This window comes from Pangasianodon hypophthalmus, chromosome 13 (genome assembly GCF_027358585.1).
Source record: "Pangasianodon hypophthalmus isolate fPanHyp1 chromosome 13, fPanHyp1.pri, whole genome shotgun sequence".
NCBI lineage: Eukaryota > Metazoa > Chordata > Actinopteri > Siluriformes > Pangasiidae > Pangasianodon > Pangasianodon hypophthalmus.
The window spans coordinates 13,293,968-13,348,263 of NC_069722.1; the positions used below are offsets into that span (position 1 = coordinate 13,293,968).

Consider the following 54,296-nt stretch of genomic DNA (forward strand, 5'->3'; position numbering starts at 1 on the left):
AGGCCTTCCTCATCCAACATAAGGGCCTGATGCACAAATCCCCACAGTCACGCTCCAATATCTAGTGGAAAGCCTTCTCAGAGGAGTTGAGGTTATTATAACAGCAAAAGGGGACAAAATCTAGAATGGGATGTTCAATAAACACATATGAGTGTGATGCTCAGGCGTCCACAAACCTTTGGCCATATAGTGTATGTGAAAATGTCACTTGTTTATTTTAAAACAAATATTAAGAAAATGAAACTATACAAAAGTTTGAACAAATATATTGAGCTCATTTTGTATACTTCAGTAATCTAATAAAGCAATAATTGGATTGATTGGTAATATTATATTTCTGCTGTTAAAGGATTTTAATGTATGGTTGAAAATTAGATTTACTCAGCTAGCACTGCTGCTCCCGTTTCAGAATGTTAGCAGCACTAAAAAACACTCAGACGCAACCACCAAAGTGTTTGGGCCACCAGTATGTAGTAGAGTATGCACATGCCATGTAGCTAAAGTGTTACAAATGTTAGGTAGCTTGGTTGTTCACTGTAGTATTAAAGGAAGTCATCTTTTGCCAGGAAACATTTCCCTTTATGTACATTAGAACATTTTCTGAGAGAAAAAAAGCAATTTCTCCTGATCACAATGGAAAAATAGACTTTTTAAAACACTTTTCTACATCAGCAAGTACAGATTTTATCTCCTTCTACTGCACTTTCTCCGCACTGCCTTTCTGCTTTTTCTCCATCATAGTCTACATTTGTCCTCAAACACAGGAAATAAATCAAAACTTTAACAAAGACTGCATGGAAAAGGATGAGCTATGGCCTCTGACTATACATAGACAATGTGGACTAACAAGGTAGGCATCTAATGAAGTATCCAGTAAGAATATATAGTGTTAAAAAATCCCAGCAATGCTGAAACACTCATACAAGGACCACACACATTACTATGACACTGTTAAAATAGCCAGCGATTATAGGCAACTGCATGTATGCTCATTTACTTATTTGTTTGTTTGGCACCATAATATCGTCCAACCAGGTTAGCAAACCATATTAGCAAATGTTAACCAGCCTAACTTGTCTCTGTAATTAGGCAATTGACTGCTTTCTTAAGAACGGCTGTGTTGGAAGGACCGTTCTCCCCCATGACTGATTAGCTTTGGTCCTGAAACACGCCATATGTTGAGATTGGCCATGTTTTCTGTTGTTATTCTTATATAAATGATGATAGCTGATCCCCATCTGCTCATTATAAAATTCTTATCAAGAAATGAAACTAGCAAGAAAAATTGCATGAAATAAGCCCAGCAAGGAAATGAAATGAACAACAACCTTAATATATTTAATTATCTTCAATGGTCCCTTCTTGTGCTTAGCCTGTTCTGCTTGTGCATGAATGAACAGCCTCAAAATCAGAATAGCCTAAACTGAAGAAGACAACATGCTGTGGTCATGATGATAAGCACTTATTTAAAATAATTGTAAGGTTACAAATTCTGATTTCACTTTATTCTATACTGTACAATCATGACAGTTGAAGCAGAGGCCATTAATTATCTACCTTTTCCTACCAGTAAGCCACGAACAAGCCCAATCCAAAGAACAAAGTCTCTTACAAAGACATGAAGCATAATTTAGGGAAGGATTAATTAGTGGTTCCATGTTACCCAGAGACATTCAGGTCGTTAACAGCTTCTGACTTTAATAAGAACAATCAAGGCCAAGATTTGCTCTATATTCTTAGAGGAAAAGTTCCTCAAGGGTTCTCCAGATGGCTTTCTAAGTAGGTTCCACTTGGGACCTTTTCTGAAAAGGAAACCTTTTGTTCCCCAATGGGACAAACCAAAGAACCCTTAATGTAGAAAAGCTAGATGGAGTCTTTTTTTCCCAGTCAAAACTGAAATCTTTGGGGAAAAATACACAAAAACTGCAACACTATTTAAATTTCAGAGAAATAAAAATGCAACGCTGTTAGTACGCTGTAAGTAACTTTATATGTACAGTGGATGTAGAGCAAATCTCTTGTGCTTTCCACTTAAAATGACTCACTGCTGCAGCCAAAAATTGCCCCTATTATATATATATATATATATATATATATATATATATATATATATATATATATATATTCACATTTATACTGTTAAATACAGTTAAACTGTTACACCTATTCAGAATTCATTAGTACACCAACTGAGGGTGCAAGTATGTACACCCTCAGTTGGTAAAAATTACTTGGAAAAAAGACCTGGAAATGTGGTGGAAGCAAATCCCTCAGTGCAAATGTGCAACCTGTTCCTGGTAACTTTTGTCTGCTCTGACCCTCACAACCTTGCTGCCTTGCTGTGCCATGAATTTTAATGAGTCATAGACAGAATAGATTTGCATGTTATTAATATAATAGCTCACTCTGTGCATTATACCTCAGCTGTCCATCTGGCTTTTTGTATAAAATAGGGTAATCACTTCTTGTGGGCAGAAGAAAAATAAAAATATTCATAGAATTTTTTGCTGGAACAAGAAAATATTTGAGATGTTATAGGAAAAGAAGCAGGCTATAATTAAATGAGTCGTTCTCCATTATGGAATGTCATAGCCAATCCTCATCCACTGTCACTGGAACAAACTTGCACATAATGGGAACTGCTGTAGCTATGATCAGAGTGGTGTTTGAGAGATATACTGTAAGAGGGAAATGGTCACATGATTCCTGGTTGAATTCAGTGAGGTGCAAATGATTCAAAGGTGAGTGAATAATTTAGAATCTATTGCAACATACTCAGCCTTTCCATTTGCATTGCATTAAGCAAGGCTAAAATTATTGGTTATAATTTCAAAGAATAATGCAAGAAAGATTTGTTAGCTATGTCAGAAGTTATTTTACATGTTTTACACATTTTACATTATGCTATATTTCACAATATAGCACCATAATTCTGGTTTAAAAAGGTAAAATTCTGAATTTGAATGTAGATAAGAAAATAATAGGCCTCATGTTTTTGAATCTTAATGTCCTGATATATGTTATTTATACTTTGATATTCATAAGCAAAAGAAACAGGAGATAAAAAATAGTTCTCAAAAGGGTATAAAAGAGAAAAAGGAGCGCCAGTGCCAAAGAACCATATTTGAAACTGCATTTCAGATATCATGAGAGCGAAAATTGAAAGAATGTGCACTTGAAAACACATCCATCTTATCCATTTTCTGTTCATTCTTCTACAGCTGTCTGTCTAGACTGCAGAATATTTACTTATGAAATTGAATATGCTATGATAGGCTACAGTCTGGGCATGTCTAGACCAGGGCACTGTGTGTGTGTGTGTGTGTGTGTGTGTGCATTCAAATGCTATTGGTCTAATGATTCTGTTACTGAATGGCATAAATAGCCCATAGGCATTAAGATAAAAAAAAATGGATGTGAATACATTAAGCCATATAGGTGTTAAGATAAAATGTGGTTGTGAATGTGTGCATACATGCATTGTACATCATTTATATTTTCATGATTATATGCAAGCTTTCCCGCTGTATTTCAGTTGTATCTGGGTAACCTAAAGCTTGCATCAGCCTCAGAGGATGCAAGGTTGCCGTAGTAACATAAAATCACATTCTACGCCCCTTTCTCAAAACCCCCCTCTATAATGGTGTTTCAGTAGCGCTCAAGCTGTCTGAAGAAAGAGAGATGCTCTGGGGACTGTAGTTGTACACACCCACACACACACACCCACCCACACACACACACACACACACACACACACACACTTACACACACATCTGCTATATAGAACCCTAAGGTCACAAGGGTTATTACACAGTAATTTACACAGTGCTCCTTACTGGGCTATTACCAGGTCTTCAGCTTTAGCTGTGTATGCTAAAGAATTATCAGGGTTTTTTATGTGCCTGCTTTTTTCAGGTTAGTACCTTTTCTGCATTAGTCATTTAATCCATTTTCTGGTTTTCAAAACTAAAATGAGAGCAATCTCTCTAGTGTTTTTGTACAGCCATGAACTAAATATCTCTTAAGCGGGTCAAGTAGCCTAGACAGCCAGGTCTCTGGCGCTGATGGCCAGTTAGCCTCCCACTGTTTATGGTAAATGATAATGCACAGACACAACAGATTACACCCAGAAGAAGCGTTACTCATAGCTGAACCTCTGATAAAGGCTTTTCAGGAGATCTCTTTAATATTCTCATTTAAACTTTACTGCTCAGAGACTAGCAATCTTCTGCCACACATGGTGTGAATGTAAAAATGTATGAGGCAGGAAAAATGTACCAGATCTACAAAGCATTGTGGACCTATTGGTCTCTCAAATCAAAAGCAACAAGCAGTAAAAAACAGGGATTATTATTATTATTATTATTATTATTAGTAGTAGTAGTAGTAGTAGTATAATACAAATGTAGGCAACTTGTATGTAGGTATGCAGGTTTTTACAAATATAATGAGGTTTAATATGATATATATCTCAATATATTCAGCAATAGCAATATATCAACAATATATACAGCATATTGCTCCACTTTGGAAGAGTCAACAATTTAGCTGTGAATCAGCTTTTTAGCTGTGGTCTGTGAAAATGTGGCTTGAATTAAACAACACAGTATTATTAGCTCTGCCTTCACAAATTAATTTAGGGAAATATATCAAGTCTCATGTCTGCATACTGCTAAAATGAACACTTTCTCCATTTTTGATCTTCTGTGCTGCTATACTTAGGACCAACCCTTCAGAGGTCACAGCCAAAGTAGTTGTGCTATTCTTGCTCTAAATTTCAGCAATGTCAAAGTTTGTCAAAGTCAAAGTTCAATAAACCATCGAACACTGCAAAGAAAGTACTTACACTTGCAAAGTTTCTCTGACAAACAGTTAGTGATACTGGGCCTTTACCTTTTTTTTTCCATTTTCCTTTATCTTTTTATTCCCCAAAAAACAAACAAACCTCCTTTCCTAGATATTTGTCTCCATTTTCCAGAATCTAGCTTTTCATTTGTCCAATTGTCAGACTGCTTGTAAGCACTGCTTGCACAGGAGGTGGGAATTATCATAGCACAAAAGGTGTGAATTTGTCAGAATATGAATGATGATGGAGTTCTTGCTATTCGGCTTCTCCGAGCTCATCAATTTGTTGACGAGATGTCCTGGTGTAGAACTCCTGGCATATATGCAAAGGAAATATATTAATATACAGTATGTGTTGATACAATTTCAAATATAAGCCTACGCATACATGACGTGGCATTATTAAAAATGTACACTGTTCCATTATATTTCTATATATATATTTCTATTTATATAAATAAATATATTTTACTATATAATGTATCTTTTGAAATCTTAGTGGGCATGAGGACATGAGGAGATATACTGTATCCACATATATTTTTCTTCAATTATAAGGGACATGCATATTTTACCAATGGGGCTCAGTCATTCAATCAGTGAGTCAGTCAGTGAGAAGAAATGTACCTAAATTTCCCTGCTTGAGGTTCAGCAAAAAAGTGCTCATGCATGCTTTTCAGTTTCACAGCCACTGACCTGTACTATTCTCTCTTTCTCTCACACACAAAAACACAGGCTTGATGAAAGCTGACCAGGTGCAGATCAATACTGATAAACCCATTTTCACTACAGTGAATGCGGTCATACCTGTATTTCCAGAGAACACGGATGGAAGGAGGGATGGAGGGAGAGGGGGGCGTGCTTGCTTCAAACACAAATGAGATCCTCCCATGCCCTGCCCTCAGCTTCTCACCCGCTCTCAATTTCACACACACACATACACTAGCACACACACATTCCCCACCTCTCTGCAGCTGTGCTGGAGAGCTGCAGCAATAGCCAGTGGGTTCCCAGTTTATCTGTCGCTATCTGGACAGCCTCATTAGGGAAGGACAAGCGTGCATGCCACATATGAGTGTGTATGTCGCTACTGAGCGAGAGCACCCATCATTCAGAGCCAGCCTGTGTAGGCAGAGCAAAGAAGGAGGGCAGCAAGGGAAAGAAAGAAGAAGAAAAAAGAGCAAGAGGAGAGCAAGGGAAGCTTGTGTGCCGGAGCTGGAATCAGTCGTGAGACCCTCCTCCACCATGGCTGCTGCATAGGAATCCATCACCACGGCAGCCTTGTGCATGAGGTGAGGGGGGCTGTCTGAGCGAGCATGTGTGTGTTTGTCTGTATGTGCATCTGTGCATAATGCATTGTCTCTATCCTGCAGCAGTTTGCTTACTATTGTTCTGTGCATGACTTTAATATATGTGCATAACCTACATATCTATCAGTGAAATAGAGGTAGACAAGGAAAGACAGGGAGACAGAAAGATGAAGAGACAGGACACAGTATTCCCCATATGCCAGTTCTAATTAACCTGCTTGGCAAAATCTTATTATGTACTTTTTTGTCTCTTGCTTTTTTTTCTCTTTGTGTCTTTCTTTCCAGATAACTATTAATAGATAGGAATACCAATTTCAGGAGTAGGCTGCAAGTGTGTGTGTGTGAGTGTGTGTGTGTGTGTGTGTGTGTTGCTAGGAATTGCCTGATAAATGTGAATTTACAACATTATGACAGACACAGCATTCTCCAATCAAATGCTAAAGCAGTAGTACAACAGACAACACATCATTCAATCCAATGACTGCAGCCAAGGAAATTACAAGCTCCATCTGGCTCCCTGCACATTATGTTTGAAAGAGAAAGGGAGATAGAAAATGGAATTACAAGAAGAGTTGAGCAAAGGATAGGAAGATGAAAGGGACTACTTGAGTACTGAAGTCATTCTACATGCCTGTCTGTATGAGTGGAAATATATATCCAGGTATGATCATAATAAAATAATGACATTTTTCATTTTATATATATATATTTTGCTTTTTAACCCATTACCAGATACATAGCATTTAAGAAAGGTGTTCCTCTTATTTCCCTATGTCTTTCTCTTCTTTTTCATTTATTTTTGGCAGTGATGTTAATGTGATGTTAATGTGGTTTGTTAATGTGGCTGCATGCTCTCTGTCTGTGTTGTAGGTCCTGATGGATGGAACGATCAATTAGATTAGTGGCACCTCTACTCAGACTAAAACTTAATAAAAAGGAAATATAGATGAACGCACACATACAGAGAGAGAGAGAGAGAGAGAGAGAGAGAGAAAGAGAGAGAAACAATGGTTGAACAGAGTTTGGTTGTTTCGTACTCTGATATTTCATTCCTCTTAATGTTATAGTCATATCTTTAGCTGCAGCACTGTCAATCCAGCATTGGGAAAACTGATTTTGATGGAAACTGTCTTGAAGATGAATTGCTCTTCATTTTATTCTATAACCAACCCTCAGGCTGCTCTGAGAAACTCAAGCTCTCCATCAGAGATGTGGCACATTTATTTGTCCACATTTACGGTGCTTTCTCCTTATTTTACTTTCTCTTTTTTCCACAGACATTATTCTCAGAATTAATATTTTGTAAATATTCTACCATGCTGCCTTTTTAAGTCATCAGTCTAGACCTAACACACACACACACACACACACACACACACGCACACACACACACACGCACACACACAATGTTTGGGAAATTTGCATTTTCAGGAACAATATCTTAGCTATTTCTGAAAAGAGACACAAATCTCTAATTCTTTCATGCAAATGAAAATGTCCTTCTGTGGAATAAATGTCCTACTGTTTTAATTGTATTTTGTTACCTGAGGTTTATGAGTATGTGTTTATTCTCAGTTCACCACTTAAGGAAGCATGTGCAGACGAATGCTTCATCTTTTTATTCACCTTAACCATGGCATCCCTTGAATATTCTTTTACAACTCAAAGTAAAGATAGAGTATATGAATAAATGACTCATACTGTATTTAACCAAGGTCTTTGAACTGATATGATTTCATGTCTATAAATGAAGGCTAAATTCACTGGTCAACATCCTTGTATTAGAAATGGCCATTCAGCAGTTAAGTTTGTAATTCATCCAGCAGCGGCTTGTGACCATAAATTTTGGTCACAGGATAACATTAATAACAACATAGCGTCGAACAAAATGAAGCTATGACACTTGACTTATGCTATAAACTACTATCTTGTGAATTTTTAACCCCATCATTGTTACTTAAGAGTTATCATCTGGCATACAGTTAAATAGCAGTTTTAGACATACCTATATTTGATTCAGCGGGTGTGTTTGCCAAAGAGCTAATATCATTAACCATGGCTGCTAGGTTGCAGCAAAATGTCCAGCCCAAAAACAAATGAAATATATTGGATAATGGGCACTGGTAGACAAAAGGTAGACACTTTTTTCTTCCTTTTCTCAGTCTTTTCATGGGAAACAAGGTCACCACGGTGCAGACACATTTCTGGCATAGGGATATTATCCACTCCATAATTCCTCCTTTCCCTCTCCCAATCTTTGCAGTTGTAATATCTTACAGTAAAAATGGGTCTGTACATCATAGACACACTGTATGCACTTAGTCTTTACTTTGTAAGTGTTGTTCGTGTTTATTTATTAGATTTAATTCCGATTATTTGCTGTAAAACAAGATCTTTGCAGCTGCCATTTTTAAACTAGCCCAATTTGGGCAACGCTGAGCAATATATATCCAATAGCAAAATTTTTGTTCATTGAATCGCAATTTGTTTAATATTTATTTAGTAAATTTCCATCACATTTAAAAAAATAAAATAAACAGTCATTTCCAAGTTTGGTGGTGTTAAATTTAGGTGTTCAATTTAACAGTTCTTTATTAACATTTTTTTTTGGATGGAAACAAAACGAGTGGCCTTAATCAAACAAAATTTTTTTAAATACCTACGAAAAATAATTTGACTTTTTCCTAACCCAACGAATGATATTCTATAAATACGAGGCAGGTTTCAGTGATTTCATCCTACACTTAATTCAGATTGATAAATGTCTCACTAGAGATTTTTCATGTAATGAATTTTGCATGAGATATTCCAGGACATTTGACACATGAGTGGCAAAGCCATATTTAGCAATGATGCTTCATAGGTCATACAATGTTTATATTGTATATTTTTATTATGTGTTGTGTTGGTCTCAGGCTAACATGCTTTTCTCTCCTTTAGGTGTGAGACGTAGGAGATAAAGCAGAATCTGTATAGAGAAAGAGCGATACAATATGGCAGTCGAGGAAAAGCCTGGTGTTAAGAGCAGTACCTCCATTCTGCCATGCTTCCTGTTCGTGGAGGTGAGTCATTAACCATGGACCTGGCGATCACTTTTTTACACCTCTGATGCGGCAGATGTGTTTACTGTTTGTTGTGGAACAAAAAATGGCACCAGAAATACACTTAATAGGAACTGTTAACTGGAGCTGGTTTCTCAGAATCACAACAGAAGTATGTTTTGGTCATGGGTTTACAGGACAGAAAATATTCACAAATGGCCTTTCTAGACTCTGTAAATTGGCTTCCTTTGTCTATAATTTAGAGCCTTATTTAACTAATTTGGTAACTTTCTGTAAGCATCCACAGATGTTACTATACACTGCACATTTTACACAACATCTTAAAACCTATCTGACATTTTGAACTAACAAGTGATAAGAGTGGTGTCAATTCAGTGGATAATATTCTGAGAAAGTGTTCGGGAGGTTGTGTGTAAATCTGTGAAGGACTAGAGAATCAATGTTGGGTCCTTGAGCAAGCAAAGAATGAAACAAATAAAAAAATTCTTGGTTAAGCTTAGGTAGGTGTAAGAGGGACTCATCAGTTATCCGCTTTAAATGAGAAAGCAGTTAAATTTTCCAGAATCTCTGGTCAAAGATGACATCATACTATTTAATTTTATCCCTGCATTGCTTAGTCATGCACAAATGATATATTGTTTGTGTGGCTACTGTGAAACCCCAGTACTACGAAGTACAGTGAAAAAGCAATTAATGGGGCTACTCTATTATTACCCAGTAAACACAAAGTGTTCATTTAACTCAGGTTGTTTTTAGCCTGATTGAATGTTCCTATATTTACTCTATTTACTCACTAGAGCTATTCATGTGTAATTACCAATTATTTGTGTAAAGCAGTGTGTTCTGCCTTGATTAAAAAAATTGAACCACTGACTAGTTATGTACTCCCAGAAGTACAGAAGGTGGTTCTGGTGCATATTTCGGGGCAGTAAGTATGTAGTGTGACTGTGGGAAGTGAGCTGTGCTGGTGTGCCATATCTCCCATGCCTCCTCTTTCACTTTGTGTTTAGAGGACCAAGTTGGTGTGCCGTTGTTAGAGCATTAATAAAATATGGCAGGTGTTTCCAAACTTTTCAACAATCATGCATATTCATTTGGCAGACAATTTTATTCAAGATGGTGTACTTGAGCCAGGATTTAAGCATACAGGCAGTGTATATAAGCAGTGTAGGTTAAAAAACTTGCAATGTGGCACTTTTGGAGTATGATGACCTTCTGGTCACCAGCACAGAGCCTTAACCATGAAGCAACACTGACATAGCAGTTGTATTAACACAGAAGCACACAGGTCAGGATTCTTGAAATGAAGCCAATGATTGAAGTCTAGTTCTTGGAAGACTGTTGCCTGTTTTGGATGTATACATTACTGTTAAGTTAAGAAGTACAATATACACACATGACTGACTTAGAAAATCAATTTGAAATGGAGTTCATATGTGAGCTGCAACTTCATAAAACTGAATGGGGATGTGATGTAGTACACATACGATGTTGATAGCTACGTGTCTGCTAAAATCAATATGGATACAGTGTACCTGAATGTCTTTTGGAAAATGCTTTACAGATATCATAATAGTGATGCTAATACTGCATTATCAGTACATAATTAACCTAATGGTTATGTTATGTAAGTGATATGCTTTTGATTAGACATTGCATGGGAGAGAGAGGAGAGAAGAAACAGCTGGTCAAATACTTTGAGCCAAACTGATTTGACAGTTGAGGTTGCAGTGGCAGTCATTGACATATGTGACCCTTGTTGTTGGAAAACCTGAAAGGGGTTTAGTCCAATAAAACTGTCAGAAATTTGCTATTTGGGGCCTAAGAATAGCTACAGGTAATGAAGCCATTATTTTATCCAGATTTTGTAGATACTAAACTAGTATATAAATCAACTAGCAGACTATGGAATCACCAAAATAAAAGGCTTTTAATGAGTCAGTGCTTAGCCTTTTATTTAGTTCCTATTTTACTCATGCAGCATTTGGTTATATGATAAGGAGCGTGGCCTGTCCAAACCTATCCAGATGTTAATTTGGTCTAGGCTGTTTTGGTCTGATATTGATGGTTAGTGCGCAACTAAGGTAAACAAAAGTGCCTGTATCAACCATAATGTTTTTATCCAGTGAGTTGTTGGATGGAATTTGACAGCATCTAGATCTCACCATTCTCTCATCAATGTCAATACCATTTCATGGCAACACCTAAATAATTTCAGAACTTTTTTCAAACTTACTGAAAATATCATTGCATTATAAAGTTTCATACAAGTTTATGGTTTTAGAGATGGAATGTTACAATGTAGTTGCCTTTTCAAATATTTCATGTATGTACCTTCTTTAGTTTCTGTACCTTAGATAAATTCCCTATGGTTTACCATGGTTTACTATGGTACTTCATAATAAATACGATGCCACTATTGTTTAACTATAGTACATAATGGTACCATGATGCTACCATGGTTATCCTATGGTACTTCATGGCAATTATGTTTATCACACAATTTAACCATGATCTACTATGATTTTACTATGGTGCTTAAGAGTAACTACACTACATGCCCAAAAATATGTGGACACCTGACCATCACACACCCATAAGAGCTTGTTGAACCCCTTGTTGGATGAGAAGGCCTGGTGCACGATACATGTTCCAGTTCATCCTAAAGGTGTTCAGTGGGGCTGAGGTCAGGGCTTTGTGCAGGCCACTCAAGTTCCTCCACTACAACCTTGGCAAATCATGTCTCTATGGAGCTCCCATTGTGCACAGAGGCACAGTCATGCTGGAACATGTTTTGCACCGTTTAGTTCCAGTGAAGCGAAATCATAATGCTACACCACACAAAGACATTATAGACAATTGTGTGCTTCCAAATTTGTGGCAAAAGTTTGGGGAAAACCCTCATATTGGCGTGATGGTCAGGTGTCCATATTCTTTTGGCCATATAGTATATTACACTAGGATTTTGATATTACATAACTATATATTGTGTTGACATTTGATATTGATTTAGCAACTATATTACTTTTCTACTTTGAAATTTTTCTTTTTTGTCATATGCACAATTTCTCCATATGTGCAAAATAAGAAAGAAAAAGTGATGATGTGTGACGGCATGTTGAGATGAATATAAATTATAAGCAGTGCATGTTGTGCACGTATTGTAGTGAAAATTAGCTGTTATAGTACAATGAGATTAGAGGTAGAGAGAGCGAGAGAGAGTTGTGTGCTGGTTGAATTTTTTGAAGTAGTGGTGAGTTATAGTTGATGAACAGTGTGATTATAATTGGTAGGTCATAACTTTCCAGCATGAGTTTAGAGCATGCAGGAACAAGCCTGATTTAGTAAACTATTTTCCCTTGCACCTTAAAATGCACAAATTACTTGTTTCTTTTTTAGAAAAGGATTCACTCACAGGTGGATCATTAAGTTGAGTACAGTTAGCTGGTGGAGTGTATGTGGAAAAGGCCACAAGAAGGCAGGAAACAAAACAAAACAAAACAGGATCACCAGGTGCCCTCTACCCAGCAAACTGGAAATATTACGTAATGTAACATTTTCCCCAGCATTTTCTGTATTCTAGTTATCCAACAGTTAGCCTAAACAGTGCGCTTATCATATCACCAATGGTAGGTTGGGCAAAAAAAGGCAAAGATATCTTGCCATGTCATTTCAACCTCACATGGCCCAGATTTGCCAACTCAAGCATGCTAGCTAGTGAGCAATAGCCCTTTTTAGCATAAAGGCTGCATACCCATCCTATAACCTTCTTAAGCTTGAGAAAAGGGGAAAATGGATTAGAGAAAAAGACAGAGAAATTGCTAGTTATGAATGTAAGTGTGGTTTTATGAATACCGGATAATCGCAAGGGGCAGTGATTAACACAAGTATATGCTCTTGTGCATGTACACACCATGCCAAGAGCTTCAACAGTCATGAAATGACAGTGATGCAGTATATACTATAAATACCTTCTCCACCATCATTTCTTTTTCTGGAACCTACTCACTGAGTGTCTGTTGGATTGGTGGTGGTTCCGAATGAGAGGGAACCTGGTCATCTGGTTACATTTATAACTAGAATTCTGTTTCACGCCTTTAAGGTCATACAGAACCGGGATGATCACCATACTCACACCATCAGGAGGGCAATGTTTGACCTTATAGAACCTGGAGAAGGCACACAGTGATGCCCAGGCAGCTGCAGTGCAGATGTCCTGGAGTAATACACCTCACCATAATGCCCATGAGGATGAAGCACTCCTCGTGGAATGGCATGTCATGGTAGGGACTAGACAGCCAGCCTAATCATAAGCTGTGGTGACGACCTCTGTCACCCAGTGGGGCAATCCCTGCATAGACAGGGAACACCCTTTGTCATCACACTGTGACAGATGAATATCTGGTCCAACAAACAAATAGCTGCCATGCAGTTCAAATTGTACAAATCTGCAATTGCTTTGTTCACAAACTTGGGTGACATAACTTGAGGCTGGAATTCAGGTTCAGCCACAAGGTCACTCTGAGGTGACTGGCCAACAACGCATGTAGGGTGAGATTATTGCCAAGGTCTGCATTTCTCCTACCCTTTTCGATAAGTTGATAGCCAACCGAAAGACCATTTTCAACTATGCCATTACAGATTAACGTCTTGGGCTCTTGCGGGAGCATGGTTGATGGAGGTGCCTCTCTCCTGTCAGAAATGCTGATACAAACTTATATGATCCCAATGAGGTGCCACCTATTGTGGTGTGATGGGCTTAAATGGCTGCCACCTTCAGCATAGACACTGACTTGCCATTATCCAGTAGTCCATGCAAAAATTTTATCACTTTAGGCAACTAATTGGCAGGGCACACACCATTTCCAGAACAATTCTCACCTGACAACATATAAAGCCAGTGTATTACTCAGTTCTCTACGTATCTGAGACGGTATGTCTGTCCAGGGAGGAAGTTGCCAGAGTGTTCCAGTCACTAATGACAGGGTGTTGCTGGCCATTTCGAGGACATAAGTAGAACTCTGTGGTTTGACTGCTGGATTCTGTGCAATGTGGGTCGAATGAACGAACGAGGTGGAACTGCATATAGTGGGGTGTGAGGCCAGTCTTAGGCTAGTGCATCTCATCCTAGAGGGCTGGACAGCTCTGCTAGGGAGAACCACACTTGACAATGAGTTGACTCTGCATTGGCAAAGAAGTCTTGTGCCTGGCTGAATTTTTCCCAGATCTGGTTCTGGGTGCAGGCGCCATTCTCCTGGACATATGTGCCGTCTGGACAATGGCCTCACTGCTCAGTGAGGCTAGTCATCACTGAGCCCATTTGAGGAGTTTCCATGTGAAATAGAGGCTGTTCTTAGACCTTGTGCTGCAGTCAACAGCCCCACAGAGAGCCTGCTCTCGGGTGGAGCCACTGAGGAGCCAGTCCTTCAAGTATGGAAGGATTCTCTGGCCATCAGAGGTGACAAGGCAGCCTGCATGCATCTTAAGCAACCCCTTGGGGCTAGAGACAGCCCGAAGGGTAGAACCTCAGACTAGTACACCTGTCCCAGGGAGGTGAATCTCAAGAAGCAACTTTTTCCGGGTCTTAAAATGACAAGGCCTTGAGCCCTGAGAAGGTTTGGGGCTGATGGCAGAACTGGAGTATAATAATGTAATTTTAAGTCTTTCTTTTTATACAATATGTTAAGATAAACAATCTGACCGTGGTAGGTATATTTACTGATTTTGTGCAGTACATGAGTAGGCCGTGCAAGTGCCAGATCACATTTTACTCTTGTTTTGGCTTTAACAGCTTAGTATGTATATGTCTGGTATTTGACTGACAAACTATTATACAATACAAGCTTAAAGCAGCTGAAGGAAGTTGTCTGAAGGCTGAACAATAAAAGCAAGCTGTACAACAAAACACTGCAAAACACTTTCCTCTATTCTAGATCCTTCACCTCTCTTCTATCTCATATGCAAGCAGTTGGGAGTACTTCTAAGATGTCTTGTCCTCTTATTTGTTTTTAATTTTAACTCTAATACTTCACATGAATAAATATTACATAAAAAACATTACTTTTTTTTAAATATTTTTTTTTAACAAGGTTTTGAAACCGTGTACCATAGCATTAATAGTAAGACCATGGTTTCAAAATCATGTACTATAGTAACCATGGTTACTACAGTTTTTTGGTGGTTTTCAGATGGTGGATGTGTGTGCAATGATTAGCAAATGATACATCAGTTATTGCCTGTGTAGATAAGACCCCTTATTATCATATAAGTTATAATTTTGCATGAGTAAAATAAGAAATAGATAAATGAGTAAATGTGCTGGAAAATATTCAGCAGGGAACGTGAGAAGTTGAAACATAAAAAGGGACAGTAAATGATAAATGAATGAGAAATATAAAGCTATTTTATATTTATTTTTATTGAGTGATACTTAGGGAAATAAATAAAAGCTTACTCTAATCAGTTTTTGTATTCAGTTATATTTAAGGAATACAAAATTTATGGAGTCACTTTTCAAATCAGTGCAAGTTTTCTTATGAAGCTAGTGTTCATGGACAATTTATTTATTTATTTATTTTCAAAAAATGTGTTACAAACAAATTTTTGTTAATTATTTGTTGTAATTAGCAGAAGAAGTGACATCAGTCATGGATGTAGCCAAACGTCTTTCGCCATTTAGTGTAGCAAGCTATAATCTTAGCTACCTGATATAGCTTGTAGCAAAGCTGCATTTTTAAATTAGCCTGAACACGTATCTTTTACATGAGGTGATATATGATTGGAATTCACTTTGAAAGGCTTAAACAAAAGGAGCTATGTGACTTTGCTTGTCTAGAATGTGAGACACTCAAACCCACACACTTGTATTGTTATGTTTGTAGGGTGACATTGAGTCATGTATTGTAGCTAAATTATTAGACACACAGAAACAGACAGACAGAAAGACAGACACGCACACAGACACACACACACACACACACACACACACACACACACACACACTGAAATCTCTGCTGCTGTTACTATGGAGACTGATTGGCTGTATTATTCACTGTCTGTGTATCTGCACACCTTCCTATCTATTTGTCTTATCTTTTCTGTCTTTCTCACTCTTGCTTTATTAGTCTCTTATTAGTCTCTAATGGTCTATCCTTCCAAAATGCTTATACATTATTCTGTGTGCTTGGTGTTTTCATAACTCAAAAAATTGATTTTTTTTTGGTAGCAGCATCTTTGCTATCATGCGTATGTGTGTGTATGTTTGTGTGTGTGTGTGTGTTTTGTGATTGGCTTATTCAGTTTGTTCATTATCTTATATTGATTATCTTATATTGAATTCTTGAGTGTTACAATTGTGCATTTTCAGTGCAGTAGTTTTGCAAGAAGTTTGTAATATTAAATTGATAACACAAACTACATACCCTTTGCTTATTACTCACCTGAAAATGTAGGAGCATGCATTCCTGATAAACTTTAAATCTCATAACCTCACAAGCTTTTGAAAATCTCTCATGCATATTATTCATAATAGGATTTAATACACTAGACGAAACACGATTCTTGCAAATGCCAATGGAGGGCACTGTTGGAATAATATGTGTTTTCTTATTTTATTGGTGCAATACTGCTTATGTCCACTGTGGTGTGTTAACCCTCTCTTGATTACAGAGAAATAATGTCACATAAATTATGAATTTTAATCTTAGAAAATGTAAAAACTTAATTATTTCTACTGATAGACATGACTACTGATAGACACGTACAGAAAGAGAGGGAAACACACACACACACACACACACACACACACACCATCTTATTAGCACCATATTGTGGGATCACACACCTTGCTCCACGTGTGTCTGGCTACCTTCCTCATCTCTAAAATATATCTATATTGCGTACAAGAGAACACGTGTTCACTTACACACGTGACAGGCAATAAGTCTTTCAAATGAAAACATGCACAAAACCACCCTGCTGTGTAATCAGCCAGGCAATCCTGAACTACTTTTAATGCCTTTTATGTGCTGAGTGGGAGAGAAAATAAGATTAGATGGAGGAAATGTAAACTCCTACTCCGAGATAATAAATAAAGAAATAAAGAACACACCCCATATTTCCTGCATGAGAATATACACATACTGTTACACTGTACAATTCAGCCAAGATCTCGAAGGAGGATCAAACCTGTTTTAGTCCTTTGGCTTACTCTTATTTAAGCCCATACACATGCACATGGACACACACATACACACACATACATACACAAAGCCTCCAAACAAATTCACCACACTCCAATACTAGCAAAATGAAAACCTTCATATGCCAACATCCCACTCTCCTTCCTTCCCTCTCTCTATGCACTGGCCTCCAATTCTGTGCTTTTCACTCATCCTACTAGAGCTGCGTTCCTCCTCCGCCTCCCCCATGCTCTCCCTTTCTTCCTCCCACGGAAGCGTCCTGTCCACCACACAGCCGAACACAGCACTCCGAGCCCCAGCATCCCACTTCCCGAAATCTATTTCAAGTTTTTAAAATCATTTCATCCAGAAGCAATTTCAGTGAGGCCCAGGAAAAAAAATCTTTATTATTTATCTTTAACTTCAATACTCTTATGTTAGAGATCTGCATAGTAATAAAAGTTATATTTTAAATAGTTTTTTTTTTGAGTACTCTTTTGGTGCACATGTGATGTAATTAATAGTGACAGTATTTTATCTCTAGTCTAAGCCATTCTAGGCAACCACTTTTACAGGTAACAGATAACATCCCTAATCCATACTATAGACTATTACAGTAAGGTCTAATATAACAAGCTAACTAATCACCTGCTTACAAAACATGTTTCTGTCAGTTTGTCAGATACTGTAGATACTGTGTAGGGCAGTTCCCTCTCGTTACATCACATAGGGTTGAAAACAGAACCCTTGCTAAAAATTTAATATCATGCTCTATACTGTATACGCTGCACAGCCAAGCTAACACAATTTTGGCAACTGCTTGTAAATAACAAATGCTCCAAACTGAGCACCTATTGCTCAAGCTTCTTGCTTGCCAAGAGTGAAAGTGAGCTAATTTTACGTTACTTTTCTGGCATCGGTTTCTTCCTGAATTCATTATCTCCCATTGCCTTTATCATTATACAATACAGTAAATATTGCAGATCATGACAAAGCACAGTATATAGTAGTAACTACATATCATAACCTGATTATTATAAGCTTCTATCTGGCATTTTGGAAAATGTGTATCTCATAAACTTTCGGATTATTTAATAGTCTAGGGTGTATTTTGCAAAGGTTTTGTTGTAATATTTGAAAAAATATGCAGACATCACAAAGACGTACAGTGGGGTTGAGGTCAGGGATCTGTGCAGGCCACTGGAGTTCTTCCACTCCTCTTCATGGAGCTTGCTTTGTGCACAGGAGCATTGTCATGCTGGAACAGGTTTGGACCCCTTAGTTTGAGTGAAAGGAAATCTTAATGCTACAGCATACAAAGACATTCTATACCATTGTGTGCTTCCAACTTTGTGGCAACAGTAACCACATATGGGTGTGATGGTCAAACATTTGGCTATATAGTGAGTGTACTGTACATATATTCTCAATGAGTGTACAATTTTGAACAGGTGCAATACATATGCACTGTAATCACTGGTTTTACAATGAATAAATGTGGCACATTAGAAAGTCTTTGGCGCAGCAGAAATCTAATATTACGACATCAGATCATATTAGCATGATATATTAGTGACATTGCCTAGCTACATACAACCTGCTTAAACAGAACTAAAGCTTAACCAGGGACTCAAGGTCATCTAGAAGAATTGGAATGGAATGAGTTTGTGTGGTTGAAAAATGGATTGTATGTTCTAATGTATTTTAATATTGTTAAATGTTTGAAATTTGTGAAACTTGTTTAGAAACAACTTCAGATTTAAGATTTAAATTTAAAATCGTATTCGGAAAAATACAACTTTACTGAGTTTTATACCATTTATTAGTTATTTATTGAGAATAAATTTAATGAGCTTGTGTAATAAGAACCAGTCAGACAGAACCTTATATAACCAAACAATATTTTATCTTATAGATTAATAAGGTTTGGCCACCCAATTTACTTTCTAATCATCTCAGAATTTAAATAATGTCAATTTGAAGTGATCATTAAGTATAGACCTTGCTGAATTACTTTAGATTTTTACTAGCAGGACTGTAAACTCTAAAGTGTTATATGTAGCATATACATGTAGCAGCATAAAGAATAATGAGACATAAGTATAGTGAGAATGGAATGAAGGAAGTTTCCTCTCCTCTGTCTCTGCTGAAAAGGGAGATCTGCTGGGTTTTTGGCTCAACAGGCTAGTCCAGGTGAAGCGCTCTGCAACGGGCAAACCAAAATGTTTGTAATCATTCCTTAAGGAGCTGTGAATGTGCAGTGGAAAGTGATCACCACAGGTCTTCTAGTAGTCAATAATTAATCACCCTGACGCACCAAGGTGATGTGAAAAACAAGCTCCAGCCATGGCTTACTGATGGTCATCAGCCATTGCTTCACATCTTTTATTAAAATATGCACACAGGTTCAGCTGACAGCCAAGATACACTTAACAGTGTCATAACAGAAGAAGAAAGTAGACTGTATTCCAACAAAAGAAAGAATAACATACACCCAATAAAAGGAGCACACCACAAAACTGCAGGAGATGATCAGCCACCAGTGCTTAATGGCATCCCATGGCCCATAGTCGGCTTGACATGTCAGGACCTTCAGTAACACGTCTTTATTTCTAGACCAGTCACCAGGTTCCTCCTCGTTTCTGAATGATGATTTGTCACCATTGAGGGCAGCTGCTCTTGTGTAATCAGCAAATTTGATGATGTGATTTGAGATGGATTTTGTTGCAGTCGTAAGTCCACAGCGGGTTGAGCCCTGAGGGGTGTCAAGACTCAGTGTCATGGTGCTGGAGATGGTGTTAGTAATCCAGACTGACAAGAGATCATCTGTCAAGAAGTCTTGATTTGCAGTTACAGATTTGGTCAGGCCTATCCTATCAGTTTCTATGGTATGATTGTGTTAAATGGAGTATTAAAGTCAATGAACAGGATTCTCACACACGTCTTTTTAGTCCAGATGGGTCAGAAACATGTGAAGGGCACTTAATATGACGAGAAGTGGACAAAAGATATTCTAAAAATCTGCTCTGTATTTGAGAGTAAGATAGCAAGAGGGCAAATGAAAAGACCTTCTATAGAAATTATATCTGAAGTCACATCATTAAGATAAACTTTATTGATCCTGAAGGAAATTCTTGTAATGTTTCGTCCAAGATCTAAACATTTGAGAAACATAAAAGAGCCATGAGAGCTGTGAACTATGAGTAAAGGATGTAGATGTAGATTTGTGTGTGTGTATGTGTGTGTGTGTGTGTGTGTATGTGTGTGTTAGCGTATTCTTATGTCTTTGCCTGTGTTTGAGGGGGTCTCAAAGCTAAAGTGGAGATATTTTTGATGGTAGGTCCTGGTGCTGTGCTCTCCAACTACACCTGGAAACGCAGAACTGCTGAACACTAGCGTAGTGTAGTCTTTAAGTTTTATGCCCTTAACCTTTCAGCATATTATTCATTTTTTTTAAATCATAAAAATAAAATTTAGCAATTACTGGTAATTAGTTAAGAGAGTGAAACTAATAGGAAAAGGTGTCTAGTTATGAAAGTGAGGAATGCAAGTCTGGAATTACCATCCTGATAGTTTCAGGGATATATTAATATTTCATTAATGTAAAGTATAAGAAATGTAATCTTAGCTCTTTGTGGTACAGAATGTTTTTTTTTTTTCTGTGTAAAACAGATATGTATGATTAAATTGTACAACCATTTGTGTGCCAGTCATGTGGCAAAAGCAACTGTGGCAGCTCCATGAAATATTCAGCAAAGCTAAAATCCACTAAGTTTGAGAGTAGAGAAGGGAGGAGGACCAGCACGACAAGGACAGAAAGCATGTACGGACAAAGAAAAGATACAGGAGATGGAACATGGTAACACAGGAGTTGAGGTGGCTCAGCTCAAAAAGTGCTGCTCTATTTTCACGACTAAGTGGACAACAAATTATTTCTGACAATGTAAGGAAAGGATATTATGTGTCTTTTTTAGATGTCTTTTATTATTTTTGGTTTACATTTTTTTTCTAGATATAACTGGCATGGAAACTGCTTATTAGGAACGGACTGGGAACAAAAATCAGCAGGAATATGCTTTAAAGAGGGGCCCTACGTGTCCAAACTAACAAATGAAAGTGCATCGACTTGTATTCCACCATGAAGCTACATTAGGTCCAGCATATAATGCTGCATCAAAAAGATTATATTAAATTGCAGCATCAAAAATATTATATAAAATTATATATAATATTATATATATATATATATATATATATATATATATATATATATATATATATATATATGTATATATATATATTTTTATATATATATATATATATATATATATATATATAAAGATTGTATAATTGGTGTATAATAACACCAAACTACTGCCGTTTTTCCTTTGCTTGAGCCTGCAGACACTTTCTCCATGATTCTCTTGCATTAAGTATCCCCTACTTTCACATAAACAACAGCAATCAAATAAGCAATACAGTGTAAGTGTTACATATAACCTGGTTAGCTAATATTAATATTAACTGTAGTATCACTGCAGAACTAATTTTGCTAGCTAGTCACCTGTCGGTCCAGCCAACATTTCGCTTAGTAACTTTTTCTTAGTAAAACTTTTCCAAGAGACAAAACAACTACTTACAGATTTGCTTTTACCTTCAGGTGCATTGTTAAAGCAGTATAACTAAGTTCTACTCAGTTTCTCCCTGATGTGCAACACTTCGATGTTAGCATCAGGCTACTCAGGTCAGAGCATTTTATTGAGAGCTCTGTGTAAGGTTGCCCACAAGCAGCTGCATGGCACTTCTCGCAGTTTCCAACAGGCTGTACTGACTGCTCTGTTAGTGGTACATTACACTGTTAATTTTAATAAGAGGCTGAGCATTCTGCTGTCCAAGTGCTGCGCATTGATAAGGCTAGTCATTCTTCATTCAGTCTGCATTATAGACAGTTATGACTGTGGGCTTCCAGCATGGAGTGCATATTAAACAGTAAAACATATGTGATGATAATGGCCTCCATTTATGAGATGATCTGTCAGTACTATTTCAGTTTTTTTAACCAGAAATGAATGCCATCTCTCCCAAAGATCCATGTATCATCCATACATCTATATCCACCCAGCATCCTTCAACAAACACAGGTCTGCATGTAAGTTTTAATCTATACTTGTCAGTCAGAATTAAGGATTTCAATGAGCTATATATAAATAGAAAGGCCTGTCAGTCAAATTATTGCATAAGCTACCATGTCCACTGGCTGAGGTTTGTTCTAAAGTGGAAGGGTGGCTGAACATACCTCAAGATACATGTGGGGGTAGAGTTTTCCCGTTTGACAACTTGAGATACTGTCAGCATATCATGTTGTTTTCAAGTCTTCAAGTCTTCAAAGTGTATGTCAACCTCCTAGTGCCTTAGGTCTTAGTGAGCATTTTGATAGCTATTTTTAAAAATGTAGTTAGATGTACCACCAAGCAAGGATACTGGAGGCTAGGATAATATAGTAAATACCTTCTGGATGAAATATTCTGCTAGAAATGAATAAATGATATTTTTTCTTGTATTATTTTTTGAATCTTACCATGATAAGCAAAGCCCCCACAAGTCTATTCTACTGATTTCCAACTGCTAAATAATATACTGTTGCAGTTTTACTGTTGTCTTTTTGCATTAAAATCATTTATTTCATTAGAATATTTAGTACAGTAATAATCCATATTATTAGCCTGTGTTCTAAGGGGCATTACAGACCACAATCCAAAAAATATGAGTTAGGAAATATGAGTTAAGAAAGTCTGAAGCCATTACATCTATCATATATCTAAAATTATATTGATGATGTAGCTGATGACCTTTATTGAGGAAGACTCCAACCAAGATAAGCAAATTGGCAAAACAGTTCAATTAACTCAGAGATTCAGGTGGAAAAATAACCATTGGGCAGTATTATCTTATAGTCTAGAAATGAAATATAGCCTCTGGAACATGAAGACCATTGCATTCTTGAATTCGTAGAGTAACTGAATTTAGTAAAAGTGTGAATTTAGAAAGTGTGAATTGATTAGCATTAACATCACCCATTTCTTAGTCCAAAAAAAAAAATTTTTTTACAAATGTTGATTCTGCAATAAGTACAGTATGTACTGTACCTCTTTTATTAAAAATTAAAAGAGTAGCTTTATTTAGTCATCAAAAAAATAATCCAATCACTTTGAAAGACCTAAAATATTAATTCAAAGTTAGAGCTGCCATGTCAGATTTGGTGCACAGTTTTCAGACTCTTACATCATCATGGATTTACTCAACAGCCTTAAGAAGGAACAAAGGCCCAACTACCAATGTGTAGAGCAAGTGATGAACCAGATACATTACAAGAGTTAGTTGAGCATGGAGGATGCCCTAACACCACACCTTTAACCTGAGCAGCACCAGAAACAAGACCCAGACTTCTAGCAAAAAGGAGCTTTCCCGAGCCTGAGCTAAAACAAGGATATGCATTGATTTGGCTTTTTAGAGGTGGCGACAATCAAAAATGATGCAGAATTGATTTTTTCTGAACCAGTTAACTAAAAATGCTAGCTATGAATATATTCACTGGATCTTTTCTAGATAACTTGTCAGATGGCTAACAAGACTGTGAGTAAAAAACTGGCTTTCCACACTTATAGCTAACGTTAGGCTTTTTCTCCTAGAATTTAGTGAATGGGACAGCCAGATATTTTTTATATTAACAACTCATTATGAATAAGAAACAGTAAAGTTTGCAATCAAATATTTTTACCATAGTGGTACTACAACTCACATTGGAAATATCAAAGAAAATCCCTTCTCTAATTACAATAAAGGCAAAGAAATGATGAAAAGGTGTCTGAGAGGTCTGAGAAAAGATCCCTAAATACTTAATAGACACTAGCTGCCAGCTAAAATCCAACTCACAAACATGTAATGTGACCAAAATGAATGACAATAAACCATCTAGACTAATATAGCCTTTTGATGGAAAAAAAGGTGCAGAAAATAGACATAGTGCCATATGGAATCACCGCCCCTCCTTTCTGAATGAGCAGAGACCCACATCGTGATTCTGGCCCCATGGGACACACGACCATTTGGGCCTTGCATGTCTGCCAAATTTATACACTATGCTTGAGTGCCTCCTCCATAACTGAAATCTGTTCATGCAGTACCTGACTCAATATCTGAACAATATTATTGTTCATCTGAAACCAGGAAATGGGATACAAATCCATTGCATAATATTATAGACTGGTAATAGCATACAGATACTGTGTATTTCACTAGGAAATGAATAGGAAAATGTTGGATTAAATATGCCTTAGGATTTTGTTCTTCAACTCATTGTAGGGAGCTGACTAGTCTAAAAATTAAGTCTACACCTCCAAGGTTGAGAGAAACAGAACTGTCGTATGTAGTGTTAGTCTGAGTCATCTTGTCTTGCTTATGTATGGTTATTAAAACCTTCAGAAATGCTGCATCTCTCTGCAGTAGCGTGTGCCTTCAGGCTCAGCATATGCCTTGATCAAGCTGATGATTCATGCTGAGATTAGGAAAAAGTGAAGTTTATGCTAAGCAGAATAAATATGTGCATTTGAGCTGCCTCATTACCCAGAGAACGTTATTAGAAAGTTCAGCAATGTATCTGACGGGTTCGCATAAGGTTCAGCTGTAACATTACATAAATACCATTCCTGCAGTATTTAAAAAAATACGTGACATAATAAGGCTTGGCTTCTTAATGTTCTTTGAATGTGACGCACAAAAATGAACATTATGGAAACGTCCGAGTTAACTTTCCTACAAGTACAAAATGTTGCAGCAATGTTGTATGAATATGTTTTAATAAAACACACAAAAAAAATGTCCTAGAAAATGTGCTAGAACCATAACGTTTCAAAAATGGTCTGCTGAATTAAAATTGCTACCTGGGAGTAATTTAACTAGTATTTAACTAGTGCATTTGTACATACAGTATTTACAGCTGAAATTGTGTTTAAATAATGAAATTATATCCATGTTTGCTTTGTGGTTTTAAAATCTGAAGATGCTAAATAGTGGAATGGAGTTGTGGGAAATAATGTTCAGATGTTAATCTTGGATTTGTTTTTGGATCAAGTGTGATGTGTTTTTTGCTCTTTACAAGTATTCCAATATTTACTAGTGCATTGTCAAAAATTATTTATGGAGTGATGAACTGTGATAAGCTTGGATTAAGGGAGAAAAAAAAACATATTACTTTTCTACATCCCCTTTTTCTGCACACAGTGCTGGACATATTAGCTCCCTCTCTCACCCACAGCCCCATCTTTTACACAACAACATGTCAATAAACAGTCAGCCATCACCAGGGACGGATGTGGAAGACATTTCAGTAAAATTGATTGTCACAGTGTGTTTCTGTGAACATAAGGTCCTCAGGGTTTCCCTCATCTGCAACACACACATATACACATACTCCGACACAGACAGAGTTATAAATGGCCTTTACATGGCAGATCTTGCTTCGCATTTTTCCAGCAGTGAGTGTGTTGTTCTAATCAGAAGCTGAGCAGAGAGAAAGCAGCATCAATTTAAAATGTGTTAATGATCACATTCGCACATGGCTTCTACTCACGCTGCACTTTACACACAGCCAAAAATATGCACGCACACATCCACAGGGTTCACACTGCCAGAGTAATGTGTGCCAGCTCACACGCATTCCCTCTCTCACACCCTCCCTCCCTCAATCCCTCCTCTTTTTGGCTCAACCTCCTTCTCTCTCTCTTTTCCCTGGCAGATATTCCCACCTTGTCTGTCTCTCATCACACGCTTTTCTCCTTTCTCTCATTCTTTTTTTACACTGTGTGCTTTAGAGATACTAAAATCATTTCTCTTCTGTAAGACCTTCTCTTTCATTCTCTCTCTCTCTCTCTTTATATTTCTCTCTCTCCCTCCCTCCTATGCCGGTTTGTGTGGTTGTAAGAGTGCAGGGTTGGAGTATTCCTCCTCCTTCTCGGTTCTAAGGACCATGTTCTATTTCCAGCTGGTGATCATGGCAGGAACCGTCCTCCTGGCGTACTACTTTGAGTACACGGACACCTTCCCCGTGCACATCCAAGGTTTCTTCTGCTACGACAAGACATTTTCCAAGCCTTACCCAGGTCCGGAGGAGAACAGCAAAGTGCCGCCTGTCCTCGTGTACTCGCTGGTTACTGCTATCCCTACCATAACGGTGAGTGCTGTGTTTCTGTTTCTTTCTCTCTCTCTCTCACTCACTAATGTGTGCTGTGTGTATGTGTGTGAGAGAATGAATTTGTGCATGGGTGCGAGTTGTTGAACATAGACAAGTGTGTATACGTGGGAGGGATGTTTCAGAGAGGGAGGGTAAGTATTCACTCTGTGCTTGATTTATCACTTACATATGCACTGGTATGATGGAAATGTATGAATCTGATGTAGACATTTAAAATAAATGGATATGGATGAGATTGATAATTGGTGGTTTTGCTGGTGTTCTCTGGTTGTATAGTAAACGAAAGGCAACAGATTGCAGAACCACATGGATTTACCCCCCTCCTTCTGCAGAGATTGTTACTTGACTATGAGTGAAATAAATTGCCAGAGTAAACAGCTAAAATAAACTTACTGTTCTGAAATGCCAAAACACTTGGGCCCAGAAGATTGTTATGGGTTTTTTTCCAAAGCAGTTCTTACAAAGCATGAAACAGAGCACAGACATGGTCTGATCAGTTTTAATGAAACATCTAGCACTGAAAAACTGGCCAATATTACACAACAGAACCTGTCCAAATTCAGACTCAATCAAAGTCAGTGCACAAACTCCACCAGTCTCAAGTATTCAAGCATAGCACAGTCAAAGCCTGACATACTGAACTGAAGACAGAACACCAGAACAACCTGGCCCAGACTAAGGTAAAAACCAAACACAAAACACAGCTGCATCTTGACAACCTCAGAGCACTTAAACGCTCCAGGAACTACTGACAAAAACATTTTTTTGAAAGGCCAAGTTCTTGGCAAAATGCTCTCAGTTCTATCCAGTACTGATGCTCCAGCTTACCATGGGTCAGTGAGCTCCACTGAGTCTCCATGTCACTCCAGAGCTCCAGTTCCACCAGAGGGCTCTGTGGCAGCTCAACCTCAAAGGCAACTCTTCCACACTAATTAATTTCATCTATAGCTTTCATTCTTTGACGGCTGAGATCTTTGGCCCTGTCCTAAATGGCACCCGAAGCCCTGTGCTCCTCTTCTACATCTGCACATTGGTGACATTAGCGAGGTGCAGACCTATGATCCTCATGCAATTCCTCAGGGATGCAAGGGTAAAAGAAGCAAGCATTTATGACTTTTATGCCCACCGGAGAAATCATAACACACTTTCATTACACATTCAAACAATTAATGATAAGAGAATGGAAAATAATAGCATTGACGCCACACCACTCCAAGGTCCCTGGTTCTATCCTGAGCTTCTCTCCTCTGCAGGGTTTCACGCATTCTCCTTGTGTCCATGAGGATTTCTAAAGGCTTACCCAGTTTCCTCCCTCCTCCCAAAAACATGCCTTTAGGTGGATTAGCTACACTAAATTATCCTAGATGTGAATAAGTGTGTAAATGTATGTGTGCGTGATGCCCTGTGATGGACTCGTAGCCCACCCTGAGTGTATGCCTGCCTCACAACCAGTCTTCCCAGGATAGGTTCTGAATCCACTGCAACCTAAAATGGTTACTGAAGATGAATGAATGAGTCATTACACCAAAACAGAAAATGCACTGATCACAGATCACATGACAAAAACAAATGATGTACCATGGCAGTATCAACTCCTTGTACACAATAGCTCCACTTTAAGTGATGTGTAGGTAGGCTATAGATGAAATCAGGTAATCAGTCCACATTGTTCCACATTCTTGTAGCTCTGATGTTGCTCAATAAAAATTTTCCATACTGCCAAAAGGCAATTTCTAGAATCTAACTTTATTTGTTGCATCTGCCGTGTTATTCTCTGCTTTCATCCCTATCTACTGTGATTGGTAGCTATATTCATCCGGGTTTTGGGTAAGAGAAAGCTGTATCCAGGCATGGTTTGTATTTAATGTCCACAGAGTGCATTTGTGAGCACATTTCTGTGCAATGTCTTCGGCACATATAAATAAAAATCTGTAAATCGAAGAGGCTTTCATGAAATTTAATGAAAAGTTTCTACATTAAAAAAAATACAATAGAGCACGGTAAACAGTGACTAACAGTGAAATAATTTTTTTTTAAGGAATTTGGCTAGTACATTGTTCCAAGCTGTCCCACACACTCTTTTGAAAAGTGGTCATTTACTTAATAAATTACTTCTTATGTACTTTCTTTGTTTCTCTGTAACTTTCTTGTGGAGAATACATGTTTGGAAATCACAGTATTGTATCTCATTGAAGAATAAGATCAAGTCATTCCCTTAATCTTCAAACAAGGAGAATAAACTAACTTATGGAGGAGCTTAACAAGCAACCAGTCTCATTAACTGACTAAAAAAATAACAACAAACAAATCTGACATAGTGCTAAGAATGCATTAGCTTATATAAAAGTCTTTTTGAAGATCTGCTAGCTGTCATGTCTGTACCATCATACTGATGTGCTGATAGGGGTGGAACAGTGTACAGGCAGGAAGAGCATCAGCAGGATCAGGACAGCTGATGAAAGAGATGCTAGCACCTTTAAAATTAGCAACACTACTTGATGAAAAGACCACAAAACCCAATTAGGCAAAGAAACTGGTTATTAGTTAACGGCCCACTGTTCTTCATGCACTGTTATGTGGTAATAGCTATAAATTATAAATATAGCCTATATTAAATATAAATTATAAATTATAGCCTTTAATGCAACTTTCTAAACGCAGGGGTTAAACCCACATAAATGTGTATTCAAGCTTTTAATCTAAATTAATAACAACCATGGTTATTTCACTGTATGTACTATAAGTTATTAATTTTTTGTTAGTTCTTACCTACTATCTCCAGATACCAAGCTTGGTGACGAAGGTCTAACATGCCATTACATCTATACCTCAACTCCTATTAGCTTCTCAAGTCTGTATCTGTAACTAAGAGATACTTTGCAAAATGTGCAGATTTGTGCACAAGATTTGTAAATAAGCCTAAATCCAATATCTATGTCAGTATATACAATCTGGCATATATTGTCACTTGGATGATACTGTTGAATGTTTGTGGTCTTGATGAGAGAATTCACATTTGGTCTATAGTCATTTGTACAGTATGTGATTTCCTCAGTGTACTGTAGATGCAAATTCTACCTTACTCTCACTTTAATTCATGGTCCTTGTTTCATTTCAAGTCTACAGTGTAAGACAAGAGAGACTAAATGACAAAATGTTTCTGTCTAATAATGTACACATGATTTGTGTACAGGGTTTGCTTGACATATCCCAAGCACAAATGTCATTATCTTTTCATATACTTATGTAAACAGATCAGTCAATTCAAATACTTTCTGTTCTGTGCCTACACACACAGAGTGTGTAGTGAGTATGTTTGACTGGGTGTCAAACAGTCCATCAGAAGTAGGCTAGTAATAAAAGTGATGCGTGATAGAGCAAATGCTCACACAATTCTGTGTATAAGTGACACTGTGCTTCGTGCATTCTCATATTGTGTGTGGAATGGAAGTTTTTCCACCCCATCTTCATCCACGTCCTATCTGTCTGTCTATCTATCTATCTATCTATCTATCTATGAATATGTGAACAAATTACATTGTTGTTTTAGGACTGGAAGCAACCAAGAACTATAAACTGTACCTTTATTGTTAAACTAATTTGTAGCCTATTATTATTTCTGATCAAACAACATTTGTACTAAAAAAACCTCAAGATTATTATTTTTTAAATGTTGGTATGTGAGACTAGCAGTTAAACCTTCTCCTCTGCGTTTGCTAGCCAATGAGACCTGAAAGAACAGTGTAACAGCTTGCTTTTTGTTTATTTTATATTTTTAAATCATTTTTTAAAAATCAGAATCACATATTACTATAAAAAGGAGATGTAGGCTCTGGGTAATGTGATATTAATACATTTGACTTTCATTTAAATTCCAGTATATTTGCCAGATACTTTCTAAATTAATTCTTGGGACATTAATCCTTGTCTGTGAAGAAAATCATTTTGTGCTCTAACAGAGAAAACTCCAGAATTATTGACACTCTTCATGAAAATGAGGAAAAATGTTTCTATAAAATGCATATGTAATACAGAATATGTTTAGTATAACCATTAATTTTTCAGCTTGTGAATTAAGTGCTTTAACATATGGGGACATTGTATAGTGTTTTTAACACATTATTTCTTCAAACTTAAAAGGTTTTCTTAATGAGAGCACTTATAGATGGAACCTCCTCCATGCAGAACATCTCAAGCTCCTTTATATTCTTAGATTTGTGCGTTTGGACGGCCTTCTTCAATTTAGACCATGTGTTCTTAATAGGGTTCAAATGCAGAAGCTGAGATCCATCTAGAAGATTCTTCTAAGTCCTCTGACAGAGACAACCAGATTTTGGCTAAAATATCCTGATATACTAGTAGCTAGCAGAATTCATGATACCTTCGTTCTTCATCAAACAGCTAGCTGCAAAACAGCCACAAAGCATCAATTATCCACTACCATAATTTAGGTGGTTATCAGGTGCTATTTTACATGTATTCAGTCCCCCCTTTTCACCAAACAGACCAATTTTGGTCTTACCTCACCACAGCACACGATTTTAATTGCTTGTATATTTTTTATATCCATTACCTGAATTGTGCAGTTCAACAACCATCTGTCTCTGTGGTGTTAAAAGCTTTTTGCTTTTCCCCAGGGTGATTGATGTGAGAGAGGTCTTTAAATGTGTGCAACCTCATGTTTATCCCTTAGGAAAACAGGACATGGTCAAATGATCAAATGTTTTTTTCCCCCTGTTTTTCTGAGAAAAAAACTATTTTAAAAAAAGATAAGGAACAGTTTTTCTAACTGTTTCTTGATTCAACAGAAGCAGTGCTTATTTTATTCAATTTTTGTTGCTCATTTTCATGAAGGGTGTCAATAATTCTGGAGTTCATTGTAACAACAAATTATCAAAATTCATATACAAAGATAAAATTAATAAATGTGATTAACGTATGATGATATACTTGCAACAATCTATATAAGTATAGTTATGTTAGTTAAAGAATAGTATAGTTATGTTAGTTAAGGAATAGTTATAGTATAATAATATATAGTAGAAGAATAGGTTGAACATGTTTTAATGTACATCAAGATAGTGACACAGAGATAATGCCACTTCAGTCTTATGCATGCACTAAAAGGTTACTGTACTCATTTAATTCCTTCACAATTCCCCTCTCACACTCTCTTCACAACTACAGAACAGAATATCCACTGAGTGATGTGTGTATGTGCTCTCAACTGAGTCACGCTAGTTGTTGCTCTATGTCATGAAAGCAAAGCAGCTTTATTCTTGACACAGATCTGACGGAGAGGAATTGAATTTGAGAAGAAAAGAAATAATAAAGGGAGGCATGTACAATCAGCCTGAAAATTACTCCTTCTCTCAGCAACTTTCATAATACAGCTATATGACTGTGCCAATATGAGTGTTATAGATTTTAACAGGCAGAAAGGAGAGGAAGACAAAGAGAGCATGAAATGCAATAGAAAAAAAACATCTAGGAAAGGGACAGAGAGAGCGAGAGAGAGCGAGAGAGAGAGAGAGAGAGAGAGAGAGAGAGAGAGAGAGAGAGAGAGAGAGGAGTGTAGGAGGAAGAGAAAGGAGAGACATTAACCTGTTTTTCTAATGTGGGATTTTTTAGAAATAACACAGAACAATGAAATAGGGTGAAAATTCTACATACTATAGATAGATAGATAGATAGATAGATAGAAGCATCATCAGTTTTCAGTAACTAGTTTTTGCTGGTCATGATTGCAGTGGATCCAGTGCTTATCCTGGGAAAACTGGGCATGAGGCACATGAATACACCCTGTATATGATTCCTGTTTATCCCAGGCCAACATGCACACACATTCATACTCTCATTCACTCATTCACACCTGGAGGTAATTTAGAGCAGCTAGTCCGCTAACCAGCATGTTTTTAGGAGGTGAGAGGAAACCTGAGAACTCAGAGGAAACAAAAAAGGACACAGGAAGTAACCCAAGCTCAGAATCAAACTGGGATCCCTGGTGCTATGGGGCAGCAACGCTACCCACTGTGAGGGTCACTGGAAAGATCGGGCAGAAAAACTCTTTTACTTCATCATACAGAACAGTGCTTGTTGTGCTTGTGTTCCCTAAAATTCCCTCTCTTCTGCATTGACCACGTGTTTACTCTTGTGTATGAGCCATCAGATTTGTCCTCAGTCTTCATTCTACTCACACACACACATTCAAACATTCATGTTAAGTATGACACTAGAAAGTGACAGTCATATGAGTCATAAAAACAATGTCTAGTCCAAAAATTAATAAGGATTAGGCTGAGATGGAAGAGATGTTCCAATTAATATTGAATTCTGCACACTTACACACGTACAAACGTTCCAGACACAATAACATTACTACATGTAGTATTGCTTTTTTTTTTTTTTTGCGAGACATGAATTAATTCCCTCCATTTGCTTTCCTTTTTACCCTCAGGCTCCTCTTTTGTTTATCATCAAGCATTTGAGATAGCTGTATCTTGCAAACTGTACAGCAGCCAAAATGTACTTTCAGGAGCAGGTATATTCAATTTTGAGACAAAAAAATCTCACAAGTACATATCCACACTCAAGACACACAATCTGAACAGGTGTTACATGTGATGGTTAGATGATTTTAGCTCAAAAATGGAATGAGAGTATCAGGTTAGACAAATAATCATGGATAGATTTTTAGAAGTTTCAGGAATCTATTCATATTTCAGGAATCTATTTCGTAACTTTAAGGCTAGACTGTTCTGAAAAGAAGTGTACTCAACATTCCTGTGAATTTAATCCATTATTAAAAATACACCACACTATCCACTGATGTGGTTTTCACCTGATGAATGTCTTTTTGATAATGCTTAGACGGCCCTGAAACCATTTGTGTCATGATTAAAGTGTTATCAGGTGCAGTGGGTTTGAGCTCATATCCTGTTTGTGTTCTGGCCTGAGCAGGCAGCTGTAGAGGGTCTTACTTTAGAGCTCTGTAATGGAGTCATGACCTTGATCATCCATTAGCCTTCTCAAAATGATGGCTCTATCTGATCTTTCGCATTATCCATACTCATGTTGACATTAGCACACACATACGTGTGTGCACAGCACTCCTGACACTTCCATTAAGTGCACATACATTACAGAAAGCCATTCACACTGACATGAGCACACACACGCACACACACACACACACTCAAACACACACACACAGACATTAATGTGTGTGTCAAAAACATTCACAGACCTGTAACCTAAATGTTTCACATATCCAGAGCTGGAATATTAAGGGATAGTTGGGCTGAACAGCAGAGAATTTTTAATGCTTTGATTACACTGTAATCTTTTCAAGAATTGAAAGAACGATGAGACTCTACAGGAACTCTAACAAAGGTTAGTGGCATCAGGGATGGCTCATTGATTAAGGCATTTGGCTACTGATTGGGGTCATGAGTTCAAATTCCATCAGCAAGTTGCCCGTGTTAAGCCCTTGAATAGGGCTGATTGTTAAGCTTAAAATTAAGCTGATTGTTAAGCTTAAAACTAGCAATTAAATTACTGATTGAGGAACTATTGCAACCAAATCCCTTGGAGATCTTTAAGATCTTTATGATAACCTCTCACTTGTATTCCATCTCAATTGTAAGTCGCTTTGAGTTGTATGTTCCAAGACGAGTTCGGATAACCATCAATTTGGAACATTTTGTGTCATCCTGATATAATAAGTGTTTATATTTATGAGATTTTTTGTGGTTTGAATTGATTGCATTTCTCATTGAGTTTTTTCATGACTCCTTTCTGCTGAAGATACTAAAAAAAAAAAGTGAAGTGAAGTGACTTGTGGCCAAGTATGGTGACCCATACTAGGAATTTGTGCTCTGCATTTAACCCATCCAAGTGCGCACACACACAGTAGTGAACACACACACACACACACCGTGAACACACACCCGGAGCAGTGGGCAGCCTTTTTCGCTGCGGCGCCCGGGGAGCAGTTGGGGGTTCGGTGCCTTGCTCAAGGGTCTCACCTCAGTCGTGGTATTGAGGGTGGGAGAGAGCGCTGGTCATTCACTCCCCCCACCTACAATCCCTGCCGGACCCGAGACTCAAACCCACAACCTTCAGGTTCACCTTCGGGTTCACCTTCGGGTTACAAGTCCGACTCTCTATCCATTAGGCCACGACTGCCCTCAGTGGCATAGTATGGTATATTTCTCTTGTTCAACTGGTTGAAGGTCATGCACAAGCTGCGTTTGAGCAAAACCTGAAAATTTTAAGGCAACTGAAACAGTGTTGAGTGGTGTTATGTAGACCAATATTACACCAAGCCAAGATAGAAGCCTTATGTATTTACAGTACATCTGCTGCATTTGCTATGCAATATGTCTAAGCAAAGTCCATTACAGAAACAACAAAATGTCCTCTACAACAAAGCCGGAACAACTTGGCAAAATAGTAGTTCTGATTGTTGAAATTAAATTAGTAATTAAGGAAATACTGCAGCCAAATCCCTTGGAAATCTTTTTGTGCAAAAGATACTAAACAGGCTACAGCACACATTACACACCTAATGTTAGGTGTGTGTACTGTAATGTGAGTTGGTTTTGCCTACAACATATTTTCACTGAAGAGTGAACACTGATGTTTTTTTCTCTAATATGCAATTAATTGGCACTATGATGATACTATCAATAATGAAATCATATAAGTGGAATATTCAGAAATGTGTCGCCTTATAATTTCTTATTCAGCTTTGATCCAGCAACCAAGGTGTTATAGCTGATTCATTTTTTGTGTAAAAAAAAAAAAAACCTTTACACATAGCACCTTTAAAGAATGAAGAAAAATGAATTCAGCATTTTGTGTGGAGAAACAGGCAAGGCAAAATGTCTTTGCTTACAGTAACTGATGAATTGTCTCTTATTTCAGAGGCTGTATGTAAACCTTAATTACATGTATTTTTAGGATCTGCTTGATATTCATACTTGTCATTTGAATGTTGACGTTTTCAGTTAAAATGGCAGTTAAAATTGATTAAAAAAAGAGATATGGATAAAAACTGAGACATGTAGACACATAGACACACAGACACCGAGTCTGAGAGGTCCTTGAAAATACAACCTACACTCACTCTCTCTCTCACACACACACACACACACACACACACTGAAGCCAGCTTATCCTGATTGCTTAGTCTCTGACTAACTGTATCTGACTGCTGAAGCGCTAGAGCATGGGAAAGGTTTCAAGCCATGCTCTCTCTCCCTCTCTCTCACTCTCTCTCTGACCTTCTCAACCCATCTCTCTCTCTCTCTCTCTCTCTCTCTCTCTGCCTTTGTTTCCATGTGACAGTAATGTCCTAGCCTGTCAGTCCATGTCAGTGGTCAGTAGGATGTGTCAATTTTGTAAAAGTGCACATATACAATATGGGTTCTAAAAACATGGATTTTGACATGAGAAACTCAAAATCACTTTAAGTTTTAAAATTGCATTATGTCTTGCTTGGTAAATCATTACTTGAAAATAATAAATAATAATATAATATAATAAAATAATAAATAATAATTTTCAAATTTATGCCCAGTATTTCATTGATGCCTATATTGTTTTCAAAGGAATATCTTTAATGAAATTAAAAACATATGCTCTATCATTTGCCTTTTAAGTGAATTCTGAAGAACGTTTTATTATGATGGATATTTTTATTCCTTCATTTACTAATATCAAGCAAGACTTGATGAAACTTGTGGTTTAAGCTCACTAATCTGGTAGTTTCTAAATTGACACTTCCTAATGGTATAGTTCTAACATTGTTTGCATGTTTTGGGGAATAAATGTTAAATTATTGAAAACTTGTATTTTTACTTGTTTCACTCATCATATAGCGCACAAAATGTTAAAATTTACCAAGCTAAAGGCATTCCAATTTCAAAATCAAAAATTGTTCTGGTATTTGCATACTACATAACATGTTTTTACTATCCCTCATCAGAGGTAATAGTAAAAATTGATTTTCAACCAAACCAAAATAGTTTTCAAACAGCATTTGCAATGTTTTATTTCTTACAGTTTTATGTAGTCCAAAAGGGCAGTGCAGTTATATATAGATTTAGAGCATACATTGTGAAATTATATAGTTTTGTGGTAGGTTTTGTGTATGTTGTAATATTTAGTAGTGTGATTTACTATAGTATGATAATGTCTCTGAACTCATAATAACTACATAAAAAGTGGGGCTAGGTTTTCTGTGTTACTGCTATATAATGTGTTACTTATAATGCACTAAGATAAAAATTCCTAATGCATAGAAAACATACACCATATGGCCAAAAGTATATGGACACCTGACCATTGAACATCCCATTCCAAAAGCATGGGCATTAATGGAATTGGAATTGGTCCCCTTTTTCCTGCTATAACAGCCTCCACTCTTCTGAGAAGGCTGTCCAGTAGATTTTGGCCCGTGGCTGGGGGATTTGTACTTATTCAGCCACGAAAGAGGTTGGGCACTGATATCTGGTGAGAAGGTCTTGTGCGAAGCTGGCATTCCAGTTCATCCCAAAAGCTCAGGGCTCTGTGCAGGCCACTCGGGTTCTTCTGCCCAACCTTGGTAAACCGTGTCTTTCTGGACTTCACTTTTTGCACAGGGGTATTGTCTTGCTGGAACAGGTTTGGGCCTCTTAGTTCCAGTGAAAGGAAATCTTAATGGAACAGCATACAATGACATTTTAGATAATTGTGTGTTTCCAACGTTGTGGCAACAGTTTGGGGAAAACCCACATATGAGTGTGATGGTCTGGTGTCCACAAACTTTTGGCCATATAGTGTAGCTATACGTATTGTATAACGCATTTTCATAAAAACTTATAACAATATATATTATTACAATATATATATAATTCTTTATGAATCCATTATAGCATGATGTGTTTTTTATGCTTATAGTTCATTATAAATACCCCTTCATAGAAAGTGTTACTAAGGGAATTTGTGATTTTTTGTGAACTGGGACAATGTCATCTCCCTGTATTCACTCTTTACAGTTACCATTTTGTAAACACATCATAATCTTCCAGGTTTCTCTCCCTCTGTCCTTTCTCTTAACTGAATTATTTTTATTTGCACCCTGCTGGTTCACACACAATTATATAACCTTTATATTCCTTTATAATGCTGAATTTCAGCCTACATTCACATTCTGCTGAACACAACAAATAGCATTTATGTCTAGAAATGAATTGTAAATAGCTCAGTAATAACGTGCTAACTGTCAATGATAGTACAGAGTTGTGTGAGACAGATCCTAGTAACACAATGAGATGTTCCAGCTATCTACATGGTGGGAACCATCTACTATGACAACACGCCTGTTAGTGAAGCTTTACTGACCAGACAGATACATTCTCTACATTATGACATCTATTTTTAGCCTCATTAATGAGCTGCCATTCGTCATTGAGAGGTCTGACCATTCTCAGAGGGATATGGGATAACGAGGAACTGACAGGATGCTATAAGCATGTAAGCAGGGTGTACTTTTGTGGTCGCTTTTCAAGAATCACTTTGTTGTTTAGGTTACCTCGGCCTGCTTAGCACATTCTGAGGTGTGTGTGTGTGTGTGTGTGTGTGTGTGTGTCAATATAAAATATAAAATGTGCTTTATATTCACTGAGAATCGGTACTGGCTCAAAGCTACAGCATCTGCGATTACCAAAATAGTTGGTTTAATTAAGGTTTTCAAGAACATGGAAATCATATGTCTGACTATGCTATGGTTGTTTGTTTCACTTTTTTTTGCTTATTTGTAGATTCTGGCTGGAGAGTTGATGGCATTCTTCATGAAGTCAGAGGGCACACAAGAGAAGACTATTGTTACAGCAGACTGCTGCTACTTCAGTCCTTTGCTGAGGCGCATCATACGCTTCCTAGGTAATGGACCATAATGAAAAGGAAACAGTAATCTCAGATCAGGAATGAGGAACCAGTTTTTCAGCAAAGGTTAATGTATACATTAGCTGTTGTGTAAATTATGACTAATTTGATTTGTTTTGGGGGAGACGCATAATTCCATGTAGTGTACACAATGTTTGATTCAAAGGGATCTTCCTTCACTATCTTACATACAGACACTTAAATTTACACGAATAATTTACACACAGACACTTAAAATAAAGAAACAGGTAGGTCCATTAGACTCATTTCAGGGTTCACTTTGTTCCTTGTGAAAAATATAGAGTGTGGTTCCTGCTCCTGTGTTAGTATTATTGGTACCTTGGTCAAGGCCCTTGAAAACCCTGAATAGTATATGTAGCATGATCTAATAAAAGCTCATTGTGTCTGAGGAAAAAGTGGTCCATTTTGTTGTGAACAAATTATAATTTCTAACATTTGTGCTTTTTTAACATCCCATTCCAGATTTAGTCCCCCTTTGCTGTTAATAATAACCTCCACTCTTCTGGGAAGACTTTACACTAGATTTTGGAGCATGGCTGGGGGATTTACTCATTCAGCCACAAGAGCATTAGTGAGGTTAGGCAATGACGTCAGGCAAGGAGGCCTGATGTGCAGTTTGTGTTCCAGTTCATCACAAAGGTGTTCAGTTGGGTTGAGGTCAGGGCTCTGTGCAGATGACTCGAGTTTTTCCACTCCAACCTTGGCAAACCATGTCTTCATGGACCTCACTTTGTGCACAGGGGCATTGTCAAACTTTTGGCCATATAGTGTAGGTGTCACTGATTAATGATCAAAGAAAATGATTGAGAGCCATTATTTAAAGCCGTAAACCCAAAACAGTTGCTTATATTCATCTTTGAACTACATTTAATGGACTCAATCTATCTTCAGTGTAACAGGTGCTCCAATAAATGGTTCAGGTAACCCCTTGATCTCACAGGCCTCTGTCCTCTCTCTCAGGTGTCTACTCCTTTGGCCTCTTCACCACCACTATCTTTGCCAACGCTGGACAGGTGGTCACAGGAAACCAGACACCTCACTTCTTGTCAGCATGTAGGCCTAACTACACAGCTCTGGGCTGCCACTCCAATCTCCAGTACATCACAGAGCGTCGAGCTTGCACAGGGAACCCACTTATAGTGGCATCTGCCCGTAAATCCTTCCCCTCAAAGGATGCAGCACTGAGCGTCTACTCTGCTGTTTACACCGTGGTGAGTGCTGTGTGTGGTTCACTATTAGTTTTAAAAACAGAGTTAACAAGTAGACAAATGTATATATATAAAAAGTGAAACCAGTAGAAACTGTTAGTTACCTTCAGGGCACCAATAGGAAGTTTTGACCCCTTGATAGGTTAATCCTGGTGATCTGTTCATGCTCTGGAGAATTGTCCTTATCCCAGGCATTTTTTTGTTCCATTGGGCATATATTCTGGCTTAATTTAGATATGTTTTTTATTCAAAATGTGCCATATAATTTTTATTTATAATATGAGGCCGATGGGCAAGTGTGTTAAACCTTGAAGCACATGTCTAAATCTGTGTGCCTGTTGTCTTAGATGTACGTAACACTGGTGTTCAGGACGAAGGGAACACGTCTGACAAAGCCGACAGTCAGTCTGACCCTGCTTTGTCTAGCCATGCTGGTAGGAGTAGTGAGGGTGGCTGAGTACCGCAATCACTGGGCTGACATCATTGCTGGGTACTTCACCGGAGGAGCCATCGCTGTGTTTTTGGTGAGAGCAGGTGTAAACATGACAATATGTTGAGAAAGGAAAAGGGGGAGTGAAATTAGGCTGCACATAAAAGTGTAGGTCTCTCATTAGTTTTCATTTTACCATTGCTAATACTACCTATGTTTCTCTCACTCACACACACGCTTTCCAATCCTCAGGTGACCTGCGTGATCAACAACTTCCAGCACGCGAAGCCCTCTCCTCCACCCATGCGACCCCAGCGTCCTGAATCCATGCTGGGCATGCCCATGGTGGCTCTGCCTTGTGTGGAGAGTCCACTCGAAAAGTTAAGTGGCACTCAGGTAAGGGGTGGGGGCAGGTGAGAGGCAGGGCTGCACACATAGGGTGGCACACACCTGTCCCCTCTGTTCTTGTCCCAGTGGACCTCCAAAGTGACCCGCTAACCCTTCCTACACACCAGTGCCCCTGCCTGACCACCACCATACCCCAGAACCCCAACACCAACCTGTTGTACACCCTGGACTACCCCTTGTTGTTCTCTCACAGAGAGAGGCTATTGGTTTTTTTAAGCCTTAAGTGACTTTGCCCGTCAGTGAGTAATACACTGAACAGTTTGAGGCCAAGGTGGGCCACCAGTGAGCCCTAATTATGACTACCATTGCATACATCCTCCACACTGCCCTCTGAGGCTCTACTGCTAACTTAAATCCCTATACTGTAGCAGCCTGAGGAATGAGTGGACTTTGAAGATGGAGTCTTGATTTCTTTTGTCAGAAAACTGTCAGTCATGATTTTTTTGATGACTGGCTGTCTCATTCAGGCAGAGTCAGGCAGTAGTGGGTGCCAGGAGGACATCTGCTTTAAAAGAAAAAGATATAAGAAGATTAGTGTCTCCCACAGTCTGTCACCACCATAATTTCTTCTGTTCATCTATTCATCATTTGTTCTTCACCATTATCTGCCCATATATTCATCATTGTCCTTCTACCCCACACCTTTCCATTGATCTGTTCATAATGCCACACCATATTGCAACACCATCACACGCTTTCCTCACAGATCTTGTTTCTGTCTGCCCACCACCTCTATTATTTGTCACGCTTCTCTCAATCTGCCTGTCTTTCTCTCTTTCCACCTCGTCCTTTCTCACACTCTCTCTCTCTCCATCCTTACAGACTCCAAGGGGATCTCCATTCACTGAGATCACATGACCATCAGCCCTATCGGTTCCCCGCCACCCCCGATGTCCTCATACCGTCTCGCTCCATTTCCAGCGAAGTCTAGACCAGCCGTCTGAGCACGCTCAGCAATGCACCGCAGCCCACACCACTGGACGTTACACCACCCTCTACCGCTCCTACTCGACGCAGGTCTAGACATTTTCCTCCTTGCTTCACTCTTCATCTCCATGCCCTCTCCATGCTGCCCTCAGGTCTCCAGCACACTTCTCAAACAAACGAGAGGAGACTTTTTTTTCACCTCCAAAAGCTCAGCTATGGAGACTGAATCAAACTTGTCCGGCAGTCTGAAATGTTTTAGGATAATTTCCATCCATTCAGGCTTGACATCGTTTGATTGTTACAGTTTGCTTGAGCAGTGCGTAGTAGCCTTTGGACCACCTAATGACATTTGGCCCTAAATCCATCCAACCTATTCCCAGGGGAACCGATATGGAGTCCATGTGCTGGACTCCTGAGAACAAAACAAAAAAAAGACTAAAAGTACCATGTCTGATAGGCCTCTTTTTGTTTCATTATTGTGTGTGTTTTAAAGAGGCATGTTTAAATAGTGTTTATGTATAGCATTCACTGTACATAATGTATTTAAGGTTTGGATTTCAACAGCCTTGCCAGCAAATCCAACTGAAATCTGAAAAGGATTACCCAGTGTCTTTCTCAGCCTCAGTGTGTACATTGTGAAAAACTGAATTCTATTCAGGTGGACTGTATTTATTTATTTTTTTTGTTAATCTATTTACATTTGAAAATCAATATGTTTCGGTTCAGCACTTACAACAGTTTTTGAATCTGTGCCAATGTCCTTTCCCTCATCAGTAACTGGCAGCTTAAAAGGGTGCATTCGACACTTTCATAATTGACAAACCTCAGCATCTGGGCAGCCATCTCTGAATCCACTGTCACAGTAAATACTCAGTGCTTGGTTCATCTCCGAGGATTTTTTCCCCACCAGTCCCCAGAGCGTGGCAGATTTAGCTTGTTAACAGCGATGACACCATTCTGACGCAATGGCATTTTCATCACCCTCGTTCCTGGGAAAAGCTTGTCTCAGACACAACAGTGCACTGTCAGATTCAACACCCACCACAGTTTTGAGAGATCAAAGCCAACACATGTCTGTTTCTCCAAAAAAAAAAAAAAATAGGACCAACAAGGCATTTGTGTCAGTTTAATTTACTGTGGTTAAAATAGTTAGAAGATGTGGGGAATTTATTTTCTTTAATTACTTTCATTGCTGTTTCATACCACTGGCTTGTTTACTCTGGGTTGCCCTGATCCGAAATAGATTGATGTGGAACGGACATTACTGCAGCTGGTTAGCACAATTTCCCAGCATTCCTACTTTAAAAGGATATTCATGATGGCTTTGGTTAATTATTGAGTCGGATTCATTTGTTTTCTGTAAAATAAGTGTTATAAACATCACTAGTCTTCACTTAGAGTGACAGTTTTGCTGCTTTTAATTTGCACAATGCTTCATGCACCTGTATTACTGTATTTTCCTGAAATACCTTTCCAACTACTTTGTATCTGCTCTCTTTTTGGCTACGTAAAACTTTTGTTCACTGTGCTGTGTAAGGTAACATACCTACTGGACCAACACTATAACCATACTTACAGACACAACCACACACACTTTGCACACTTTGTCAAACCTTTATTCTAATACTTTATCCGACTGTCCTCCTTTCTTACATCTAATGATTGTACAGTTTTGTAAATATATCTTTTTGGTAAAAAAAAAAAATAATAAGAGCAAGAAGAAATTGTGTGTTTACACTGGCACCTATGTGCATCCATAGTTGTTACTGTAGTATTCTAGTTACTGTTCTAACCATGGAACTAATCATCATTCATATTTTGAAAAATAAAAATGGAACAGACCAGTTTAGGGTGTTTGGACAGTGAAGCCATTTCCAAAGCCTATGCTTATGGTAGCACCTGACCAATAACCTGTGAAGTACAGTTAACAAACTTAAATATTATTATGGGAGAAAGGGGTAAGATGAGCCATTTTTACTTTTTCATTTGTCAAACTGATAGATTGTGGCCTAGTCACAATGCACAATGCTTAATGCACCTGCATTATGAACTTCAGCAATGAGCATTTGTACTTATCTAAAATAAGTTTTATGGATACACAATTTGCCTTTTTTTTTTTTTTTTTTTTTTTTTACAGTTTACCTTAGGTGAAAGGTAAGATGAGCCAACGAGTGGGGAAGGCGTTGAATCATTGTACATATAACAAAGACACACAGTGTCACTGATCTAGGTGCTTTTTTGCTCTTGGTGCTTTTAGCTCCTCCTTGTGGAGAATTTTCAGTCTGCTTTCCAAACATACTACATACTGTATATTCTATACAAATCCAAGATGCACAAAGCATTTTTATACACAAAACTACACTTTATAGGTTAAAAGGGCCTTGAATCTATATTTTTCTATATAATAAAGCACCAATCTGTAACTTTAACTGCATTTTTACCACATAAAAATTAACAACCAACTAGACTGAACAAAGAAATGGAAACCAATAAATGTTTTCATAGTGTGATTCCCTGCTACTCCTTAACTCATCTTTTCATTTAAATCTATTCAGCATTCAAAAAATAGGTTTGGTATATGAGCTAAATGGCATATATGCTGTTAATTTGTACAATACACATAATGTATTGCATGGAGTGTCAGTGAATCAATTTGCCCCAAGCCTGATGGTTCATCTTATCACCAACATTCTGACTGAACTGCTCTACACAGCAGAATAGGGCTAACCTGCCTTTTTACCTTGCCTAGGTGTTTCTTTCGCATCACAGCTTATGAAAGCAACAATTAACTTTAAATTTATTTGAAAATAATACTCCTTTGATTTTCTGAAATTACAGTGGCAAGGCAAAATCATATTTTTGAACACACATCACTTGCTACATTCTCCATGCGCTTGTTTGTATTTTAGGTGGCTCATCTTACCCAGTGGCTCAACCCATTACCTAGAGTGCATCAACTGCCTAGATATTTAAGGTTTATTGGATGATGTACGTACCTGAATATCTGACATGTAACATTTAATTACTATATAATTATACTATTAAAAATACTGTCACTATGATTTGAACATCAAGCTGATGACGTTTGGGATTTGTTGAGAATTTGACATGCAATCAAGAAGACACTCAATATTGGAAGTGATTTTTGTGAAGACATAGCCACAATTTTGTACTGGTTTTGAGAATCAACTGGTTTTGCATGGGGCGTTCTCTGAATAATGGAGATCAGGTGCGATTTTAAGGTTAGCTGAGTTGTTCTGAAGGTTTCATATTCACGCTGTTCCAATGTGTGCACCATTTTGTAAAAGTCTGTCTGAAGAGAACAATAAATGGATATTTCAATACACTGGCTTGGATATCATTTCTCTTGCTGCCTTTTCACACAACAAAGAGATCTCACTCAAACAGATTGAATAATATGTTCTTGAAGTATTTTAAAAGGTTCTACTAATTCATTTATGGTTAATCAGTAATAATAAATTTCTCATTATAGTGAGTTAATGTTTTCCTAGAAAATATTAGCTCACTATAATGCCTTTTCCAGACTCACTAAATGTCTTTTCTTGAAGATTGAGTTGGTGTGTTCTTTATATTTAAGATACAGCTCCACCATGTGGAAATCAACAAACTGACATGGCTATAACATATACAGTCAACATCAAAATTTCTGGCCTTACAATCAGCAAGAAGTAATGTATTCAGTATGCAACACATGCAACTGGTAATGTTTTAAGATTTTATTTTATTCTAATATATATACAGTCAGGTACATAATTATTTGGACATTGCAGAGTTATTGTTATTTTAGCTTTCTACCACAGTATACTGGAGTTGAAATCAATTTCCAATTATTTATAATATGAGCTCAAAGGGCAGACTTTCAGCTTTAATTTAAGCATGTTTACATCCAAATTGGGTGAACAATGTAGGAGTGACAGCACTTTATATATTTGGTTCCGCTTTTTACGGGCCCAAAGATAATTGGGCAAACTAACAATGATAGATTAAATTGTCATTGTTAATACTTGGTTGCAAATCCTTTGTAGTCAATGACCGCCTGAAGTCTGGAACCCACAGGCATCACCAGATGCTGGGTTTCTTCCCTGGTGATGCTCTGCCAGGCGTTTACTGCAGCTGTCTTCAGTTCCTGCTTGTTCTTGGAGCATTTTGTCAGCAGTTGAAATGTATGCTCAACTGGATTCAGGTAAGGTGATTTTACTCACACTTTGCTTTTAAAAAGACTTTGCTTTGGATCATTGTCCATCTGCAGTGCGTAAATGCCGTCCAGTGAGTTTTGAAGCATTTGACTGAATGTGAGCAGAGAGTATAGCCCTATACACTTCAGAATTCATCCTGCTCCTTTTGTCATTTAATTTCAACTCCATTATAGTGCGTTAGACAGCTAACATAACAATAAGTTTGTCAATGTACACAATATGTACTACACTGTTAGGGAATTGATCTTCTTTGGCTGCTCCCGTTAGGGGTCGCCACAGCAGGTCATTGGTCCACATATTTGATTTGGCACAGTTTTTACGCCGGATGCCCTTCCTGCCGCAACCCTCCCATCGTGTGCAACCCCAATGGTTGGGGTTAGTTCCCTGGGTGGGAATCAAACCCAGGCCACGTTGGTGACAGCACCGAAGCTTAACCACTAGTCCTGCAAGGACTGTTAGGGCATGTATTGTTACTACATATTAGCAGTTATTACATTATGAGTTGCTACAGCACACACTCTCACACACATTTCTCCTCTGTTAACAATTTAAAACTGTGACAAAAATAAAGTTGGAGTTGGAGTTCATTTAGCCTTAGCCACAATTTCCAGTTACATAAGTGCTAATTGCTTACGCTAATGATCTAGCTAACATGAGTTAAAAATTTTAAAGCCAGATTCATAAATGAGTTTTCATTGCTAATACTAATTTTTGTTATTAGCTAACATGAGCTAGTTTGACAACTGAGAAGATCTTAAAGTCATATTCATATATTCAGAAATCCTTCAAGTCATTCTGACATGGGTTACCCTAGTGATGCTAGCTATTAACTAAAAACTGAGGAGCAATAATCATTAATGTTCACAATCTATCTTTTACATTATCTTAGATGCTAGAACTAAATTTTTCTGTCTGATGACCATAAGCTAACATAAGGAAAAACATTTTGTTTAACATGTTTAACACTTTGTAGGTCAATTTAGAATGCTAGCTAAGTCATAGTTTAAGACCGTAAAGTGTATAACTTATCAAATACACATGAAAGACATTACCTAGAAGATTCATTTGATTAGTAGGTACCTACCTACCTTGTAAATTTATAAACAAAGATTTTGTCTCACTAAATTTTTGTTGATTGCATGCACTCTTGAAGAGTTGAATTTGTGTGCATCATTTTCTGTCATTCTCAGTCGTAATGGCAGTAAAATACCAGTCCCACTGAGAAGATGATATGTTTCTGTCCGTGGTATTTGCTAAGCCCAAGAGCAGTACCGCTGCAGCTGCAGTAAGTGATCTTGAGCATAGTGACCCACCTGAATTTGATTGACAAGTTTGATGTCTGCCACACACTGGGATGATGAAGTGGCTAGCATTTTCAATGAATCTAGCTTCATGCAAGTTAACAGTGTGGTCTGTTACAGTGTTACGAAGGTTGTTTCTGAGTTAACTGTGAGACCAAGCATCATATTGTATGCAAGAAAGGTGGACACCTGCATACAGCTCAAGAACCCTTTCGGGACTAGAGAAAGGTAATACTTTGTATTGGAATGATTGTACTTGGAAGGCAAAACTCGAAAAACATCTGTGTTTTAGCCTGATCGGGACATGGAACTATGCATTGTGCAGATACACAGCTCTGAATGGATTGACACCCAGGCACTTGCATAGGGCCTTTTAGAGCTTCTAAGCCAGGGGAACTTATGTGTGCACTGGAACACTGAGAACCAAGCTGGAGCAAATTGAAGGTGCCGTATGGCTGGTCTGGAGATTTATATTTATATTTAACATTTATATTTATTCGTAACACATGTTTAACATTTACATTCAACATTTAGATTTATATTTAACATTTACATAAAGACTTAAAAGTATTACTTGATATAAGTCACTATCTGAATATATCAGAATGGCCTAAAATGTTCAAAAAAGTCAGAGAGAAAAGAGTATTCGACTTTTTACATTTGCATAACTAGTGTTTAGTAGTCATTTATTTATGCTTGCATTTATACAGGTAGGCCGCTCTGGTGTCCAGCGTCACCAGGTCTGTGTGACCAAACCTGCCCAACCTCAAAAAACCTTGATTTAAACTCCAACACCACTGCCATGCATTGGAATAGAAACAGTAACACTGTTTCTGTGAGTAGTTCAGAAATAAAATGACCAATATCTCTGCCACACGGATTTGGCAACTCTACCTACCATGTTGGTCCACCAAGTAGAGTTTGAAGTTTAGAGTACAGTTCTTACAGGGTTTTTTTTTTTTTGTTGATTTTTTAAAAAAAAAATTTTACACAGTTTGTGGTAATAGTTTGTGGTAATAGTCTTTAGGCTATTTGACTATATATTTTGGGTTGGTGGACTGTTCTCAACACATCAGTGACACTGAGGAGTTTAACAGATAAACCTGCTCTGACTGAAACCAGTACCATTCATACACAGTGCTAGAAACCTGGCCATTGCAGTAACTGAGTATTACCAGGAGGGGGTTTAATGACACACAGGGCATCATGCTCTTTGGAAAGCTGCCACTGGAGGGAGCTAGTCCTTTAGTCCATAACTGGCCATATACAGTAGCCTTTGGTCTTGACTGCCTACTAATCAAAATTACTGCTTTTTACTATGAAGTAGAGGATCAGTGACAGCATTACTATCTCATAAGTGCATTAGTTACTCATCTGGTTTAAATGTGATATGATGGTTTGACCAGTGGATTTTTATTACATAATCTAAATAATGCATATTAGTGACAAGTGGTAGAATTATTTTTTTCACTTATTATGTAAAGTCTGGTGAAAATACCACATTTTGTCTTGGCTTTAGTTAGCTGAAATATAGCTCTGTGTATTACTGGAATACTGCAATCTCAGTGCTAGGCAATTTAAATTCCCAGCCACATGCTACGAGTGGAGCTGTTTTTAATAGTTAATGACTTATTATCTTTGGCCCCTGCACCTAAATGTCTAAACAACATCATGGCACCACTGAGATACACACACTCATTATTCGACTACCTATATTTAACAGAACTGTAATATAATTATTTTTTTGTCCATTTTTAAGAAGCACTGATGCAATCACTTACATGAAATGCCCTTTTAGGTTTTTAGTTCCTATCTATTATAATAAAATACTTGCTTCTTGTGGCTGAATGAGATAAAAAGAGAAAGTGAGAAATATCTAGAGAGCTATCAAATCTTTCGGTCGAGGATATTTTGATATGGATTTGGAAATGGATCCATTTTACTAATTAAATTGATACCTAGATTCACTATGATCAAATGTGTCTCAGTCAGTCACACCAGTCAAGAGATTCCTCTCCAGGCCTTCCTTTAACTCCTGATATTACTACATATTTGCAATATTCATACAGACCATCATACGGAAATTGTATCTTTTGTGCAATACAGCATGTTTTGCTCCCTTTTATATCAAAATCAATGTTGATCAACTGTACTCCAGTAGTCATTTATACAAATATCATCTGCAGCCTTTAATGCCGGGTAAATACATTTGCCACCTCCAGCGTAGAACTTAAGTGTGAGTACACCTGCAGCATAAATCAGTTTAAATGGAAATGAGTAGGGGGTGAGCAGGAGGGCTCGGAGTTTGGATCAGGGCACAGCCAGAGTACTCTATGATGCAGGAAGACAAGTGCTTTATTCAAGCAGATGCAATGCGGATGACTCACATCCTACTTGCTTTTCCCCTAAACCCAAGTGACGTTATGTCAATTAGCCATGAGCTCACCATTTTCAGCCAGGGTTGTGGCACTTGCAAGGCAGAGCACAGGTCATAATCATGAGAATAGATAGACATATGTCTTTAATGTCTAAAATCTCTCGTCAGTTATCTTGTTGGTTATCATGTTCTCTCCACCATCTCTCTCTCTCTCTCTCTCTCTCTTTCTCTCTCAATACTCAGGACCCACCTCTCACTCCAACATTATCTTTCCCGGAAATTGCATTTCCAGCACAGGCAGGGCCCCATTATGAGAGCAGAGAGACATGCTGTAACCTTTTTAAAAAGCCATTAGAGCTGCACCTGCCCCTCCCCCATTATCCAACAACCCTACACTCCTTCCCCCCACCAGTCCTCCCTCTTTCTTTAAAGCCTCTGTAATGTTATTAGTCCTCCTCAACATTGACCATTACCCTGATCTCCAGCAGGCCCCTGGCCTCCGACTGCCCTCCCTATAATGGAGAGGAGAGGAGACAGAAAAACAGAAATTAGAGAGGAGAGTAGAGGAGAGGAGAGAAGAAGAGAGGAATTGAGAGGAATGGAGAGGAGAGGAGAGGAAAGGAGAGGATGTTACAGAAAGGGAGAGGAGTGGATAGGAAATGACAGGAGAGGACAGAACAGGCAAGGGCAGGACGGGAGAAAATAAGAGAGGACAAAACAGAGGACAAGAAAAGAGGAGATGAGAGGAAAGAAGAGATGCATAGCATAACTCGTTGACAATCAAGGAGAGCAAACAGTCTTCACATATACACAGACAGATTGAGGAAAAAAAGCATCAGTACCTTGGATGAGATCAGAGCAAACAGACAGCCATCCAGTCTTGTGTGTACAGTACAGTACAGCACACACACACACACATTTGTAGAGGGAGGGATTGAGAGAAACTGAATTGTTAGGGCCAAACTTCCAGATGGACATCCTACATCCCGGAGTTTGGACTGATTACAAGAAGTAAGATGGGTGGACACAAAGGCCACCGAGAAGAAGCGAGAGGGAGAGAAAGTAATGTGCATACATACACACTTTCATTTTACTTGCCTTCACCTTTGCTTCTGACTTTCCCTTGTGTACAATTCTGACTGACGCAAAATATCACCTTCTCATGCAATAACCTCACTTGCTCTTTCTCTTTAACCTCCTCTCCATGTCTGTCTCTCTTCCTTGTCCCCCCTCTTCTGTTCTGCAAATCAATCACCATCATCCTAATCTTCATCATCATCATCATCATCATCATTATGGTGTTTGAATATGAGCAATCAGCCATTGTCATCTTCTTGAGTCATCCTGCCCGCACACACACACACACACACACACACACACAAAGCAAAAGAGAAAAAAATAGAAAAGCTTGTTCATAACTTAAAGTAACATGTAATGATAATCCATAAAGACACCTGTGATATTATTTAATGTAGATTCATACTTAAATTGTCACAGTTCAGGGAAGGTTGAAACCTCACAGAGTGACAGATAGGAAATGAAATAATCTGGGAATAAAATTCTAAGTTGATAACTTATTTATATTATTCTAAAGTCATATCTCAAATATTCAGTTAATAATGGAAATATCAATTCCTTCTCTCTTGTGCTCTCTCTTTCTCTCTTTCTATTTCTCTGTCTCTCTCTCTGTTGCAGTGTGTGATGCCTGACTTGCATCATGCTCTCACTGAGGGAGATGTTTGCAGCCAGTTTGTCAGGCACTGACGTGAAATGTCACGAATGTCATGTCATGTTTATAGAGGAATTATCCCCCTTCATGCAATAAAAACTCAAAGGCTATTCTGCTGTGGTGAGCAATTATGTAGAAATGTAGAAAAAAAGAGATGGAAGAAATGGCAAAGACATGCCCTCATTGGAGAAATTACAAAGACAAAAGAGCTATGAATTTGTCTTAATGGTTCAGTCTGGCCAGCTTTGACATTAGCGCTGATAACCGAGCACTTGTGTGTTGACAGTCTCTCATCATTTGAGTGGTGCATTGCCGCGATAACTGCATTAGCAATATATGGTCAACTATTTCACAATTTGAAGTCATGACAAGATGAGGTGGAATGTTAGAGTCATACTATCAACACACCACGAGTGTGAAAGAAAGTAGTTTCTCCCAATTGGGACTCCCATCCATATGACAGCCATCTGTGACTGGAAAATAATAGCATAACTGTCCATTCCTTCTCCGATCTTAGTTCTTCTTCTCAACTGAATAAAGCTTGTTTCTTCTTGGTTAAGGGGTGTGGTCTGTGTGGCCACATACACACAAAGGAGCAGATACTGGTTTCATTTATGTACAATCAAGAGCACTAGGACATGTGTCCAGCAGGCTTCCCTCTTTTAGGCTCCTAATAATATTTACAACAAACTTAATCAGTCTTCTCTGGACATAGATATAACAAGATATAATTGCTATAACGGCTACTAAATGCACCTAAAAGCATTTTCTAATCATTTCTACATTCTCTGTGAGTATTATTAATACATGTTCTCAGCTGGATGTTAGCACACTTATGTTTCAACTAAACACTGGTAATTACATTGTGTCTAAATGCTTTGCTGTGTGAGAGGAACTGGTGACTAAAATGATGTCAAGCACCCACTGAAGCAATTGCATTATTTTGAGTCATATCCAGTGGTGATAAGAGTGAAAAATGCACTGAGTTGAGTAATAGTGTGTGCATACATAAAAAAAAAAATGAAATGCATTTTTGAACAATTATATTAACTAACCAAGTGAGCTATGCTGGAGTAAACATCACCTCCATTATCAACAGAATTCAAAGAAAGGTATTGCTAGCTGGCTAGCTAACTTAGACAAAGGTTCTTGGGGTTTCAGTAGCTTACTAGGTTCATTCATACATGTTTCGAGCTACAAAGTTAGCTGTCTAGCAAAGATGTGCTTTACACGTTATTCTAGAGTGTTACCTATAAGCTGTAGCAACATTTAGATCTATGACCTGAAGTGTAGATTTTCGAATGAAACTGCTTTATATTGCTTGGGTCTTGAAACTGAATTATTTAAAAAAATTTACACATATTGTTTTTTAATTAGCTTACAGTCTTACAGGGTTAAATACTTTACTATTTTTTTTACTCTGTAACATTGTTAAAAAAAAATAAATGTTTTTTTTTTAATATGATTTATTTATGCTTAAAAATTGCTGTTACAATGAACCATGTACTCAAGTACTGTAACAAGAATACATGTAGTCCTTTACTTTGGCCATAACATTGATATAAATATATCAGTATTAGCTAAAAGCTCATTCTCATGCAGCCAACATGTATGAATGTTCAAAATGTTCCAAGTATAAGTCCCTTTTTTGGTACTCTAAAAAAATTATTATGTTAAAGACATGAAGGTTGTAATGTCCTGGTTGTGTTATGTTGAAAAGCCAGTAATTGCTACATTTGGTCTGCTAACATCACCACTAATGCTTAAAAGGTGAAAATTTAAAGCAGAAAGAGATCATCTGTTTTTAATACTCCATCATTTTTTAATGTAATATCTATTCACATTAGTATCCTGCATCAGCAGCATATGTGCCCATTAGTATAATTTAGACACATTTCCCAATAGTGAGAAAAGAGCAGACAACCTTTTCACTCAAAACGTACTTCTAACAAAATTTAAAGGGCAGTTAAACACTAAATGTTTAAATTATGAGCCAGTACGAAGCAAATTCATAACTACAACCTTTACACTATAACAATAAATATCTTACTTATGAGATGAGAGAAAGTTTTACTAAAGCTGTTCTTTGTCCGTGGAGGTTTATCTTTTTTTTAAACTTTTCTTCACTGAAGCAATACATTAAAAAAATGAAGTACTTTCCTTAAGGTTTTGTGGTAGTCAGACATGACCGGATCCACACAAATACTATAATAATAATAATAATAATAATAATAATAATAATAATACAATAGTAGTAGTACAAATAGCACAAATTCCTCCATCTACAAATATAATTCTACAAAAAAATCAGGTAAAAACTCATTATCTGCAACAAGAAGTCACCTTAGTCTGCCACTGTAAGCATTTTGAAGTTTTTCTTTTTTTTATGTTGAGATTTATTATCTATGATAATTGCACATATATTAATGATGCAGTAGAAAGTGCTGAGGTATTGCTCAAAGAACCTCAAAGTGAACCTCCTTTCAAAGCAATGAATACTCATCTATACGGGAACTGGAACATTGGTTCACTTTGCATTTTTGTTGATGACGTGAACTGATGAGTCTATTTGTGTTCAGTCCCAGGTAAATTACAGCCCAGGGCAAGACTGGCACTGGAGTGCTCAAAAGTCACAAGGCACAATAATCCCAGCAAGTGACACAGCGTTTTGTTATTTAACATTTTGCCTAATGTTTTAAAAGCATGATCAAAATCCTAATTTCAGTACGGTCTCATTTATTTCCCATATGCTTTCAGAAACAAGCAGATCGTGGAATTCTTAGAAAAAAACTCTAGTTTGGCACATACATTTATCAAATGAAAATGATTCTGTATTCAACTTATCATCTGAAAATCAAACACAGTTTCTGAAAATCATGTGCAATTCATCTGACATTCAACCAGATGTCTTACAAATCAAACCTTGCTTTAAGTTGACTTACAAACGAGAAATTTGACCCCCTGAAAGCTTCATTAATCAAAGTTTACTCCGTTTCTTTGATTAACCCCTGCCATGATATTAGTTGAGGACTCATTTGTAAGCATTAATTCATAAGGTATTGTGTACAGTGATTTCTCTGCAGAAAATCTCCACAAGGGA

The 54,296-nt window shown here is 37.7% G+C and overlaps 1 protein-coding gene across 4 annotated transcripts; it reads left to right on the forward strand.

The window, feature by feature from the left end:
- The first annotated feature begins 5,784 nt into the window (after nt 1-5,784).
- On the forward strand, nt 5,785-44,189 carry plppr2a (phospholipid phosphatase related 2a). 4 transcript variants are annotated; one of them, XM_026916086.3, is made up of 8 exons: nt 5,785-6,137; nt 9,096-9,217; nt 26,438-26,626; nt 38,455-38,575; nt 39,560-39,810; nt 40,155-40,331; nt 40,490-40,633; nt 41,468-44,189. In XM_026916086.3, the coding sequence occupies exons 2-8, from the start codon at nt 9,149-9,151 to the stop codon at nt 41,501-41,503; spliced, it is 987 nt and encodes a 328-aa protein (XP_026771887.1). In that variant the 5' UTR covers nt 5,785-6,137; nt 9,096-9,148; the 3' UTR covers nt 41,504-44,189. The 4 variants fall into 4 exon arrangements, with proteins under 4 accessions (XP_026771887.1, XP_026771885.1, XP_053095376.1 ...); XM_026916084.3 differs by having other exon boundaries at nt 40,490-40,617; XM_053239401.1 differs by lacking the exon at nt 26,438-26,626 and having other exon boundaries at nt 40,490-40,617.
- The last annotated feature ends 10,107 nt before the right edge of the window (nt 44,190-54,296 follow it).

What these genes read in the sequence shown, in the direction of transcription:
- plppr2a (XM_026916084.3), top strand. Translation starts at nt 9,149, where the DNA reads ATGGCAGTCGAGGAAAAGCCTGGTGTTAAGAGCAGTACCTCCATTCTG. An exon ending in GCGCATCATACGCTTCCTAG is followed by an intron (nt 38,576 to 39,559) that starts GTAATGGACCAT and finishes CCTCTCTCTCAG; the next exon opens with GTGTCTACTCCTTTGGCCTC. An exon ending in ACTCTGCTGTTTACACCGTG is followed by an intron (nt 39,811 to 40,154) that starts GTGAGTGCTGTG and finishes CTGTTGTCTTAG; the next exon opens with ATGTACGTAACACTGGTGTT.